The sequence below is a fragment of the Dasypus novemcinctus genome, chromosome 25 (assembly GCF_030445035.2).
Source record: "Dasypus novemcinctus isolate mDasNov1 chromosome 25, mDasNov1.1.hap2, whole genome shotgun sequence".
NCBI lineage: Eukaryota > Metazoa > Chordata > Mammalia > Cingulata > Dasypodidae > Dasypus > Dasypus novemcinctus.
The window spans coordinates 36,114,910-36,186,998 of NC_080697.1; the positions used below are offsets into that span (position 1 = coordinate 36,114,910).

The 72,089-nt window shown below is 38.9% G+C and overlaps 2 long non-coding RNA genes across 2 annotated transcripts; both read left to right on the top strand.

Moving 5' to 3' along the window:
* Positions 1-11,966: 11,966 nt before the first annotated feature.
* Positions 11,967-39,208, top strand: LOC131275994 (uncharacterized). The gene is made up of 3 exons (XR_009183465.2): positions 11,967-12,115; positions 13,465-13,620; positions 38,900-39,208. It is a non-coding gene; the product is annotated as an uncharacterized lncRNA (long non-coding RNA).
* Positions 39,209-51,465: 12,257 nt separating this feature from the next.
* Positions 51,466-56,447, top strand: LOC131275995 (uncharacterized). The gene is made up of 2 exons (XR_009183466.1): positions 51,466-52,244; positions 53,298-56,447. It is a non-coding gene; the product is annotated as an uncharacterized lncRNA (long non-coding RNA).
* The last annotated feature ends 15,642 nt before the right edge of the window (positions 56,448-72,089 follow it).

The following is a 72,089-nucleotide window of genomic DNA, read 5'->3' on the forward strand; positions in this document are numbered from 1 at the left end:
ATGTGGGTATATGGGAATTCTCTATATTTTTGATGTAAGTTTTCTATGATCTAAAATCTCTTTAAAAATAAAGTTTATTATTATAAAGAAAGCCCTGTCATCGGAAAGCTTATTATATAAATAAAAAGCTTAGCTGCTTTAGGGATAGGGGGGTGAATTCCCACCCACTCACCTCTGTCCATTCTTTCAGGCACTGAACCCTTACCTCTAGCCCTTGTTCCAGGCACCTAATTCCTAATTTGGAACTGGGTTTTGTGGTGGGGTTTCCTAAGAGTCCACCTGGGTGTGGCAGTGAGAAACATGCCAACAGTCAGAAAGTTTTTCTATATATTTCCATATACTTGCAACATGTATATTGTGCTATTTTATATATATATATATATATATATATATTCACACACACACATATATATATATATTTAAGCATGTGTATTTAATTCTAGTGTGAATTAAAGTCCTGAAGAAATGATTTGTAGGACCAGAGTATTTTAGTAGAACTCTTGATCCACAAATATCCTCATAGACTTCAAAGTATGTATTTTCAGCAAATACTTTCTTCAAATTGTCACTGACCCACGAATGAAAATTCCCAAATAATTAATGAATCGTTCTATTTGGATTCAGGTAATCAGGAACTGAAGTCTACTTCTCAGCTATTAAAACTTTCCTTGCTCTTCTCTGCTGGAAAACAAGGATCAGTATTGTGATTCCATCTGTATTTCCCTCCTATGTGAATATATTCATGTAAAAAGAAAAGTGCTGCTATTAAAATAGTTTGTGATTTTAAGCATGACTATATATGTGTATGCATATACACACATATATATGTGTACTCATACACATAGACATATATATATACATATAGCAATAGAAAGATAGATAGATAGATAATGGATAGATAGATAGATAGATAGATAGATAGATAGATAGATAGATAGATAGATATTTTTTTATTACCAGCCACCAACATTTGACATTCTGGAGTCTGACTGCTTTCATAACTGAAACCAAGGATTTGCTGCAAATTCTAGAAGTCATGGGATGTTTGAGGAGTCCTAACATCTGAAGTGAGTATAGCTCTTAGAAAAGCCCAGTTTCAGTGCTCCTAAGAGAACTTCTGGAATAGAGTGATATTTTAACTTCTGGAATAAAGTGATATTTTCCCTTGATCAAAGAAGTGGAATTTGATTCACAAAAGGCTGAACTGATTTGCACTTTGTACCCATTCCTGCCTTCTTGGGATCAACTTTTAAAAAGAGTAGAGAGCTTTAGAAATCACCCAAGGGAGGCATTTCTACCTGAATTGCACAAGTACTTTTACTGCAGCCTGCAAGCCTTTTAAAGTGAGGAACTGTAATTGTTTGAAACCTGGCTCACTTCTCTCCCCTCAGTAAGACACAGAAATCTGCCAGTTTGAACTTTAATGGTCTCAGCTGTTTTGGAATGGTATAATCCTATTGTGAGATTCATTTTGCAGCTGGACGAGTGAATTATATTCATTCAGAAAACGAGTTTTACCTGGTTGACTCCAGTTTTCCACTCACGTGGGCATATATTTTACCTTTGGCCTCAACCAAGGAAATCTTTAATCCTGGAGGAAATTGCTATTGTGATTATTCTGGTGCTCTGTACACATCATGCCTTTTCTCTCAGGAGTTCTCTAACCAGATGGAAAGGGGAATTTTATTGGGAGTGTTCTCATATGCAGCAATTTCTGTTTCTATTTCTGAGAATTTGGTCAGGAGTCTTGACAGGCATTGTGGACGGAAAACAATCAGTCACAGTTGTGGATATCTCTTTAAGCTCATGGTCAGAACAGTTTAACAGGGACAGCCACGTCTGAAGATGAAAATCAAGGCTGTGTTGAATACAGTTTTTAACCAGACAATGGCATCATAGTCTGAGGCTCAGGAAACATTATGACATTCCCTTTGTTTAATCAAAGTTCTTTCCAACTCTCAAACACAAGCTTATTTGCAGAGCTTCCTTATATTTCCTATCTAATAGATGATGCAATTGGTGTTGAAATCTTTACAGCTAATCTGAATAAAGTGTTTTCCTCCAGCACAACTGCAGCCAAAGGATATTATTCTTCTTATCAATGAAAGAAATATCTGAATTTCTCTGAATCAGGGAAGGATTTGCTTTCCCTTCATTCTGGGCAGTATGTCCAAATGAACTCATATAGATTTGAGAAAGAGGAATCTCAGGGATGAGGAACCAAACTTGCCACCGCCTCTTGGAAAAAAGTTAAATGGGGGAAACTCCCCTCACAAGGACTGAAAGCCTCTTTAGTCTACTTTTTTTTTTTAAATTAATAACTTTATTTCAAATTCACAAAAATAAAAGAACAGAAAAACGCAGCTCAACAAGTTATGGAAGCATTACTCCTAAAAAGTTCTTTTCCAGGCATTTTGATCTCATCTAATTCCAACTGCTCACTCAGTTGTTCCTCTAGTGTTCAGAAAGACGCACAAACAGATTCGTTAAATGACATAGTCAAGGTCTCCTTATTAATGAAAAAAAAATGAAGAAGAGGAAAAAAAGCTTAATCGTACCAATCTTACAAAATCAAACCCCATACTCTTTTTTTTAACCTTTAGAATTAAGGTAGTACCAACTTTGCTTTTGCTATAAAAACACTAAAATGTCCTTGTTATCTATAGCCCATCAATTACATAGTTATATTTTTCTCATCTATCACCACATTCTTGACCCCCGGAGTAGAAGAGCTGTAGTAGTAGAAGCAGTCTACTTTCAGACGATGTTTTATGCGACCCCTATTTGGCTTTGTTCATTTTCTTGTTGCCCTATGTCATGTGGAAGAAATAGGAAAGAGGATGGGAAGAGGATTTGATAAATTCTTACTGAGGGCTCTGTTTTGGTGAATGCAGAGGGTGTAAGCAGGGCAGTTCTTCCTGGGCTGGAAGAGGGGCTAGAAAGGTGGTCTGGTCAGGGGATGCTCCAGAGAGCAGGCTTGGAAGACTGGTCAGCATTCACAGGCAGGGAAATCTACCCTGCCCACCACACCTGGGTGCACAAAAGTATGGAAACGACACTCTCTGGGCCTCCATAACTCAGGCAGTCCTTCAACCCCACAGCCACTGCCTGGGAACTCCATAACCTTGGGTTTTTGATGTACCCTCTTGAGCTTCAGTGTCCTCATTGGTAATACCCACTTGACAGGGTGGTCAGGTAAAAATTATCATAAGGTTCTGATGTGGGCTATGGGTGGCAGGCTCTTTGTCTCTTCAGAGGTAACCTAAACTATCTGTGACTTGTGGGTGTGGGATGATGAAAGGTTGCAGTCCTGCCCTTGGTGAGCAGGAGACAGTTTAACAATGCAAGGTCTATAAACTTTAAGTATTCAGGGGAAATGCAAAGCAAATATGCTAAAAGCTTATTGAATGCCTGAGGTCCATGCTAAAAGCTTACTAAGATGTGGAAATATATGCTAATTCAAGCCTATTGAGAACTGAAACAAAAGGACCATTTGACCTTTCCTCTCTGTATAAAAGGGACTAAAAAATATTGTTCAGGGCTCGGGATTCAAACAGAAAGTTCCCGAGTCCGGCTGGCCGGCCAGCCATCAATAAACCATTTTTCCTTCTCAAAATCATTCCTGAGTCCTGGCCTCTCTATACTAAAGTAATTGAACTTCTCTCAAATTCTACAACAGTTCTAGTAAATAATGTATATACAGGACAATGCTTGGTGTATAACACATAATAATGCATAATAGAGGTGAAGTAAATCTTGGTTCTGGTCCTTTCCTCCACTTGAGTTTTATTTTTATTTTATTTTTAAAGAAACTTTAGAGTCCATAAATGAGACATATAAAATATAGGGGGATTTCCTCCCCCTCCCCCACTTTTCCTCATTAACAACATCTTTCATTAGTGTGGTACATTTTTTACAATTGATGAACACATATTGAAGCATTGCTACTAAGCATGGTCAATAGTTTACATTATAGTTTGCACTGCACATTTTTATATGTTTTAACAAAACTTATAACGGCCTGTATCTGTCATTGCAACGTCATTCAGAACAATTCCAATGTCCCAGTATGGTCTTGGACACAGTGGAGCAGGAATGTGTGTTTTGGCTGTTGGTTTGTACTTTTGCACTTCATTCCATTGTGCCTCTTCTCCATTCCTCGGGCCCCACCTGGGCTCGCTGTGGGTAAGCTGTGTACAAGGCCTTCTCCCCTGGCCCCCTGGAGCCTTCCAGCCACCATGGCCCCATTTTTCCTGATTCTTCCCTTCCCCAGCCAGCCAAGATCTCATCCTGTCTCTGCCTGACCTTGTGGGTAGTAGAATCTCAGAGGCATGGAAATAGGGGCAGCTTCCCCAAAGAGGTGGATTTTAGATAATTTCCTTTTTTTTTTGTTTTCCAGTTAGGCTATCAAAGAGTGGGCAGGAGAGGGTGTCTGGCTTTTTTATTTGGTCAAGCAAGAGGTTGGATTTTGGCACCCCCAGACTCCACAAAAACAGCTACACTGAGACTATAGGTCAAGAAAAGTCTGTAGAAACAGCCTCTGTGAACCCCTTTTGTCTTACCTTCTCTACTCCGGGGATTAAGCAGACACAAATGTGCCTCAAACATGCCCCCCATTTTGCTCAAATCTTATCAATGCGTTTGGAGCCAAGGTCACCTCAGGGGAAAGATGTGTTGGTTTCCATTTCTCAACTCTGCTTCTTGCCTGGTTCAGTTCAAAGACTACAATAAGACCTAGGAACATCGCTGTTTTACCTGTGGGGGCATAAGGGAGCTGGATGTGACTTCTCTCTCTACGGATTTCGATAATTTGAAAACAAAAAGAAGAACTGAAGGCAGGAAATATTGGCTGTAGACTTCCTGTTCATGGGTAGAAAGGATGATGTGAAACCAAGAGGGGTTCCGAATCCAAAGCAGTGGATTTACAACCAAAATTTTTTTTCTTTTTGTTAACATGACCCTGGCCCCATGCCCTAGACGTAAATAGCAGCCCACAGCTGCTGCAAATTGATTTATCCTCTGATGATAGCTGAAGCTGCTGCCTGTAACATCAGAGAGACACTGCTTTCCAGGCTGTTTTTTCAAAGACACATTTATTTTTTTTTCTTTAGCTCCTTTTGATTCATTTTGCCATCTGGTATTTTGGGGAGCAGAGTGTACTTAACAAGTATTGTTTTGTAATAGTTGTTAAATATGGATTATTTTGAGATGTGTGAGTTTTGGGGAGTCAGGGGAAGGATGAACTCTCATATGTTAACCATTAAACACCGCAAGACACCTGCCAGAGTGGACCTGGCCCATTTTTTCTTAAAAAATGCCTTAATGCCTCTATTTTAGTTACTATGTTTTACCCTTTAAGATGAGTTGAAACAGAAGAGAGAAGAAATCTTTCTGATTTTCTTCCCTGCTCTGTTAGAAAACTGGGCAGCAGTTTCTTGGAGCTGAGCCAAGACTCAGAAATCTGCTCTCAAAGCAAGGAGGTCGCCATATGCTTCTCCATGCTGGGTGCAGTGACTGAAGCAAGAGCCATGGCCATTGTGAAGGAAGGGCAAGGGCAGTGGTTTGGATTAAGTTAATGAAGCAATTTACTTGAAACCTAGCTCATTGTAGCATGCAGTAGATCTTGACACGGCATCTATTACTGCCACTACTTTTTATGGGGGCTGCAATCCGGCTAATGGGGTCTGGTTAAGAGACGACACTGGTTTTTTTGGAAGACTCCTCTCTCTCCTGCCTCTTGCTGCCCACCTTCCCTGGGGAGGATGTTTCGCTTGGATTTGCCAGCTCCATCTGCAATTCCCAACTCATTCTTACAGGTTTCCAGGACCTTCTTAAGGGCTCGCTCCTCAAATGTGCCAACTTCAAGGGTGCATGCTATGGCTAAATCGCTGGTGAGAGTAATTCGTCACATGACCCAGAGAGGCTTCATGTATAAGAACTGGAATAGAAAGGGATTGCCTGCAGGGAGTGAGTAGAATTCATGTCAACTCATGACCCACCCTGAGCTGCATGTGCACAGCGGCTGTGTTGACCTTTCCTGGGCTCGGTGATTGGAACACTACCTAAGATTTGAAGCCTTGTGGCCCAGGAATGTTGCCTCAGCATGAGTTCTGCACCACATGATGTTTCTCTGGCCTTCCAGTGTACTATTTGGAAAGTAGCACTAGAAATCCAGTCACCCGTATTTTGTATTGCCAACAGCACATTTCCAATTAAAAGTACAAGTTTGCGGGTATGAATCATGCACTCTGTATAAATTCTGCTAGGCGATGATTTATTTTCCTGACACCAAATAAATTACACACAGTGAACTTGGCCTACATTTATACCACCTCGTCTAAGAATCCTGGGTTAACATAAAGGGAGTTGATGAATAGCAACGAATTTAGTGGGTGGTGAGGACTCCCAGGTTTTGGACCCTTTAGGCAAATTATTTTAAAGAAGCGAAGACTCAAATTAATTTTAATGAACAAGAGGATTTTTGAAAAATAATCCTATGGGTCCTTTGAGATTAACAACTCACCTAACAAGTGCCATACAAAAGGTTAGCTTCCCCATGGAAATGCACTAGTCCCCCGCCAGCCCATATTTGAAATCCTGAAAGAGGCACTAATTATACACAAACCCCAAGGCTGGATGCCACATGCCTTGGTCTATTTCTTTTTTGCCTGTGCCAAGGAAGGGCATGGAAGGGAGCATTTCAAAACAGAGTTTGATTTTGAAATTGACTTGCTTGTAATAACCTGAACTGCCAACGACCCTTTTTAGATACTATCACTGAAAAAAAAAAAGAAAGCTAAAAAACAAACAATTACAACAACAACAAAACCCATTTCCCCTTCCCTGGACAGAAATTGTTTTAGAAGTAAATGCTTTTATAGCTTGTTAAGCTGCTTTTTGCCTATTATTTTATTTTTTGATTTGAAATAAATTTTGTAAAAAAACATTTTTACGTCTCATCACATATAATATCCTCCTGGGGCCTGATGTTAAGCCTTGATTTTCCTTTCCCTTACTCCTGGAACAAGTACCATTAGATTTGAGGTCATACAACCACAGACCTGCAAACAACCATGGAGGCCCTTCTTATCCCTAAATACACAAATGAAGAAACTAAGGCCCAGAGAGGGTTAGCATTGTATTTAAATATACACAGCACATTAGATGGAGCTAAACCCATCTGTGGGAGGAGCCAGGCTACCTGAAAATATTCTGGTTAGTACTCTCCCACCACCCCCATTCTGCCTTTACTACCAAAAGTAGCTAGACTGTGGGCCAGGATTAATTTAGCAACACTTAAGAGCTTGTCACAAATCTCAGGCTCCAGCCCAATCCAACTGAATCAGAATCTGCATTTTGGGCTAATTGACCACCCCAGTGAAACTAGATAAAAAAACAATGTAACAGTAAACTATAATCCATGCTGTGTGGCAGTGCTCCAAAATGTATTCATCAATTGCAATGAATGTACCACACTAATGAAAGAAGTTGATGTGGGAAAAATGGGGGTGTGGGAAGTGGGGTATATGGGACCCTCCTATACTTTTTAATGTAACATTTTGTGTGATCTATGTATCTTTTAAAAATAAATTAAAGAAAACAAAAACCAGTAAACACTACAAAAGCCAAACTCTTAATTTGGGACCCTTTCTGTGAAATGCTGGCTTTTATTATTATTTCTTTATCTCCACACAATTAAATCCTCCCGATATGCTTCTATCACGGCAGACCTTCATTTGGCCACAAAGTGCTTTGGATTTTATCCGCTCAGCCTCTCCCCCCTGTGGGACCCCCCTCCTATGCCACAGCTCTGCACTCTGATTCTGTCTTCCCTTGTCCTCCTTCCTCCCCACGGACACGGAGAGTGATTTTTGTTAAATGCCCATCTCCCAATTAAATCCTTCATCGGTCCCTTTCTGTGTAAAAGGGGAAATGCACACTCCTTCAGTTGCTGTGAGGATCAGCCATGGTTTTGGTAGTCGAAAGTGTTCAGGAGATGGTTTTGGGTTACCTGAGTGAATTGAGCTGTGTCATTTGTCTAAAAATTGATAGATGTGGAAGCAATAAAGGAGAAAGAAGAGCTCATTCTGGGAATCAGACAAGGGAAGGTTGATTTTACACTTCTGTGTCTTTACGGCAGCCGAGCCAGGGCAGTGGTGGTGACAGCTCCTTCTGCCCATCTCTTCCTCCCACCTGGTCCAGCTGAGGAAGGCACCCTGGGAAAGGTGGTACCCCTGGGAAGGTCATCTGATCACCATGTCCTATCCCAGGAAAAGGAAATCAAGCAATGGAATGGGCAGTGTTTTAGTTTTCTAGCTGCTAAAAGAAATACCATGCAATGGATTGGTTTAAACAATACACATTTATTGGATCACAGTTTTTAGGCCGGGAGAAGTCCAAACTGAGGCGCCATTAAGGTGATGCTTTCTCCCAAAAAACAGTGGTGTTCTGGGGTTGGCTGCTGGCGATCCTTGGTCCTTGGCCTTTCTGTCACAGGGCAGTGCATGTGGTGGCCTCAACTGACCTCCACTCTGCTTCTAAAGGAGCCCAGGCATCTGGATTAAAGCCCTACTTGATTTGGTGGGGCCACACCTTTCCTGAAGGAACATCTTGAAGAGATCTTACTTACAATGAGTCCCTACCCAACAGAATGTAGACCAAGAACACGTCCAAACTGGGGTATGCAGTTCAATCCACCACAGGGGCCAAAGGTGGCCTCCCCCGGGAGGAGCTGGAGCTGTGCAGGAGGCTTCTTGTTCCTGTGCTGGATGGTAACAGTCTCTGCCAATGTAGGTGCCAAAGTGGACCCTAAGGCAACCGCCCTTCCTCCCGCCGCGGCTTCTTTGGGGAGTATGGTCCCAGCCTTGCACATGTCCACTACCATGAGGTAGCTCTTTAGATTCTCTCTTCAACCCAAGCATTTTAGGTGCTGGCAGGGCCATCTAGAAAATGACTTGCTACAAAGTCCAGCCAGATGTTGGTAACTCCTTGAACAATTTTACATTTAGCTTCATTACTTCCTTTCAACTTGGATGAGAGCAAAATCTTGTTCAATAGAATAATAGACACCAGGGTCAGCCCAAGTTTTCTCAGCTGAAGTACATATAATTTGTCTGGCTCTCTTTAAGAAAAAAGGTACAAAAATTATAGACATAAAATGAGAGTGAATATTTAGACTGGGAAATGAAACTAAATTTTAAGAAGCTGAAGAGTCGAATTAATATCAAAATTTAGAAAAAAGTATCATAATATTTTCATTAATTAACTGCTTGACATCTCCATAATACTTTAATTTCTAAAATTTTTGGCTCATACCCTATGACATGTTTCTTCATCGGACAACGGTTTAAAATTATTTTTCATATAAAGAGCAGAAGCATAATTCAATCTTCTTTTAGCACACTTGATTAAAATTTATATTAATTGTTGATAGTTGAGATGCATAAAAATATAATTCCATTATTGAGATATACTTACAGTTTATAATACTGCTGCAGATTTGTACCTTACAAACAACAGCTATTAAGATAAATTGTATTTTGTTGGATTTCTACAAAGCATGGTGCACTTATAATTTTGCATGTGCTGCCTTGTCAATTATATTCTTACAGGAGAGAACCTCCATTTGCATTAGGCAATGATGAGGCATACATTCTCTGTTTGCAATTTTAGATGTCTGATGACGGAAGAATGTTCTACCAACTAGAGCTCCATACATTTCAAATCTTGTTTCCTCTCCATGTCCCACAAACTTCCAGAGCCTGATGCTGTAAGACACAGTCATATCATTACATGATCTCTGGCCCTGGAGTTTCATGGCACAAGGTCAAAAGAGTTGGCCTAGTGAACAGTAGGAATATTCTTGGAAACTGTCTGTACACCAAGAAGTCCACAATAACTTGGCTCTACATAAGAGGGTCTGGCAATCACAAAAACAAACCCCAATAGGCCCAAACTAAGTGTATCCCCGACTCAACTCCTTCTTATCCAAACCTCCAAACTCACAAGGCATGCCAATACAACCTGAGAAGAGAGGAAATTTGATTGGGAAAGGATGAGAGTAGAAAGATAAAGCAAGTAGTCTTAATTGATTGCAGTTAAGATGTCTTTCATTGGCAAATTCTTCAAAAATATATATATTTTCCCAACCATATGAACACATTGCAAGGTCCCCTGCCGGGTTCTGGAAACAGCCTATGAAGGAGAGAGACTGAAAGCCTAAGCTTTTTGGGAAATCTCCCTTTGATGGAGACTTTTAAAAAATATGGTACAGAAAAGTTGAATCGAGGTTTATGTTTGCCCTGTAGACGTGTTCCTTATGGCACAGTTAATATTGAAGAAAAATATGTAATTTGCCTGGGCAAAACAAACTTTGAAATCTCTTTAGAAGTCCTATTTATATACCAACAATTGATATGCTAATTTCAACTTCTTCTGAATTGTTCATTGGAGCAAGCCCTCTCAAGATTTCTGCAGTTTGCTGAAAAATGAATACAAGCACGTGCCATAAAATGAGGGTTTATTTAAATAGAAACTTAGGGTATTGGTACCAAAAGTATCCTTAGACAGTACAGCCCACAGGAAAAGACATTGAGGACCAGGTAGCTTTGAGGTTCTGTTTAGAAATCGTATTTATCATAAGGTAAGTCCGTGGCGCTGCTGAAGATGGTGGAAGCGAGGTTGGTTCTCAGATAGGAGAGAGAAGAGCTGCTAGATTCACATATGCGCCTCCACCCCTCATTTCTAACCCCCCGTCACAGCAGAGGTGGAGTGCTGAGGAGGGGAAAACAACTGCTACACAAAAACCAAGTCCTTGTGTAATTTGTACTTGCGGTTTGGCCTGGGGCAGGTGAAAAGAAAATGGGAGGGTGGGAGACGAGGCAGTTGCGCTTCTGGAAGCTCGGTGCGCCAGCCGCGGGTAGGGCGCGGCGAGGAGGCCGTGGACAGCGAGCGGCTCCGCGCAAGGCCGGCCAGGTTCCAGCATCCAGGGAGCACGGTGATGTGCTCTCGGAGTGTGAGTGTGTGTGTGCGTGGGGCAGGGGAGTTGGGGTGCTGGGGCTCAGGGAACGAGGTGGGAAGTGAGGGGTGGCGAGCCTGTTTTCTGAGTCTGGATATTCTTCTGGCCACACATTGGGACTTCTCCCTCTTTCCGCCTTCTCATTCACTCGTCTATCTCCTTCCTTGTTTTCTTTTCTGTTTTTTCTCCTCTCTTAACTCTAAGGAACAGGAGGGGCAGGGGTCCCGTCATCCTGGGACATGGCCCCTTTTTTGATTCTTCACAGAGCATTTCTAGCTCTGGCAGTAGTTTCCTGTGACTGTGGCATCTGCAAGCTTCCGTTTTGTTACCAGAAGCTTTCTTCTCTTTGTGAAATTCATGCACATCAACGTCTACTAGTATTAGGATGTAAGGACCCAGCAAAGAAAATCTAAGATTATATAAACAAAGCATAATTGTTGGAAAGTATAAAAATGATTCATGAATGGTTTTAAGTAACAGAACTTTATTTCCAAATCAATAGTAAGTACTCAGAGATTAAAGGTCATGGGAAAAAAAACGCAAAAAAAAAAAAAAAAAAAAACAAGAGAACATAAAGAGCTATAGTTATCTATGTGCTGCTAAATAATTCTAGTGACCAAAGAGGAATTCTAACAAAATCCAGACCAGTGATGTCCCTGAACTAGAGACAAGTTAAAGGAGTCTTTTTGTTGCTGTTGTCACTGGTGTTTGGGTTTCTTGGAGAAAACTACCTGAATGAAGTATTCAAAGCTGTTTCCTTTTGACAGGAACTATATACTGAGTAGCTTATATATATATTAAACATAGGTTATTGAAAATAAAATGAAGAGGGTGAAACTAATATATTTTTTGAGGGCTTAATATGTACTAAGGTGACTTAACTATGTGACCTTATATAGTCACAAAACCTTTGCTGGGCATAGTATTTTCTCTATTTTTCTAGATGGGGAATGTTGAAGGTTCATCATATAACTTTGGAAAAATCACTTAACTTCCTCAAATCTCTGCTCCTGAAGTAGTAGCAATTCCATTAGTATGAAATCATAATGAAAGAAAACAAATATATGAAGAGCTTCCAAATTCTACATTGTTGTAAAGGTGAGCTTTTTCTTTTATTTTTTAAAAAGATTTATTTATTTATTCCCCCCCGCCCAGCTGTCTGTTCTCTGTGTCTATTTTGCTGCATCTTCTTTGTCCACTTCTGTTGTTGTCAGTGGCAAGGGAATCTGTTTCTTTTTGTTGTGTCATCTTGCTGTGTCAGTTCTCCTTTGTGAGGTGCCATTCCTGGGCAGGCTGCACTTTCTTTCGCGCTGGGCGGCTCTCCTTATGGGGCGCACTCCTTGCGCATGGGGCTCCCCTACGCGGGGACATCCCTACGTGGGGACACCCCTGCGCGGGGACACCCCTGCGTGGCACAGCACTCCTTGCGCACATCAGCACTGCGCATGGGCCAGCTTCACACGGGTCAAGGAGGCCCCGGGTTTGAACCATGGACCTCCCATGTGGTAGACGGACGCCCTAACCACTGGGCCAAATCTGCCGCTAAGGTGTTTCTTTTAAAATGTGAGCCAAACACACCAGAAAATAAATCACTCAGTGTCCTTTTCATGCATGGAAATGCTTTCATGGTAGGTGCGCTGGGTCAGGGTGACCGAGCCATGTGCCTGGTGTGATATGCACAGTCCTTATCTTCAAGCACCCCGATTGCTCCGATTGTACCCCACAAATAACATGACCCTAGAAATCCAGTTTTCCCACAATATCCAGGTTCCTGGTCAAATTGTTAATCACACCCCTTTTTATTCTCCAAACCTGTCCTAGTTTGGACAGTAAGTTATACTTTCCTTCTGCCTGTAGTTCTGCCAATATTTGAGTCTCCTTTAAAACTGAGTCAGAACTCAAAGCTAAAAAAAACATTGTTTGAACACATTTATTTAGTAGGTGAGGAACGGAGTGGGAAAGTGTCTCTCAAGTTCAGCGTGAATAGAAGAAACAAGATTGAGCCAAGGTCTTTGTATTACCTGTTCACTGTTCACCTGCTTCACCTGTTTGGAAAACTCCTGAAGCTCCTGGTGCTGTCAGGTTTCTCAGTTCCCTGGAAGCAGGGGGACCAGGAAGTGTAGGTGATGGGGGGCGAGGCGGCAGGGTTAGGGTGGGCTGGAGGGATTGCCGAGGGGAGGCTCATCTAAAATGCTCAGAGTGCTGAGATAGGATGGTTTTGTTCTGGGAAAGTGTTGACTCCTGTTCAATTCCTTTTAGGAATTTAATCCAGTAAGACAGGATATCCTGGTAGGAAAGAGAAAAGAGGGAGAGAAGAAGGCATAAAGGAGAGTGAGAGAAGAGGGAAGGGAGGAGAAATGAAGAAAGCTATTGGATACACGTCACCCCTCAGATATTGCCAGAGTAAAACAGTAATTCTTATTTGGATATTTCTTGAACAATTGCAGGTATCAAGAAAGACACCTCAACTGACCGTGACTGAAATGTCAAAATATTGACCTAGCATCAGCAATGTGGGAACCAAGTTCTTCAAACCTGTGAAAACATCAATATGAACTAACAAGTTCTTATAGGCAGGTGAACTGAATACTAGCCTGGTACAGGTAAGATGATTAAGCACAAAGTCTCGTCATCAGTTGAGATTTAACAAAGAGCTTGGAATTTTCATCATTTTCACAATACTCTTGACAAATTTTCATTTCCACTTATTCACAGAACAAGTAGAGCAGGGGTATGTTTCAGAATTTATGTACTCAATTCACATAATTTTGTATATTTTCTCACATTTCATCCTTTTTTCTTTTTTAACTTTGCGGGAAGTTGCTTTTGTTTCATTTCATTTTGTTTTTATGGATGTGAGGAGAAACATGGGAACTTTCCCTTTTTCTGGGCTTTTTCATTTTCAGAGAAAAGCAAAATCAATCTTGATATACGGCCTAACAGATTAGAACTGGGATTTATGCCTGCCCCAAAGGTTGCTCACATGGGAACGGACCTTTTCAGCTGGTGATTAACCAAACCATTTGATCCTCTTCATTTGTGACAATCAAAGGAGACAAACAGATTCCCAGGTATAGATGTGACAGGGTGGCAAGGGAGAGTTAAAGAGGGAGAGAAAAGAGGCTGAGGGAGAATAAGTTTACCTATAGATCTCTGTCCTTGAGATACCGGTCCTAATTAAAAGAGCCAAACTGTTTCCCGCCGTCATACCTAATGGTGATTGCCCAATGGGAAAGGCCATTTGCAATTTTGTTTTCCCAGAAGACTTCATTGTTTGAAAGTGTGCTTCTGAATCATTTGACAGCATTTCTTCTATTGTTGAGTCGTTTGGGTGGATTGCCTTGTAGAGAGCAGTTGTTTTATATCAAGATGTGCTTTTTCACATTTGGAAAGTTACAAAAGACGCTTTATAAATATGGAAGCATAAAAACTGTTCAAATTGGGGAAGTATACATTCAGTCCTGAAGATTTGGGGTAAAAATAAAATCAAACTCCCATACAGTCTCCCATAACCTTATTTTGCACATATAATACAGAATGCACCTCTCCATGCTCCTGGATCAACAGCCTATTCAGAAGACTGTGCATGCAGTCACTGCTGGAGTGCAAAGAAAAATCAGAGGAAAATCATGTTATTGTAAAATGCAAACTGTACAAGAAACAAATTATTTCTGACCAGGTTCTATTAAAGAGCTCAAACTTGATTAATTCTTGGCCTAGATAAGCATTTACCTCAAGCAATTACATGCCACCATTACAGTGATTATTTTACAAAAACTAATAAACACTATCTGGCGTTAATATTTGCTCCTGGGGAAAGTTTGCCAAGAGCTTAGAATACGTTCACAGAAGATTTTGCCTGCTAGTTTGTGCACAGTATTTGAAACACCAAAATCCTTTTAGCATCATTAATCAAAAAAAAAAAAAAATCAATGTACAAACAGTTGTACCCAATAAAGCTGAAATCTGATATAGAAATAAGCACAAACTTGGGAGCTTTATGTAATCAGCCAAATACTGTTCATCCTAAATGAATTCCAGCCAACTACGTTGAGGTAGTCTCCAGAGTGACCTGTTCTTAAATCGATACCACGTAGCATTGTGCATGTGAGAGAGTCACAAGTAATGGCTGAACTCTTGCTACTTTAAAGAGTACTCATGCATTGTGAATCCAGACCAGAGTATGGCCTGTTAGTTTAATTTACCATGGCAGAGTTAACAATGGGATTTTGGCTAACGTTTTCAATGGGGAAGAAGAAGGAAGGCATTCATGATTCATGTACCTGGTTAATGTGTCAAGTTTAATAATTTAAGTATACCTTGCTTTACTTTAAACTCCTAGTGGCCATAAATGACTGAATATGTTTGAACTTGAGTAAATGTGTTAGATATTCACATATCCTCTATTCTCAGAACAGGGTTCAAGGACAAACTTAAATTATTTTATATAGGTATTACAATTGAAAACATTATCCTTCTTATGTTTACACATGATTAACTTTTTTTTAAAGTTTCTTTTTTTAAAAAAAGATTTACTTATTTATTTCTCTCCCCTCCCTCCATTGTCTGCTCTCTGTGTCCATTCGCTGTGTGTTCTTCTGTGTCTGCTTGTATTCTCATTAGGCAGCTCCAGGAACCAATCCTGGGACCTCCCGGAGTAGGAGAGAGGCGATCATTCTCTTGTGCCACCTCAGCTCTCTGCTCTGCTATTCTTAATGTCTCTCCCCTGTGCGGTCACCCCTCGGGCTGAAGTGTGGTTTGCTGGCCTGGCAGGGGAGCGGCCGCGGTAGGCCCAATTCCAAGCCGCTGCCCCCATAATAGGGTGGCTGGTTGGACTCACCGCCACCCCTGAAGGGAGCTCCGCATGGGCGCAGAGTGCCCTCGGGTCTCCCCTTCTCGGCAGCCATGCTTCCGCGGCCGCCCCTCCTCCCGGATAGCGCCACACGATGCCTTATGAGGCAACACCCTTCTTCTTCTTTCTCCCTGCGCAGGCGCAGGGCGGAAAATTCCAGTCTGCCCTTTCCTCCCCCCCCCCGCCCCGACAGCAGCAACAGCCAGGCACAAGGCGGGAAACTCAAGTCTGCCCTCTACCCCAGCAACAGCAGCCACCAATCACTAAACCCTGCCACTTCCCCCAGCAACAGCAACAGCCAATCCCTAATCACCACCCCTCCCCCGTCCAGTACCTCCCACTGACCTTTCTCTGGCAACCAATCAGAGCAGGGCATGGCTTCGACCAATCAGCCTTCCCCAGCCCCTATAAAACTGTTGCCTCTCCCTCAATAAAGTTGGACTTGTGTGTTTACCTTGTCTCCGCGGTAGTTCTTCTGCCGTGTGCCCTCCAGTCCTGAGAGCCCCCGACAAGGGCCTGGCCTCCCTTGTCCCCAGTTCGTCGCCTGCTTCTCTGGGCGACCCCCTCATCGCTGGCTTTGCCGGGCGACCCCGTCAGCCGAACCGCGCAACCCCTGTGAGACTGACCCCTCGTCTGCTGCCGGACCGACCCCTCGTCCCAAGTGGGACCGACCCCTCGTCCCAAGCGGGACCGACCCCTCATCCCAAGTGGGACTGACCCCTCGTCCGTAGCCAGACCCCACCTCTACCGACCGAGCAAGCCGTCACAGCTGGCGCCCAACGTGGGGCAGTGCAACCCCACCACAGCCTCACTCCATTACCTGGCGGCTTCCCCCCCCCCTCTTCTCACCGTGGGGCTTCTCTCGTGCAACATTGCTGCTACCTGAGCCTTGGCTACCTCATATGATCCACGGCGGTCTGGGAGAATCGCTGGATGGCTTTCTCCTTCCATGTTGGGGGCTTATACCGACCCGCTTTGATTAAGAGGAGCCTTGGATTTCTCGGGAGCGCATGTTTGCGTGTCTGAAGTAACCCTACCACAGCCCTACGCCCTCCTCTCTTCTCACCCCTATCTTTTCGCTCTGCATTGCTGCTCCTGAACCTTGGTGACCTCATACGATCCACGGTGGTCTGGGAGAATCGCTGGATGGTTTTCTCCTTCCATGTCGGGGGCTTATACCGACCCGCTATGATTAAGAGGCGCCAATAAAACTCTCAGGAGCGTGTGCCTGAGCACCTCCACCCCTGCCTTCACCTCTGCCTCCTCCCCTCCGCGCTTGCTCCCCTTTGCCTTGCTCCACTGCTCGTCGTTCTGCCTTCCCCTCGTCGGGGCCTTCTTTTGGCCCGCGACCACTGTCGGAGTCCCGTCGGCTCCGACCCCTCGTCTCACCGCGCACCTAGGCTCCCATTGCCACGCTCTCAAGGTAAGGGCCCCTTTTCTCATCTGCTCCAAAAGGCCATTAGCAATGGGTAACATCCTTTCTGCTAAGCAAGCCCCGCAAGTTCGGGCCCTCGCCGGTCTCCTAGACACTCACCGGTGTAAGATCTCTTTGAAACAGCTCCAAGTATATTGGGACCTTCTTCTCCCCTTTAATCCATGGCTTACCACGTGTCAACTCTGGGACCTGGATACCTATACTCGCCTTATAGATAGGGTCACTTCTGCTGTGGAGCAGGAAGGTAAAAGATTCCCTCCTGGCTTATTACCGGCGCTTTTTACCATCCGCTCCTGCCTTCAAGGCGCCCCTACCATCGACTCCCCCCGGCCGCGCTACCGCCGCCGCCGCGATTGTCAGGACGGCGACTTTAACCAGGATCCTGATCGGGATCCTGATGCCGGCTCCGACTCCCACTCTGAGTCGCTTGTCGAGCACCTTAATAACGTCCTCGAAGATTGTCCCCCTAAACAGTGTAATCTAGCAGTGCCGAGCGCCGGTGAAGATGGCGAACTTCCGCCTTCTTCCTCGCTCGAAAAGGGGAAGCACTCCCAAGATGGCGGGCTTCCGCCTTCTTCGCCATCCATCTCTGTGTTTTTTTTTTTGTTGTTGTTGCATCATCTTGCCACATCAGCTGTCTGTGTTGGTTGGCACTCCTCTGTGGGACAGCACTCCTGTGCAGGGCGATGCTCCACGTGGGGAGGTACTCCTGTGCAGGGTGGCACTCTGTGTGGATCAGCACTCTGTGTGAGTCAACTCACTGCATGGGCCAGCTTACCTTCACCAAGATGCCCAGGGTATCGAACCCTGGATCTCTTGTATGTTAGAGAGGAGCCCAATTGCTTGAGCCACATCCACTTCCCTTATTAACTTTTATATCTGAAAAATAAACAGCCGTAATCCTTGAATGTAGGATCTTCTCAGCTTAGGCCAACACTTGTTTCTTAACCAGAAAATACCCATGTTTATGTCCATAATTTGATCTATTTACCTATACATCTTATGCTCAGTCAAGTAGGAACACAGGAAAGTGAGAATTGAGGGAGCTTGTTGGGCTAGGATCTGGGTCTTTGAATCAATTCATCTTCTATAAATTTTACTGACTGCTGAATCTTTCAGGCCTCTTCATTTATTAAGTACTTGGTAAAATTTCTTGTTGACAGTGAGTAGGGAATTCAATCTAAATTTTCTTCCTCCATTCTACAATTTGTTGTGTGCCCAAAACATTTTCCTTAGTATGGAAAACTACAAAAAGATATCTTTTGTGCTAGGCTGTTTGTGAGAAAGTCTAGGAGACAGGGATGTTTTGTGAAGTGCTAAAGTACTTGTGTGCATGTTTCTTGTCTATGGCATTTACTCAAGATCTCCTGTGAAGAGTTGGATTTAATTTATTTGTTCCTAAAAGGATAGATGTTTGGGCTGTTATAGAGCACTGTTGACAGAGAAGCAGTGTAAGCTAGTGGCTAAGTGTCCAGTTTCTTAGGCAAGTCACTTCAGTTCAGGCTATTTCAGTTTTCTTAATAGTAAAATGGGGACACTGGGAGGATTAAATGAGCAAATGCATGAAAAGGTCTTAGAGCTACCCCAAGTAGCTACTATCAGGATAGAAGCTGCACTGTGGGTGTGAGTGAAGTAGGCAGCTGACAGTCTTAACCTCCCTACTCAGGGGACTAAAAAGGAAAGCAACAATGAAGAAAGAGTGTAAAACCATGAGGGCAAATCATAGACACCAACAGTGACTGATACTTTAAATGAGTTATTCATCTTTTTCAACAGTATAAATTTAATGAACATCTTTTTAAAATGGAATTGCTACTTCAAAGAAGCATAACAAAAAGGTCAGAGTGTAAAGTGGGGAAATTTCAATCCACTCGGAGCTTTGAAGCCAAGGACCATGATCTAATATCTGCAACCAAAAACATTGTCTACAACCAATCATTATTCTTTCAACTTAAAAAGCATTTCTCTTGTAGTCTCAGAATACTTGTTTAGGGAAATAGGTGACTAACCAGGACACATGCATGTATTTTTATTTAAGTTGGGGTAGGTATATGAACTTTACCATTTTTAGGTGGATCATTCCTATGGTAAAATCATAGATAAGACTTGCATGTTTTTATACAAAATTTAATTCAACAATGTAAAAAAGAAAAAAAAATAACTGAGGGAAGTTACTGGATGTAAAAATCATGTTAAAAAGGAGTAAATTGGTAAAACATTAAAAATTATTGAAGTTTCAAAACTTCTTTCGATTTTAAGTTTCTATTAAATCTTTTCCTTTTAACTTATTCAATAAACATTTATTACCTACCATGTACATGGATCCATTGGCTAATAAGTAAACCATTTTCCCACTCTTAACGAATTTGGAATCTAGTGGGAGAGATGTACATTAAACCATTCGTATTATTAGTTCATTGAGTTTTAAAGTATTAGAAATTATTATTGCTTAGTTGAATCTGATACCACTGCTACAAAGGAGAAGTACATGGTTCTGAGAGAGTGTATGGTAAGTGGATCAGATGCAGTCTAGTCTATTGCAGACTGAAAGGTCAGATCAAAATAAGCTTCTTCAAGGATGTCTTGTTTAAGATGAATTCAGAAAGATAAATAAGGAACATGAAATGGAAAGGGAAAAATATGACTAGGAGTAGGAAGAACCTTGGAGATTTCAGGGAACTGATAAAAGTCCAGTGTGAAGAAATACAAAAAGCAAGAAAGGAGTTGTCAATTTGATGAATTATAGAGATTTCTGGCCATCTCCCCAGCATTATTCCTGAATCAACTACAGAAACAACTAGGCAATATTAATGCTAGAAATGAATACACACAGAAGGAGAGCAGAAAAGGATGCCCACTATCATCATCACTGTTTAACGTGGTACTAGAAGTGGTGACCAATGCCATTTGGTAAGAAAACATATAAGAATTGTAAGGAAAAGGAAAATTGTCATTATTTGTAATTGGCCTAGAAGAAAAAAAAAAAGACCTAGAAGAAAAAAAAAAAAGAATCAAAGAACTATTAAAACTAATAAAGAGCAAAGCATCCAGATACAATATCAGTAATGTCAATTATTCACAAGTAATTACCAACTAGAAAACTTAATTGATAAAAGAAACTACCTATATTCAAGATAGCAAAGCTACTGATGATTCATGTGAATAAACATATGATAGAGATTTAACATATGTAAAATATTTTCTGAATAAATAGAAAGACATTATATGTCTTTGCTGGGATATATTTACCTACTGGATTCAGAAGTACCACAGGAGATTTGAAAGTTTCCCATTGTCCCTTTTTCAGAAAAGCAGCTGTAGTGTTTCCATAAAAGAATCTTGTGGAGATAAGGGCATGGCTTGCCCTGGGTTTTTGATACTTCTAAATTTTTTTTCTTTGAGTGCCATTAGTTCAGGGAGCTACTGCAGTGTTTTCTGGGCATAGAGGATAGAGACTGAGAATTATTTCTTATTTCTTTCCAAAGACCCTGCCTAAATAACATCTTTTTTTGTGAAATCTTCTCCAGCATGTATGGCTCCAATTTCTGTGTTCATAGTATTGTGTGTACCCATTTCATCACCATTAATATATAATCTTTAGATTATGTACATGTGCATTTTCTTCTGCTAGACTGTGAGTTAGTCAAGGGCAGGTAGAATGTTTTCACCCAATTTTATATCAAAAGCTGGGATAAAGCATATAGTTAACAAAGAAAGTTATTGAATTGAATTTATAGGGAAAAAAACTATTTTCCTTTCATTATACTTGCTTCATTGTAGGTTTTCATAATTTCACAGATATAAGACTAGGATTTTTGTGCAGTCCATAAACTGTGTCTGTATATTGTCATTATATCAATCCCAGAGCTGAAAGAGACTTAAAAATCCTGGAGTCAAACATGGCTATTGAAAGAGCCCAGGGCTATCCTCAGCACATCTCAGAAGCTTGGTCATTTTCAGCAGGGTGGGAGGCATGTCCCTAAGAAGATGGACTTGAGACACCAGCAAAATCTGGGAAGAATTCTTTGCTGGAGGCTACTTGCATATTCTTAGATATTTTTGGCAGTGAATCTCACCCATTCTTGATAGAGATTCTTGGCTATCATCTCACCCTGAACATCTTCATTCTCCTTGCTGCTGGAAGGCCTCAGGTGAGAAGCAACATAGCTTTTTATCATGAACAATACACAAGCTAGAATATAGACTCATTGCCTGCATTGTTTGTACAGCGATTTTGGCCAGGCAACACTTGGCATCAGAGCAAGGGTCTCTGCCTTGAGCAAAATTTTGATTTATGGTTTGCATGGCAAAAGCAGTCAAATTTTAAGGGAAGTGGACCCTGCTTATGTCTATGGGAATCATGGGAAAGTCAGAAAGTAAAGAAAATCAGAGAATTTAATGTGAGAAATGTGATATCCTTGGTAGGGGTTTTAAGTTACTGGGAGACACCATGGTGTAGGAAGCACACAAGGGATTCGCAGGTTTGAAGGCTGTAACTAGCTCCCTGATAACTTGGTGAACAGGGCCATGTCGCTTAACTAGTAAATGGTATTTAATAAGGACTTCACATAGTGGCTGGGAAGAGCAAATGAGATGTTGTTTATGAAAGTGAAAATGTTTTGTAACTTTTAGAGCTGTGAACAAATGTTAAGTTTTATTAATATTTGTCGCCAATAATAGGGGGAGAAGCTAAAGATGTTGAATGGGGCCAAGGAAGACAGAGACGAGAGTTGGCAACTGGGTTCTTGCTTCTCTTCCCTTGGACTTGGCAGCAGATAGCAAACCCACTCATTCCTTCCAGATTCCTGGCTGTCTGTCGAAAATGTGCTAAATAGCACATGTGAAATAGATGGAGAGGAGTCTGCCAAGGGCAGGACATACTGTGCCTGTGCTTTAGGACTTTGGTCTGTTCTCACTTAGATAAAAAGTGAGTGATGGATGGGCGATTCTGGACCCTGAATGAAGGTTTTCACTGAACAGAGATGAACCAGCTTCAGGGATGAGGGCCCATGAGGAAAAGCTATGCTTGAAGGAAAACCTCTAGATGTAAATCTTCTCTGGGAGAAGAGATATTATGGAGTTGTTGCCTTGCCATCCTAATGCAGCCATTGGAGCACACCCTAGAGCACAAATGCTGGAGAAATCCAAAGTGCACACTAATGCTCTGTAGACAGAAGTGGCACGCACTTGTTTCGGAAGCCCTGATATAGGCTAAGGGGAAGTGGATGTGGAAAAGGCAGAGAACTGGGTCAAGTTTTGGCTCTGTCTCCAACTGGTGGAGACCCTAAGCAGGGTGAGTTCCTCATGCCGGGTTCTGGTCTCTTCATCTAGGAAATATGTGGGTTGATCGAGAAGGTTCTCTGCCATAGAGTCCTATATTTCTGGAAAGGATAAATATTTGACTTTCTCTTCAGATGGTTTTACTATAATAGTTTTAAAGATATTTGTAATCCAGAAGACCTCAACTGGTGGATGAGCAGAGATACATTTTCCTGCCACAGAAATTTAACTCTGAGAATGTAATTTCTGCTACAGCTGTAAAATTTGTTTATTCTCTAGGAACATTAGTATTGATCACTTACCAAATAATTCACACTGTCTTCTAAATACTTAAATCTCAGATTTTTAAAAAATTTAAAATAATTTAAAAAAAATTTACCGTGTGCTCTGGCTGTTTTCCAGAGGGAAGTTATTCAATTTCTTAGACACTGTGATTTAACACTTAGGAAGTTTGTTTTAGCCACTTCTTTTTATAACTATATGTATCCTATGTTTCTTTTCTAAAAATCAAACAATTGCAACAACTGAAAAATCTCTTCTTGAGTGTCCTCCCCCCTGTAGTCTTATGCTTTTCCTTTCTTTTTCTTTTTGGTTACAGTTTATTGAGATATAATTCACATACCATATAATTTTCCCATTTAAAATGTGCAGGTGAATGGTTTTCAGTATATTCATTAAGTTGTGCAAATATCATCATCAAAATCAATATTAGAACAATTTCATCACTCCAAAAAGAAAGTCGTGTCCTTTATCTAACATTTTTTCTACCCTGATTCCCTCATTTTCCCCAGCCCTAGGCAAGCACTAACCTAATTCGTCTCCATAGAGTTGCCTACTCTGAATAGCTCATATAATTAAAATCATATTAATATGTATTTTGTGACTGGCTTCTTTCATATTGTATAATATTTTCAACTTTCATCAATGTTGTAGCATATATTATTACTTCATTTTTTTATGGCCAAATAATATTCCATTGTATGGATATACCACATTTGTTTATTCATTTACCAGTTGAAAGACATTTGGGTTGTTTCTGCCTTTTGGCTATTACAAATAATGTTGCTATGAATATTCGTATGTACGTTTTTGTGTGGACATATTTTCACTACTCTTGGGAATATATAACTGAGAGTAGAATTACTAGGCTAAATGGTAAAATGTTTAAGCATTTGAAGAACCACCACACTGTTTTCCAAAATGGCTGTCCCATTTTACATCCTTACCAGCAGTATGCAAGGATTTTGCCTTCCCTTATTTTTATCTGTCTCTTTGATTCTAGCCAACCTAGTGGATATGAAATGGTACCTCAATGTGATTTTGATTTGCATTTCCCTGATGACTAATGATGTCAAGCTTTTTTTTTTTTTCATGTGCTCATTAGCCATTTGTATGTTTTCTTTGGAGAAATATGATGATATTTATGCTTGTGCAGTTGGGATGCATATCATAGCCCATCTGTCTTCTGTTTTCTGGTGGCCTTCCAGGTTAGGGCAATTGGCAAATAAATTCAAGTTGAGATTTTAGGAACCACAACATAGTATGGTTAATGACACATCAGAATGGCTGTTTTAGTACTCCCCCTTCCGTTTTAAAAAAATAATTAATATATAACTACTTTTATGAGGAAGCATAATTTCTCACTCCATATACCCTATGCAACATGTTACAATTTGGCTTTCAACTTTGACGTTTTCACTTTCATATACAAGATTAAAATAAATTTGTTTTTCATAATATTGTCTTAATATGTAATAAATTACTAATGTTTCAGGACAAATCAGCTTTATGTAGAAAGACCCTAGTTTATCCTAGAAATACTAGCAATCAAGTTAGAGAATTAATTAAGTAAAACAAATGATTGGGATTATATTTCTTTTGCTTCAGGGGTCACTGCTGAATTGTAAGAAACAACCTTTCTTTTCTTTCTCCTTGAATCCTCGACTAAGTATTCATTGCCAACTTGCCATGTGGTTTTCATATAGAGAGAGTTCATGGCAGTACATCCAACTGAATTCTCATCTCTTCAGATTTATCGCTTCCAAGAGCATGTCATTAGTCATGCCTTAAAGGCCTTTGTGAGACACTTCCAGTATGGTTCTTACTCCTGGCTTAGTTCACACCTGGAAAGTGTAAGTAAATTAGCCACAGACCCTAGACCAATTCTTTTTCTCTGCCTTTGTGTCTCTTTCTCTATACATTTCCTACTAACCTATTGGGTATGAGGATAAGAAAATCAATAAGACATGGTCAGAAGCTCATTGAATGGGACTGGGATGCACATAAATTACTACTCCACCACATGAGGCTACTAATAATAAAATGCATGAAGGCCTGTGGGGGCACAGAAGATGGAACCCGAGTGGTGCAGGAGGAGTCAGGCTCAATATATCAGCGAGGAGGATGCAACTGAGCTCACCATGAGTAGGTTTCATCCAGGTCATCACATAAGAGGTCATTCTGGTGAGCAGGCCAGAGTGATAGAGACCTTGAAGGATGAAGGACCAGTCTGAGACTGGGATGAAGCACATCTATGTGGGCGCCATGACGGAGGTGCCATGCTCAGTTGCATTATAGCTTATCTTATTTCTTCCCATTGACCTTTGTTTTGCCCTTTGGACTAAAAAAGATGGAATCAAATTATTCTGTTTTTTGAGAGTTTTTCATACATTTGACAAGAGCTCAAATATCCTTCCCAAGTCTTTTTTTCCAGGCTAAACAGTTCCCATTCCTTCACTTTTTTTTCCTGCTCATATAGATTGGTTTCCAGGCCCTTCTTCACAATTTTCTCTATTGGAGATACATCAGTTTGTAAATTTTCTTCTTAAAATGTGCCTCTGAACACTGAATCTAGCACTCCAGCTGTGGTCAGCACAGTGTAACGTAGCAGGGCCTCTCTTTTCTCTATCATGAAGGCTCAGTGTTGGCATCCACTCCTATCTGTTCAGGGAAGCTCATTTCAAACCCCTGGGCTTTGTTACTTGGTACTCTGGTTCTTTCCACCTTGTGCATGTTACTATTTGACTCCAAGTACAGAACTGCATATTATTTTTAAAATATTTTTTTTCTTTATTTTTAAAGGAGTTTTAGATTACATACATGGTACATCAAAAATATAGGAGATTTACATATATCCCACCATCCCACAATTTTATCCCCATTAATGACATCCTTCATTAGTGTGGTCCATTTGTTAGAATTGATGAACACATATTGAAGCATTGCTACTAACCATGGTCTATAGTTTACAATATGGTTTACACTTTCACCACACAATTCTATAGGTTTCGGCACAATGTGTAATGGCTGGTACCTTATTGTAATATGATGTGGAACGATTCCAAGGTCTCAAAAATGCCCCATGTGACACCTATTCTTCCCTCTCCCTCCCCTCAGAATCTCTGGTAACCACTGTCTTCATATCAATATTACATTTTCTTCCATTGCTAGAATAATAATAAGTATTTTACTCCATAGTTGCATTCCCACTTTATGTTTGTTCATTCCTCTATCTTGAAGAGTTGGGGATGGTGATGCCCGCTCTGGTTCTGATTGAGAGAGGGCTTAAATCCCATGGGCAGATGGATTGTAGATAGTCTCTGCTTCTTGGGTTGGGTGTTGTTCATCATCATCCTTTTGTTAGTTGTCCTGGGTAAGTCTTATGAACTGGAGAGTAGGTGTTGGCTGCAACTCTGTGGGGATTCAGGGCTCACCCGGCTTATGAATAGCCAGAAGATTTAAGTCTCTGGGACACATATTTAATGAATATAGTGCTAATTATAGGTTCAAATAAATGGGGGAGAAGAACCATGTGTAGGAAATTATAAATAAGTCTAACTCTGATACAATGGGGGAGATGGGTTATAATATATTCCAAAGTAAGTCCCACTGACAGGATGCTGATTTCCTAGAGTTGTTTTCCCTGTCTGTAGTGTCTAGTTGTCTCTAGAGCCCCCAGGAGCACCCCTATTTGAAGTACTGTTTTCTGTGGCAGACAGTGAGAGTCTCCTGAGACACGCATATTTATATGTATTTCTTTTCATTTGTTCGTTTTGACCCACTGTTCCCAGAACCTTTTAAAATCCTGAACTGAATGATCTGATAATGTTTTAGCTACCTCTATCTTTCTCTCCCTGGTGTCACCTCAAGATTTCATGGACATGCCTACTTTGTCCCCATCCAACTTTTTGATAAAAATATTGATTGTAACTGGGTTCAGTACAGCAACCAGCGGCCTCTGTTGTATTGAGAACTAGTGATAATGCTTCAGGGTTTAAATACAGAGTATTGAACTATATCTAGGAAACTGACAGTAGTTTAGAAGCTGATCGATAAAAAGAAACCCCAGAGCACCAGTTCTTAGTTAAATCTGTGGATTATCTCTGTCAGAATAAACCAAGATGCTTATTTAAAAGCAAATTCCTGGGCCTTATCTGAGGCCTACTTTATTAAACACTAAAGGGGTGGGAAGCCAGAAGATGCACTTTAAGGGGTGAGTCTCCTGACCATTAGAGTTTGAATGAATAAAATAGTTGTCTTTTCTTTAGCCTAAAATAATGGACAGTGGTCTAGGACATGAAGGTTGTACCTAAACTTAATAGAATGAGTTTTGTCCTTATTTATGGGCAAATAGGTTTAAAGTGATGCATTAATGAAGTGGTGGCAGAAGGGTTTTTCAGTGCATCATATAAAAAACAAAAAGAAAAGAAAAACACTTAATCTGTGATTAAATGTGATACAGTGTTCAGCCTCCACCAGAGGTGCTAGCATTATTTGGGCATCGTTATTGACATATCAGTCGCTGCTGTATCGGGAAATTGACTGTTCTCCATTGGCTGCAGGAAGTGACTGATCTCATCCTTGAGCGGCAACACCTAGAACCCTGTCCCACCCTTGAGCCTTGGGACTCAGCGGGACTGACTTGCAGCTTTCCCCACACGCCCCGAAGCTCTCAGTTTATACCCGGGTAGAGTGTGGGTTTGGTGACATGCTAGGGAAAAGTCTCCTGAAACACATTTTCACTGAATCACAATACTTTAGGCTCTTGCTCTATATTTACCCAACAAATATGGCTGCCAGGGTTCTCGTGTGACTCCGATGCTACTGAAGATTTAAAGATCACTATTTTCTTTTAAATTTTACAATAAAAAAATATGAGGTCCCCATATACCACCCCCCCCACGCCACCCCTCCCACATCAGCAAACTTCCATCATTGTGGCACATCCACTGTCCCCGGCAAATACATTCTGGAGAACCGCGCAGCACATGGACAGTGGTCCACGTTGAAGTCCACACTCTCCCCCAGTCCACCCAGTGGGCCACAACAGGACATACAACATCCAGCACCCGTCCTTGCAGCCAGGCCCTGGGCCTCAGCAGACTTGCAGCTCCTACCCTCTGGTTTCTTGGACTTACCCTGGCCAGCTGACAGGGAGGTGAAGAGGGTCAACCACCACACCAGGGAGCCAAGTGTAAAGATCACTATTTTTAAAGCTAGTTAAGCATATCACATTTTCCCTTGCCTTGGAAGATTCTAATGACCTGTTTGTTAGATATCACTCTGTTCTCTGTGACTTTTTTTTTTTTAAGATTTATTTTTTATTTATTTCTCTTCCCTTCCCCGCCCCCCTCCCCTCCCCCCCCCCAGGTGTCTGCTTTCTTTGTCCATTCGCTGTATGTTCTTCTGTGACTACTTCTATTCTTATCAGCCGCACGGGAATCTGTGTTTCTTTTTGTTGCGTCATCTTGTTGTGTCAGCTCTCCGTGTGTGTGGCGCCATTCTTGGGCAGGCTGCACTTTCTTTTGCGCTGGGTGGCTCTCCTTACAGGGTGCACTCCTTGCGCGTTGGGCTCCCCTACGCGGGGGACACCCCTGTGTGTCACAGCACTCCTTGCGCACATCAGCATTCCTCTTCGGCCAGCTCCACACAGGTCAAGGAGGCCCCGGGTTTGAACCACAGATCTCCCATGTGGTAGGCGGATGCCCTATCCATTGGGCCAAGTCCGCTTCCCATCTCTGCAACTTTATTCAAGGTTTATTCAGACTTTCTTTTTATTTTTCCCTTTTCTGGCACCTACAAGAACATTTCATGGTCATTCTAGATCTTTCCAACAGCATGCTTCTACTCCATGATTATTTGCCACTCAACTTTCCTGTAACAGTATCTTTTTAAAAATAGGCCTCAAAGTCTTTGTCTTGTCTCTTATTTATAAAACTAATAGCTCTCAATTTCTACAATTCTTTTTTGTATATAATATCAACTAGGAAAATGTCTCAAAAGATACATACTTTTTATGATTATAAAGTGAAACATGTCATTGTTAAAAATTTATTAGCCATAGAAATTTAGAAAACCCAATTATAATTCTATACCCTAACATGACTACATTTTGGTCAAATTCAGTTAAATCTTCCTTAGTGCATACTTATTTTTACAATTGACATCTTATTGCAATTTTGTATCCTTTTTTTCCTTTAGCATTATAAGCTACTTGCTTCATGTCATTACAGGAACATCAAAATAAAAATTACTGTATGTATGTATCACAATTATTTAATAATTATTCTACTGTTGATCATTTATGCTGTTTGAGGTCCAGACAATCTCTATATCTCTCTTGGATAATTTTAAACTCAAAGAAATGCTACTCTTTTACTAAGGGAACATTTTTAACTTTCTTAATATATAGTGCCAAATTGCTTTCCAAAAGGTTTGAATTCATTTATTCTCCAATCCATTTGTGTGAAAATATTTGCGCAAAGTCTTTAAATGTCTCTGATGTCATGATTTATCTTAGGAAAAGCGTCGTTTACACATTTGAAGGGAAAAACAGCATTCCGTATCAGGAGAGGTGAGAGCATTTTCATAAGTGAAGCAGATTACAGGGCAAGTTCCATGAGCACATGGTTTTGAATTTTCAGCAAATCCCTCCTCCACTGAGTATGAAATGGTGAGCTTCTGAAAGAGTGAGGAACATAGGAACTAAATAAAAAGGTTCTTATAAAGATATTTTGCTTTTCTTATGATGTTTCAAAGATCAACTGAGTCATTTTCACGGATTCCCTTTAAGAGCAAGTGAGAAGATCAAATGTTATAAAACTGTTTCATGCATGTTACCTGGGGCCAGTTCACGGAGACAAATTCCTGAATATATTGAATAGAAATGATAAGCCAAGAAGTTTACTGCTTGGAGTAAGTTATTATTTCTAAAGCATGATTGCTGGTCTAATTACTACTATTCAGAAACATCAGATATTTTTCTCAAACTGTCAAATTGTAAATGAACTCCATACATAGGGAAAAATTGAAAACCAATGTAGAACTAGGAGATTTTAAATGGACTAATTGTTATTCAGTAGTAACTCCCACTATTACCTATAAAAAATCTTTGCATTCTCCTGGCCTTTACTTGCCAGACTAGAGAAAAAAGAATTGACTTCGACTTAAAACGGAGGTGGGCTAAAATTCTGGTTTTGCTAATTTTGTAGGCTCCTGAAAAATTTACTCAACTTTTCTGGGCTTCATTTTTCTTATCTGTCAAAAGTGGAACATTTCTATAATAAGTGATATTTCTTTTTAATCTATTAGATTAAATGAAACAACATGAGTAATTCACATGGAACTGTAACATACACTGTAATATTGTTATTTGTTGAATAATGTAATAGGCATTATTCCACAAATGTTTATTACTTTCCCCTTTATTGTCTTTTCAGCCCTTAAGTGCATGATATCAATTCCTGCCTCTCCTGTTGTTTCCAAAAGGTGGCTTCCATTTCCCAGAATATACTTCAATGCCAACTGATCTCTTTGTCCACTAATTTCTAACTTTATGCCTTGGATATTTTATCCTTTTCTTTGTCTTTTGAATTTCCAAGAATAGATCACGTCATTCTCACAGATTCCCAGGAAGGATACTTTTGTGCTGTGGTAATGTTTTTATTATGCATTTTTGTATCTTTCCAATGAGCTCATAACCTTCTCAAAGGCAAGAAAATTGTCTTTGTTGTCTCCTCAGATCTTCGCACCATTTCTGAAGTGTAGCAGATCCTTGGCAAGGGCCTATTGATTAGTTGAATCTTCAACATTCAGTCAAATCCTACAATATTTATTTTGAGCTTACTCTACTTGGTGATAGAAATACAATCATGAATGAGACTGCTTGAAATTTCTACTCTCTTGGAGCTCAAAGTCAGCATATCTCAGGGTGGGGAATTAGGCCTATTAGGGTATATTCATGAGGTGGAAACACTAGGGTTTGATTAGGTGGGAACATTAGAGAGTTGGAGAAGCTTAAGGACTACATATACCCAAAAGAAGTTTAACGACTACAATTAGGTTCTGATTTGGATGATCAGGATGGAAATTATTCTTTTTACTGAGGGAGTGAACACAAATAACTGAATTGCATGAGAAGATGACCAGTTTAGGACTTTCTGAATTTTAGCTATTTATGGGATGTCCAAGTAGAGATATCCAACTGGGAAGCCATATGTTCGAGTCTGGGGAATACGCTCTGAATTGGAGATAGAGATTTTGGAGGCATGAGAACAAGGAAATATTTAGGCCAAAGGAGTAGATGAAGCTGCCAGAGGCAATAGAGACAGTGGAAAGAAGCACATGATTACAGTATTTATTATGTTCAATAGATAATCAAACATGGACTTGGTCATAAAGGTTATTCTATATTGTCACTCATTTTTTACTTACTCATTCCTTTGCCCTATCATGTATTTATTCACTCATGTATTCATCTTTTCTTTCTCTATTTATTCATGCCTTCAGTGATCATTCATTGAGCCAGGCATTGGGTTAAGCCTTGAGGATTCACAGATTGAGATATTTTCTGTTCTGTTCTAGTGAATCTAGTTTAACAGAGAAGGCAGACAAAATGACCATTAATGACAACACAGGGTGATAAAAGTTTTGATGGAAGGAATTATTTGAAGCCAGGTTCTTAACCTGCTCTGAGAATGCTTTCAGAAGGAGTTGACACTTGAGTGTTCAGGTGAGATAGCCCCGAGAAGGGGGAAAAGGAGGTGGCAGGGTGTTCCAGCCTAAAGGAAAGATCCAACCAATGCCCTGAAACATGAAACAGCATGAGCCTTTGAGAAATTCCAAATTGATCAATATTACCAGGAATCAGCACCCAATTGTCAGCCAAAGGGTAATTGTTGGGAAATGGTAAGAGCTGAAACCAAAATGTCTCTAGGAACCCCATGAGGAAGGATGTTATAGGCCGTAAGTAGTTTAAGCAACTCCTGCAAGGAACGGGGAAAAGTTTAATCAGGGGTGAGGCATGATGAGATATGTAGTTGAAAATGAACCATCACTCAGTGATAAGGTGGATGGGGATGGGGATATCTGAGGGTAGTCAGGAAGTTATGCAGTAAGTCTGGTTAAAAATGGTGAGTGACTTAAGGCAATACCAGTTGTGTTAGAGAAGAGTGATGCAGTTTGAACTTGATTCTGAGGTGTTAGAATTGGCAAAATTTAGGGACAAACTGGTTATAAGAGGCTGAGGGAAAAGAAAGGAGGGATCAAAGATCATGATCAATCTGTATTTTTGACTCAGATCAGCAAATGGATGGTGAGGATGGTCACAGAGTCAGATAATAAGGAGGAAAAGTAGTGTTGTGCTGGTGGTAGATATTTAGCTCTGTTCAGGAGGCAAAGCAGGTCCTTTAAATAGATGAAATTTCAGCTTTGAGAATGATTTTATTTCCTAGCATTATAATAGTACTGCACATAGTGCAAAAGGAGGTTCTATCTGCATGGGTCAGGTAATCTATAAGGTCTTATTGAGCATCTATTATGTGCTTTGTTCTATTCTTATTACTGAAGAATAGAGAAAGATACTTAAAGTTGGCAATAATTTAGTAATAGGACTTTGTCCTCTTTAACAAATAGAACAATATAAGACAGAATCCATCAAGTGTTGAATTGTGTGGCACATTCCTTAAAAGCATTAGGAGTTTAGAAGAGGGGAGATCAGAATAGCAGCCAGGAGTAATCAGTGATGGCTTTTAGAGGATGCAGGACATGAGCTCAATTATAAAAGGTGTGTACTCAGTAGTGACTGAGTATCAGTGGTGAAACCTGCTGCCAGAGCTGACTCTGGGCTCTGAGATTCTGCACCTCTTCCCAACCATCATCCTGGTTTAGCTTTGGATTTTGGATCAGGAGATTATCATACATACATCGACTATTTTGTGCCCCATTTCCACTGTCAAAAATCTTCTTAGCCTCATATTTACACCTTAAACATTCAGAGGTTGTACTTTGGTGGTGCTTAAAGAGTTTCTGGTCCCTGAGACAGTAGGTGCAAGGGACACCTGCCTCCTTCTCCAGGCCGTTCTGGGCCTTCAAAGCTAAAGGAACTGTGGATCAAGTTATGGTCAGTGGGTTGTGCTTCATACCAGACCAAAACCAGGGCAAAATCAGGCAAGTATCCCCTTGCCAAGAACCAATAACCCACAGAATCTCAATCTGGAGTTGCATTTTTGATAAGAACATCCATTACTGAACAACTGCCCATACTGCCTCTTTGTCTGCATTGTTTAGACCAATGTCTCTGCTGTTACCTGGAAAAGCTACCTCTCCATTTTATGTCTGATTTCCATTTCAAACATTGACAGGGAAGCTACATAAGCTGTGAAGGAAGCACAGGATGCTCACTGACCCCATGGCTACAACAGCTATGGTCACCGTAGGATTTCCAAAGAAGGCATGGAAGCTGTCTACCAGGGAAGTCCAAGCTGCTCTGTCGTAGGTCATATTATTGTTAAAAAAATATTTCTAGCTTACTGTTATGGTTTCATATCAGTCTTTAGTCTTTCGATTTAAACAACTCATTAAGACCCCCTTCTTTGGTGAATTAGACTTAGCTTTTACTTTGTGTTTCAGTTCTCAGTTGTGCTCACTCATTACTCCCGCTTGCTTTGATAATGATGCACACATAAATCTTGATGTTAGGTTCCTTGCTGCAGCCCCAGTGCCCTCAAATCTCACTGGGTGGACCAGTTTACCAGCGTCCAATCAGATGAATCTGTATGAGACAGTCTGATTGGAGGAAATTACCCTAAAAATTCTAAGTGTCCCTTTGTAGTGGTGAGCTGGAACCTTAAACGGAAGATCAAAAAGGAGGTCCACATCAGAAGCTGAGTCTGGCATTCTCCAGCCACTTGGGGGATGAGTAGTTCAGACTGGCCGGAAGCTTGGGAATTGAGGTCTTGGTCAGAGGGGTCCAAGGTGCATTCTTTTCTGGCAAATCTTCCTAGATTGGGGGCTTTTCAGAGACAACCACCCATAGGTAGGAAGACAGTAGCAGCAGGAACATAATGTATATACTGCCCCAAGGCCTAAATTATTGTCCTGGGGCAAAAGAGCTAACTACAAGACTTAGGATTGCTTTTTGGCAAGAGCTAGCTTCTAAAGCGTGGAGGACATTTATGTATTCTTTTTTCCTCTGATTGTAGTGCTGAGAGTGTGTGGAGCCCTCTGAGAAGGCTTTCAATTATTTTCCACAACTGAGATGGGTCTCTTGACTATTTTCAAGCTTGATGTACATGAATGATGTTTACTTGGGGGCTTGTCCCTTCAAAAGGAAATGGAGGGATTTGCTGACCAGCCTTTTTGCATTGTCGATGGCTTGCTTACCTGCTACCAGGCTTGGGCATTTCTACTATCTAATGTGTGGGAAATGGTTGACAAGGAATAGGGAATTAGGAGTTTGTGGTCTCAGGATAGCTTCATTGATACTTAAGATTCCTTCCCCTATTTACTGCAACACTGTGACTCAACATGAGTTGTGCATCAAAACACTGCAAAAAAAGGAATTTCCCTATAGTAATTTTAGAGCTGTTTTGCTTATCTTTTTTTTTGTGTTTTTTTTTTGTTATGTGTATATATATATATATATATACATATGCTTGATGACAAAAGCAAATAAATGAGATAAAGTTTCCTAATCTAGATAGGAAGAGGCATTACTGATTTGTTACACACCGACAATAAAACAGTGTATATATATATATGTTTGAGGGTGGTGAGTGAGGGATATGGCAGTGTTTATAATGTGGTATTAGTAATTGTGATAGAACCTGGGTTAATGATTGGCTGGAGAACTTTGCCTTACAGGGGTGAGACTTGGAGATGAACAGCCAGTCTTCAGGAAGAACACATAATCGCCTTGATGATGCCTAGAGTTGGATACTTCACTTGCCTCAAGACCATGAGCAAATAAGTTCCCATTGTTTGAACTGACCCGTTTCATGGTATTTGCTTTGAGCAGCCTAGGAAACTAAACCAGACAATGTTGTGGTAAATGATTTGATGTGAGTGTATTCCATGTCCAGACACACTTACATCAAATCAGTGTAGATGAGGGAGCTGGCCCTAGTGTGGACAGTGAAAACAATACAGAGTCCTCACTTTCGGATTGGAGTTAGAGTTGTGTGGCCTTGAAATCAGAACAGTAGACAGTCCTCTAACCTGTCTAATGATTTTGTAAGCACCTAATTCCCTATATTTTTTAGTGAAATACCCAGAGTAATTTCCCTTTCCTGCCCTAGATCCTGACATACACAATCACAGAGTAGAGAGAGATTGGAACTCTTGAGTAATGCGTTCCAAAAATATGATTATGCATATGATCATAGCATCATTTGCATGTAGTTACCCTCTTTTACATCACCCTACTTGCATTTTTTACTTTTAACAAAATGGATTTTCAAAAATACATAAGACTTTTTTCCCTCTGAAATGTGCCATTTTAAATGTAGGTGTAAATAAAGCATCTTTCTACCATCTTGAGAAATAACATTCTCACCCAGGATAAAGTACCTGTCTTCTATAATTTGTGGACATGTATTATAGATGAATACAAGATCTAGGCTGTGTATTGGATCTTGAATATAACCATAGCTCATAGAACTGACTCTTCTGTCTTAGGATATTCATTAGTTGGTTGCTTGGGCTATGTGACTTCTGTTAGGTCAGGAAAATAGCGATGGAAAGGGAAATAATAAAATAAGTTAAGGTTATATTTATAGACCAGTTTGTATTTATGAATGTTTATCTCTGAAAATAATCAGAATGAATTAGTACGTTACAGAACTATATATTATATACTGTAACATACTATATATATAATATATATAATATATAGTTCTATAACATACTAATATAATACATATATAATATATAAGTTATATATATAATATATAAATTTGCTGCTAATTTACGATTTATTCCTCCTCTCACCGCTCTCACTCTGACCAGAACAGAGCATCAAGGGGTTGCCTGCTTAACTTATATCTCCTCCCTAGATTAAAAAAAAAAATTATTGTAGTAACATATATACAATTTTAAACTTCCCATTTTAATCACTTTCAAGTATACAATTCAGTACAGTTCAGTACATTAAAAATATTTTACTTCCATCACCAACATTATTACCCCAATTTTTCATCACCTCAAACAGAAATTAAATAATAACATCCTCTCCCCCTTATCCTCAGCCTCTGGTAACCTGTAATCTTCTGTCCCTATGAATCTGCATATTCTAGGTATTTGATATAAGCAAGTATCTGTTCTTTTGTGTCTGGCTTATTTCACTCAACACAATGTCTCCAAAGTCCATTTATGCTATAGCATGTATCAGGACTTCATTCCTGTACTTGGCTGGATAAAATCCATTGTATGTATAAATCACATTTTGTTATTCATTCATCTGTTAATGGATGTGTTGCTTTCACCTTTTAGCTATTGTGAATAATGCTGCTATGAACATTCATGTAGACGTATCTGTTCAAGTCCTTGCTCCCAATTCTTTTGGGTATATACCCCAAAGTAAGATTACCAGGTCCTAGAGGTAGTTCTGTGTTCAACTATCTGAGGAAATGCCACAGTGGCTGCACCATTTTGCAATCCCAAAGTGTATAAAGCTTCCTACTTTACCACATCTTTTCTCCTTCCTTTCCCTTCCCTTCCCTTCCCTTCCCTTCCCTTCCCTTCCCTTCCCTTCCCTTCCCTTCCCTTCCCTTCCCTTCCCTTCCCTTCCCTTCCCTTCCCTTCCCTTCTCTCCCTTTCCCTTTCCCTTCCCTTCCCTTTTCTCCCTCTCCCTTTCCCTTTCCCTTTCTTTTTTTTTTTATATAGCCATCCTATGATTTGCATTTCCTCATGACCAATGAGTTGAACATCTTTTCATGGGCCATTTGTATATCTTCTTTGGAAGAATGTCTAGTCAAGTTCTTTGCCCATTATGTTTTGGAGAAGTTGTTGGTTTACAGAAAAATCATGCAGAAAGTACAGATTTCCCATATATGGCCCTCACAGACTCAGTTTTCCCTATTATTAACACTTTGCATTAGTGTGGTACTTTTCTTACAATTAATAAAACAGTATTATTATATGGACTCTTGATTTATAATTTACTTTAGGGTTCATTGATTGTGTTGTGTGGTTCTAAGTATTTTTAAGTATTTTTCTTTTTGTTGTTGAGTTGTAACAGTTCTTTATATAGTAGGGTTATTAAACCTTTATCAAATGTTTTCTTTCTAAATATTTTATCTCATTATGTAGGTTGTCTTTTCATTTTCTTTTTTCCCCCTCCTTCTCCCCCTCCCCCTACTCCCTCTCCCCTGCCCTGCTGTTTTTTGCTGTTTCTGTCCATTCACTGTGTGATCTTCTGTATCTTTATCTCTTTTTGTCTTCATTTCTCATTTTTCTCCTCTCGGATTTGCCAGGATTTGATCGTGGGGACCTCTGATGTGGAGAGAGTTTCCCTGTCACTTGCACCACCTCAGTTCCTGGTTTCTGTTGCACCTTGCCTTGACTCTCCCCTTCATCTCTCTTTTCATTGTGTCATCATCTTGTGGCGTGACTCACTTGTGCAGACACTGGCTCACTTTGCAGGTACTCAGCTTGCCGCACTGGCCCTGGCTCGCCGCTCGGGCATGGCTTACCACACAGGCAAACTTTTTTTTTTTTTTTTACCAGGAGGCCCCAGGGATCGAGCCCAGGTGCTCCTATATGGTAGGCAGAAACCCAATCACTTGAGTCACATCCACTTCCCTTTTCATTTCCTTAATATTGTCCTTTGATGTTTCAATTGTTAAACTTTGATGAAGTTCATTTTATCTATTTTTTGTTTGGTTGTTTGTGCTTTTGGTCTCATGTCTAAGAAATCACTACCAAATCCAAGGTTATGAAAATCCCCCCCTCTGATATCTTCTAAGAGTTGTATGGCTTCAGCTCTTACATTTAGGTCCTCAGTCCACTACAAATACTGAGTGGAAACACACTCTCCAGAAGACAAGTCAAGTAGAATAAGAATTAAATCTCAAGAGGTCTATAACTTGAGTGGCCTGAGAAAACAGAGGGAGAGAAGGAAGGAGAGATGTGAGCTTCAGGGAGCGTGTTATGGAAGAGGGAAATGGAAGAGATAGCCAGGGTCAACACGGCAGTGTCAAATCCATTTAAATGAAGCATGGAAAATTCTATGGGAAGAAGCATGGTTAGGGAGTAAGAGAGTCCCTAGTATTTAAGGGTTAGAGAATGGGAGAGGAAAGAAAATAAGTATTTTGGTAAAAATTGCACAAGACATGTGAATTATTTTGGCTTATCTTTTTTTAAAACTACATTGCTTTCAGACTGGACATCATTAGTGATGGTTTTCTAAAGATTACAAATATAAATAACTTTCTTATAAGGATTTTTCCATGTGGGTTTTTTTTTAAGGGCTAGAAAGGAAGAGGGAAATAAAGAAGAGGAGGAAGACATTCAAATAACATATGTTTCCTGAACACCTGTTCTGTTCTAGACCTGGCACTAGATACTGGAAAAAAAGATGACTAACATAGTAGTCCTTGCTCTCAAGCAGCACACAAATGATGGGAAAATAAGTGTATTTGTATAAGGAACTGCGAAGCCTAGGTATTAGATGTGAAGTGTTAACAGAGTGTTTAGAAATTCTGAACATCATAGCATTTTATCTCATCATATGTGCAGTTGAGTAAGAAACCTATAAGGGGATGCCAAGGGAGCTTGACCAAAATGAATCCCCCGTGGATATATGAGGAATAACAAGATGGACAGTTTGGCTGCTGTGTAATGATAATGATAGCATAATCAACAACGTACATTCATTGATTCTTACTGCTCTCAGTGTTGAAAAAGCATTACTTTAATTAATCCTTGCACTGATCCAATGTGTCTGTGGCTTAGGCAAAATAACTATCCTGATTTTATAGAAGAAATTGAGCTTTACTCAGGTTAAGTGACTTAAACTTATGTCAATTATGCTACACAGCCATCGAGTCCTGGAGTTGGGTGGAAACATTCATTCTATAGCTTATGCCCTGGAAAGCAGTAGAAGATAAACCAGGAAGGGGAGTGGGATCCAGTGGAACTGAAATGACAGGTAAGGGGTTTAAATTTTATTTAAAAAGTAATGAAGAGTTTTGAGCATTGCTCTGATTTTGATAATTAGCTAGTTTGGTGGTGTTGGGTAGGGGATCTGGGATCACGATGCATTGAAGAGCAGAGACTGGAAGTAGGGGCCCAGTGTGGAATGGTCTACAGTGGTCTTGGCAAGAGGCAACATGGCAGTACCAGTAAAGAGGAGTATCCATTCTTATTTATTTTGGCAGTATGGTGTGTGTGTGTGTGTGTGTGTGTGTGTGTGTGTGTGTGTTAAGAAAATTTTAACTACACCCAGGGACACTTAGTTAACATTTGATAGGCACTAATGGGTGATACCTGTTTGGGTTGGTGGGTAGTGGTTTGGTTAAATAATCAAATGCCCATATTACAGAGGAAGCTACTACAAGTGTTTCTATTTTATAGTAAACTCCAATTATAATTCGATGGTTTGTTAACTAACATAATGGATATTAGTAAGAGGTGGGTAGTTTTTCACTGGTGAATTTAATGGTGTATAAGATATGTGGGCTAGTATAAAGAATTAAAAAAAAATACAACCTGAAAATCCTTAACAACCTAACCCAATAGAAAATGTTTAAAAGATGAATAGATTTTTCCATCAGAGATAAAATATGGTCAATAATATTTGATTATTATGTGGTTGTGGTAATGCAAATGAAGACACTGAGTTACTATTTTATTCTGTTTGATTGACAATAAGAATTTTACAGTGCCAAAGTCTGAAGAGATATGTATCTAAAGGACAGCTCTTTTACATTGCTGGTAAGAAGGTACACTGTTGTAGCCACATTGTAGAATAATTTGACATTCTCTCCTAAACACTCACATATGCTATTGACCTCACCATTCTGCCACTCAGTTTATACTCAAGATAAACTTGTGTACATGTGCCAAAAAAGGCTTATACAATAATGTTCTTAGCAGCATTGTTAGGAATAGCAAAAATTAAAAACTGAAATAATCTAAATGTCCACAAACTGGGAAGTGGATGAATAAATTGTGACATACTATAAAAGAGTCAAAGCAAATGGCAGCCATTTACAATATAGAGAAATAGTGAGAAAATAAGTCTTTAAAGATTATGCCTGACATCAAGTCTTGACTTTAAGTTTAAAATAGTTAAATAAAAATGCACACATATACTTTTTTTCTTTTCTTTTTATTGTTTTCACATATACTTTTAAAGGAACATATACAGATGTAATAGCAAAATATGAACTGGAAAAAGGGAATGTTGAGGACAGAATTCAGGCTAGCTCAGCTGAAGCTAGGCTTTTGAATGGAAGCACAGAAATGTAGCTTGGTTTCAAGTTCATAGCTTTTGTTATGGCTGGTGGATTCACTGGTGCTTAATACATAATTAAAATAGGTAATTAGTTAAACTGATGAAAAGGACATGTGGAGTAGATTGGGATATTACACAGTCAATTCTGCCCTGTGTGAACAAGATATAAAAATCCAGTGAACCTAATTGCCAGCATCCTTTGGAATGGACTCCTAGGTTTCAGATTCCAAATCTGTCTGTTTAGCTGCTTCTGGAAGGATTTCTGTCACCTGACTTGGACCAGGTTAGCTGAATGGTGCGGCTAGAATATTGTCACATCAACATCAAGTGAATATTTCATGCAAAATAGAGTATCTGAAAGGCAGAGAGCTGAGCATCATCAGGATAATACAACAAGTTGTTTGATGCCTTTTTTGTGCCTTTTTACTAATACATGCGTGTGTGTCAGAATTCAGCCTAAGACTTACACCATTTGAGGTTGTGAGGGAGGAAACCTGGAGCCTTCTCCTAACTCCAACCTTTGGAAGCCTCAGCTATCTACCAAATTGTTTTTCATAATTGTGAATGTGACCAACTTGGATTGGGGAATTTGCAACATTGGTTATAGTAAAGATAATTAACTGGAACCTCAACGAGTTTATCAAATCCTGCATGCAAAGAACTAGAAAACATGTCTTCAAACAAAAAAGTAAGTTATTTCACCATTCCCCTACAGTTAGACACTAAAGTAAATTCTACTTCTTTGGTGTGTGACAATAGTAAATAATATGATAAACATTTTGTTAGATAAAAGCTATTTTATTAACACTTTTTGAGTTTCTTTTTCTTTATATATATTCATAGAATTGCAATGACCAGTTCAGGAGTGCATTTCCTAATTTTAGACTCTCTCTCGCCCTATACATATTTATATTTGCTAAATTACTTTCTCAAGCATTGCACAATTGTACACTTTTAAGGGCAGTATATGAGTTGGACATATCTTTTAGAACACAGTTTTGTTTGTTATATATAAACCTTTATAGGCCAAAGCTGAATCTTAGCGAACAATGACTGTTTTCTATCCCAAGTCTTTGGGAGTCGCATGAGTTCCAAATGGCCAGGAGGGTCTGCACAATGATAAACCAAATATTTTCAGTAAATAATAGTTCTGAAGCATGGGGTATGGGGTTGGGGTAAGAATTACTAACATGTATACAAAGACAGGCCCTCCTGGGAAACACCTGATTGCTTAGTTAGACTTCAAATGGAATATGAAAAATTCTTTTTATACTGTGATTAGGATTTTAAATTTCATTTTGTCTGACAGCTATTGCCATAGTACTATCAGATATTATCTACTATTTACTAATTTAATCTGTAACACTATGTTCATTCACATATTGCTGTTTATATTTTAAATCAGGGATCTCACTTCAAGTACAGGGCAGATTTCAAATCCTACAAAGCCAGAGAATGCATGTGTATGTGTGTGTTTTTAGTTCTGTTGTAATATAAAGCACACACATGCACCCACATTTTAAGAACCCACCGTGAAAAATATGGCCTTTGCTTAAAAAAATAGGAGAACACAGTTTACACTGCTGTGTAGCAAAGACCATATTTTCTCGTATTTAGGAACAAAGACATGTCAGGCTTTATTGAGCACATCACTAACTATATAACTAGCGTTAAACACTCTATTTGCAACTGTTGCTGTGTATTTTGTGTGTGATTATCACCCCTAGATCTGCATCCTATAAAAAGATATTTCTGTTTGCTTAATTATAAAGCTCTTTATGAACAGGCTCATCTGTAAATAGCTTGGTGCAGCTGAAATAGAAATATAATTATAATGAAGGCAGATGTTTGTGAGATACTGGCTCATGAAACTTGTTCAGAATCTACAAAGGAGAAACGTCGTGAGCGTGTGTTTATGGGTGGGCCAAAGCTGAGAGCAAGGAGTTTTCGTGTACACACTTATTTTAAAGTCAACTTATTTCCTCTCAACCTTTGGCTTCCTCAATCTCTGTAATTAGGAAAGAGTGGCTTACCTCGTCTTACTTCTGAGCTGCAGAGAAAATTGATTCATAGAGGAGTCTGAGACAAAGCCAAAAAGAATAAAATCACTACGTTGTGTTTAAGGGAAAGAAGCTGGGTTTGTGGCCGTGTTTCCTGCAGTCACACAGCATGGGTTGAGTTCTAGTGTGTTGGGATTTGGGGTGAAGTATTTCAGAGTAGATAAGATGACATGCCACAATAATTAAAATTTCCTTTCTTTTAATGTAAAATTTCTAAATGATACACAAGACAGGTCTAATATATGGAGAGGAGAAGGTTTAAAAATGCTGATTTTGCAAGTTTTTTTTAACCGGTCTTCATTCTGAAAATTGGATATATATATAAACAATTCCTGTGCACTTACACATATTAGGAATGAAGGCTGGCCTAGTAGCTCATATGGTATTTTAAAATTTAAAAAGCCCATGCAATCAAATCCTTATTTCCAGACCATAAGCAGTTGCTTTATTTAAACTTCTTTGATTCACACTAAATTCTGTCCAAATTCTTGTATAAATGGACAGGGTCTTAAAATCACAATATTTTATTTGTCCAAATCTTCTGAGTAGTTATTGTGTCTTTTAAGTACTTTGAGAAAGTTAGTGCTTAATTTTTAGATCATTAAAGATAGAATGAAATTAAAACAAAAAAAAAAACCATTACAGATTAAATCTGCTTGAGGTATTCCAACTATGAGCACATTCTTTGAGGCTATGCTTGCAAGTCATTTACAGGTGTGGGCTGATATTTCAGAATTTGGGTTGGAAGATTGGTAGGCATTAATAACCATGCTTTCCAATTGCATGTGAATATGAATTACTTTGCTAGGTGTGCCTCATGTGATGAAATATATGTGCCCCTCTAAAAATGCCTATGAATTCTGTATCTAAAGGTTCTATTAGTTACATGTTAAAAGCCCTAGATAACTTTAGGCTTCTTATGTTGATCATCATCTTTCATAAATTATTGTTTAATGCATACAGTTTTCCTTATTTATCTATTATATACATTAATGGGGATTTTTATATGCATATATAAATATCTTGCATCTTTACATTTCTCTAACTCAAGTACACATCCACCAAAATTATTTTTTAACTTTTTAAAATTGAAGTTTATCATTCATACTGGAATGACCATAAACAATAAGGATATAATATAAGTTGTGAAATTAATAAACAAACATGCATATCATCATAAAAGGCTCCCATACATTATCCCACCAACAACATCTTGCATTGTTGTGAAACAATTGTTACAAACTGTGAAAGAGCTTTGTCAAAACATTACTACTAGCTATAGCCAATATCTTACATGTGGTGTATTTTTCCCCCACCTCACCCATTGCCACAAAAATTATTTCACCACATGTTCTGGCAATACGAAATCAGTGATTATGAATGTAGATATCCATTATAAAAAATAACATTCTTCACCATCTTCAGGAAATACTTAAAAAAAAATGAATACTTTGCTCACATACTCTTATAAATGCCTAAACTTTTGAAGTTGTCTCTATTTGGATGAAAAATATTCTAACACGGCCAGCTGGGAAGCAACAACTGTCACATAAAGTATAGGTGTTTATTATTAGCAGGAATCTTAACATGAATCAGCAGGGAGAAGTCACTGTCAGAATTTTGCTGGAACAAAAAAATGGTAAAAAATTTTTTAAAAAATTTAGTACCCACTATATGTCAGGCTTTGTCACAAATGCTTTTCTATCAAAATTTATAAGCAAAGTAGCTTGTTACTTCTTGTTTTCAGTTGAGTATTTGAGGCTTAAAAATATTAAGTATTGTTTAGGTTTATAATATTAAATGATGCTGTGAAGAGCATTTCTGTACATAATACTTAGGATCTCCACTTTGGATTATTGTCTTGAATTCTTGGTCTTTTAAAAGATGTTTGGTATATATTTCCAAATTTTTCTCCTGAGTGAAAATATATGTGTGAACTTTCCATTATTTGCTTGCCAAATAAAAATTGACATCTAGAAATCCTCAATACATTTATAACTAAAACGTGGTATATCATTTTATCTATCAGTGAGGTCAAACTTTTCAAATATGAATATGTTAAACATTTGCATTAATTCTTTTCATATTTTAAATAATTAGGTGTGTTTTGAGTTTTTCTTGATGAATAAGTGCTCTTTACATAATAAAAATTGACGTTTTGTCATATTTGTTGTAAATATTTCCAGTTTCTTTGCCTTTTTTGCCTTATAATGTGGCTATTTGTTGCATCATTCAGTCTTACTAATTTGATTTATTTTGTTATTTTTTCCATTGTCTACATGATTTGAAAATCCTTTCTTATAAATATTAATTAAAGATTCACATATATTATCCTTTTTATCCTTTCTCTTAAAAACATTTAATCTTCTTTAAATATAGCATTCATTTTGGTGTAAGATATAAAGTATGTCAGTTGGGATTTCAATTGGAATTTAGCTAATAATGAATTAGAAAAACAATTTTACTGACTTCTTCAGTTAAAGATTACTGAAGAGAATGAATCTGTAAGTGAGCTAGAAGAGATCAAAGCTCCATATACTATGTGGGCACAGAAATGGGCTATGTTCCAGAAGAAAAAAAAAAAAGATGACTGCTCCCTCACATCTATTCTCCCTCAAACTTGGTGCATTGGCTTTCCAAGAGGCAATTTCACCATACCTGAAGACATTAGAAAAACTCTTTCCTTCCAACTTAGGATGATTTGAAATAGCTGTGGTAGCTGGGTGCTTAAATAAAAGTGCAACGCTCTAGTCCAAGCATCCAATTACTTTATCCCAGTGGGGAGCAGCAGCATCTTTAAATTTCAACCTAATGCAGAATGCATACTTAATGCCTTCTGCATCAGGGTTCTTTTACTTCCTTCTTCTTATTATTTTCTTTTTCTTAATAATTGGTTTTCCCACAGCTTGTCATGGTTTAGGTCATCACCAAAGTGACTGCTCCCAATGATCTCCAAATTTTCAGTCCTTGGGATTGCAAATTTGGTGGATTTTCTACAGAGAAGTGCATATACTGGTCATATCCTTGACTCTGAGCTAGTGCTGTCACTTGGGGTCCCAAATCTCTGTGTAGCAGTGTTCTCAAACTTTTTGGTCTCAGGACCCTTTCACCCTTTTATAGATGATTGGGGACCCCAAAGAACTTTTGTTAACTTTGGCTATATCTATTGATGTTTACTGAATTAGAAACTTAAAATGACATTTTTAAAGCAAAAGAGCACATGAGCACACATTCTGCACATTCAGAAGGTGCAAAGATTCATCATCACATTCCTGTAGTCTCTGGAATACTCCACTCTATGCTCCAAAGTGAGTGAGAGTTAGAAAAGGCAAATAATGCCTTAGAATGTCAAAAATTTGAATTTTTGGACCTCTTGAATATATCTCAGAAACCCCAGGGGGCTTGGACAATTCATTGAGAACTGCTTCTCTAGACAAGTCCTATTACCTTGTGTCTCTAATTTTTGAAGGTCAGTCTAAGGGATGAATGGTGGAAAGGTGCTTTTCTATCTTCCCTGTTTTCCTGATTTATCCTCTCCCAGTTTTAAAATAAATGTTTTTTTTGTGTATCGAAGAATGCAAACAGATATCGTTTGTACATGTTGGAAGGTGGAATAGAATGATGTGGTGAAAGGACTGTATTTACTAGCAGCAGACCCTAAGTTACTCTTTCTAAAGATGAATAAGACAGTCTTTCTTAGTAGAAACTCACAGACTAGGGAGGAAGCTTGAAGGTGTGTGTGATAGTTAGGTTAATGTGTCACCTAGGCCAGGTAATGGTGCCCAGTTGTTTGGTCAAGCAAACACTGGGCTAATTATAATACAAAGGCATTTTAAGGACTTTAATTTCAGTGAGTTGATTGCGTAAATGTCTGGTTACATATACATTGAGTGATGTCTCATCCCATCAGTTGAAGACCTTAAAAGGGAAAGGGATTCCAGCATTCAGAGTGAGAATTCTGGTCTGTACTTCAGATACCCAGAGTTCCTGGGGGAACTCATCAAGGACCTTGTGCATCCTCATGATCATGTGAGACAATTTTTTAAAAATCTCATACTATTTACAGTTATCTCCTTTCAGTTCTCTTACCTTAGAGAATCCTGAAGAATACAGAGTGCTAACAGATTAATCCAAATGTCAATACACAAAAGAGCCCAGAATAAGATGGGAACAGAGAGATGGAGCCCCTAAACCAGTCTCAGAGTGTAGTCGAAGAGAGTTTCCTAGGGGAGATTATATTTAAATGGAATTTTGGAGATGCAGTGAGATTTTCCAGAAAAAAAAAATATGTATATTTGTCAGGAAAATTGACATGTGTAAATCAGAAAAGAGAGAATGAAACTTTGGGGGAAGCACAACTGGTATATTATGGCTTGGACTAAGAGTGCAAGAGAGGGAGTAGAAGAGTAAAGAAGGAAGAGGTAAAAAAAAAAGCCTGATTATGGAAGGCCTTTTAAGTCATGATAAGGAGTTTGTGCTTCATCCTGGATAAAGTGGGAAGACATAAGCAGTCAAGGATCATGGGAAGATTAGTGTTGTGTACTGCCCTCTTATTTTTTTAACATTTGTATCTCTCTATGCATTGACTTAACCTTCTTGAAGAATAACACTGCATCTTTGAACCTCCGTAAATACCTAGCAACAGCAATGATGTTTAATTGATGCTGGGAAAATACTTCTTGCTTGGTTAATAAGCTCTTTTCAGGTTCAATGAAGGTTGGGTACTCTACCAATTTGCTGTCATGATTGATGGAAATTCAATTTAATCTATACTAAAAGTGAATTTTTTACTAGAATCCCTTTTTTTAAGTATTTGATGAGGTATTCTTCTTTCTGCTTTCTGTGTTGTCTTTTGACTTACAGTTGTACTAAGTATTAAAAATGTTGCTTTCAAGTATCAGTATCTAACTAGGCCCAAGTTTAGATTTGCCTTACTTATTCTCTTCCTCATCTGCAAAGAAGCAAGTTAATGCAATTAAATCTGCTTCTATTTATTGGCAGAACATTACTTCCAACAATATAGTTGGTAGAAAGAAACTAAAGACAATATAACATTGTAGATAGACCAGAGAATCTGGAGTAAGATGTCTCGGTTTGACATTCAGACTCTTATTATTTCCCAGCTGGATGTTTTTAGTCAAATCATAATTAATTGAATCTCAGTTTTCTTGTTTGCAAAATATATCTAATATTCTTGGGGTACTTGGGAAAATAAAACAGATTGATATAAATGAATGTTGGGAAACAGACTTGGCCCAGTGGTTAGGGCGTCTGTCTACCACATGGGAGGTCCACGGTTCAAACCCCGGGCCTCCTTGACCCGTGTGGAGCTGGCCCATGCGCAATTCTGATGTGCGCAAGGAGTGCGGTGCCACGCAGGGGTGTCCCCCCTGTAGGGGAGCCCCACGCGCAAGGAGTGTGTCCCATAAGGAGAACTGCCCATGGCAAAAGAAAGTGCAGCCTGCCCAGGAATGGCGCCGCCCACACTTCCAGTGCCACTGATGAAAACAGAAGCGGACAAAGAAACAAGACGCAGCAAATAGACACAGAGAACAGACAACCGGGGGAGGGGGGAGGAATTAAAAATAAATAAATCTTAAAAAAAATAAAATAAAAATAAATGAATGTTATGGAAAGTTGAAAAAATACTACATTTTTTGTTATAATTATTGCCATTATTTTATCCGAATGAATCTATCCATATATTTGTTCTCCAGAAAAATTACTATTCATTTTAGACTAGCTAGATAATGGCCCAGACTTACTTGAGATAAGTGCATAACCAAGGTATGAAAATATATATATCCTGCCATAACCCACTGAATGTACTGTGGGAGAGTGTAAACTACAATGTAAACTATAATCCATGCAGTGCTGCAGTGCTCCAAAATATATTCACCACATGCAATGAATGTGCCACAATGATAAAAGAGGTTGTTGATGTGGGAGGAGTGGGGTGGGGTGAGTATGTGGTATATGGGAACCCCTTATACTTTTTAATGTAATATTTTTTGTGATCTATGTATCTTTTTAAAAAAGGCAATTAAATAAAAATTTTTAAAAATTAAAAAAATATATATATATTGAAATCTAACTTTGCTAATATCTCTTTTTGGGGAAAGACTGTCAGTAGAAATGTGTCCCTGAGGAAATAGAAGTATTTAGAAAATAAAAGAGAACTGTGAAGTTTTAATACTGGAATTTCTGTTTATAGGCAGATTGAATACTTGAATTTGCCTCAGACCTCTCCAAAAACCCCATAAAAACAATAGCACAAATATTCTTTAAGGCATTAATCCATAAGGATAAATCATAACACGGGCTTTGGAGACTAGAAGTCAGTAAGACAAGTAATAACTAACTTTAACAGAGCAAAGAAAGGCAAATGCTAAATCATCAGTGAAAAAAGCTAAGAAAAGGCCCAATTTTGCCAATAATATAGGAATTGGCTATACCAGATGTGTGTGAGAGTTGGTGTAAAGATGGAGGTGAAAGGAAGAGCATTTGTTTGAAAGTCTAATTAATAAGGTATCCTATCTTATTCTGCACAGTAGGGGGATACTTCCTCTTCAATCCAAACAGAAGATTGTAATTTTATTTCATAGAGAGATAAAAGAGGCAGTCTCTGAATTAGATAGAGGACACAAGTCAAATTTCAGGGATACCATACTGAAACAGGGATTATAGGAAACTTGACTTCCCCTTTATCTATAGAGTGTTCAAAGATTCTTCTCTGGTGAATCTGACCAGCCCAAGAGAAAAGACCCAAAGGCACTGACATAAGAGATTTCTCCTCTTCCTAAATAGTCCAGTTACTCACCCTGTGCAGTGCCCTGTTCTTAAATATAAGTAACAGGCAAAAAATATTAATTAAATTAGGAAAGCCTTTACTGTGAGAAAACAAAACCAAAAACAAAGATGAAAACAAATTTTAAAAAATTAACTTGGAGTCTGTGCATGAAAATGATAACTTAAAAAATACATTGTTAATATCATGAAGAGTATTAATAAAAAAAACTTTCTCTCTAAAATTAGAGCAAGATTTTTCAAAATAGAAAAATCTGATAAAAAAGAATCTTGGATATTAAATATGTATTAGCAGAAATGGAAGACTTAATAGCAGGGTTAAAAGATAAAGGTAAAGAAATATTTGAGGTAGTGGAGCAAGAAGAAAAAGGAAAGGAGAATTAGAAGAAAAATATAATTTAGACAATTATTGCAGGAGGTCCAACATCCAAAAAATTGGATTTCCATGAAATAATTGGATTTCCATTAAAAAATAGAAGAGGAAATAATAAAAGAAATCATTCAAGAAAATTTCCTATACCAGAATTGAAGGATCTGAGCTTTCAAAATTAAGAAATGAAGATATACCTATATCTTATCATGAAATTTTAAAACTCTGAAGATAAAGATAATATCCTAAATATCTCCAGAGGCAAAAAGAAGATGACTTACTTTTTGATGACTTAAAGATTAAATAAAATCTTTAAGATGACTTAAAGATTAAATAAAATAAAAACATCAGTATGGTTTAGCCATCTCTATAGCTACACTATAAGCAAAAATGCAAGGAAGAAATTCCTTTAAAAATCTGAGGAAAATGATGCCCAACTTAAGATTCTATACCCAACCAAATCAATACAACATAACTTCATATTATATCATAATGTATCTCAGGAATTAAATGTAAAGGTAGACTAAAGGCAATTTCAGGCATTAAAGGTTTAAAAAACTTATCTTCCAGGCCCTCTTTCATAGAAAGCTGTGAAAGGTGCTCGTCTACCAAATAAATGAGTAAATCAATAGAGAGAAAGACATTGACTTCAGGAAATGAAGAATCCAATTCTCCAGAAATAGAATCCTCGGTAGGCTTGATGGGAGATCTTAGAATGGCAGCTGGAAACAGGCACAGAGAGCAATGAGTCTAGGCTGGGGCAAGTTAGAAGGCTCTGTCATGGGAGAGAGGTCTCCAGGACAATAATATCATAGCTACCTGGTATGTGTGAGTATGTTAAAAGGAGACTTAAATAATTGGGACAGAATTTGTAGTGAATAAAATGGAAGGTAATTTTCAAAATAAGAAACAAAAAAGCTATTATTAACTGTAGAGTTAAAAAAGTTGTTCAAGAAAGGAAAAGTAAGCATACTGTACTAAAAGTCTCCAACTATGAATAGTTTTCAGACTCCTAATTAAATAAACATTGACTATCAATGTAACAAAAATTATGACATAATTATATTGGGCAGATGGGGATATGGGTGGTGACAGACAGACTAAATCCTCATCTTTCACCAAAGACATTAATAGATAATGTCGAAAACAGAAAAATCAGAAGTAGTGCTCTAAGCCTGTTGTATAGAGAAATGAATTCAAGTACCAAAAGAACCAACTGAAAGTTAAAAGTGTTTTACTTTGAGCATTACAAAAGTGTTGAGGAATTGTATTTCATAATCGTATTACAGACTGATTCTCCTCATTGATATATATTATGGTACACGTGATAAAAAATATAAAGACTAATTTAAAAATGAAAGCAAAAATGAATTCTGGATATTATTAATAAATGGCCACGCATCCCAGGGAGAAATTTCTATGGTCCAAGAAAAAGACTTGTGAAGGATTTGCTGTAAGAGAAGGAAAAGCTGAGAGTATGAAAACAAAGTGGTAACCAGATGAGGATTTTAAATCCTAGCAAGTGCTGACAATGTAATGCTAGTAGTCCCAGCACACCGCAGGGTAGGCAATTTTCCAAAGGTTTTCACCTTTTCTGGGGAGGTTTTGGCAACTGTAAGAATGCATTAACAATAATAAAATGGAAGTCAACAGACAATAGCATTTACTTTGCAAAAATACATATTTTGAACATCTTTTTAGAACCCTAGAATGGGGAAGAAAAATGAAGGCAAAGTGAATAGAAATTTATGTAAACAACTTTTAGCAAGCACCACGGGTACTTGTTTTCAGATCTAGTTTGCTGCATGAAGTAGTTGGAGCAGCACGTTCTCCTTCCCTTTATATATAGCATGCATAGTAATAGGCTCTCTGGATCCTATTGGTTCCCAAACAGAAAGCATTTTAGGTAAAAACAGACACTAAAGCTCTCCTTTATTTTCCAAGATAAGCTGTCAAATTTGGAAGCTATTTACTGGAGCAGAATGAATAATCAGAGATAACAGAGTTATGGTAATTCGAAAATATTCAAGGGAAAACTTTGGATGAACAAAACCTATACCTAAATTTGTAAATCCTCCTCTCCTCATTTCCCCACAATGGGTAGATACTCATGTATTTTTTTTCTTAATGTCCAACATGTTTTATACCAATTGCATACACAACTTCTCATAAGATGCTAATTAGTTAATATCATTCAAAGCTCTGGAAAGTGAATACACAAAATAAATAAGGTTCATTTAGAATTTAACAATTTAGTTACTGGAATTATTAATCTTGCTGGCTGTTCTCTTTGGTGTGGCTGACCAAGATGCAAAAGAACAAGTCCATAGACTTTGATATCAGATCTGACCTGATAGCAAAGATTCAAATCTTAGTATTCTGTCATTCTTTATGTAGCTTACTAAGTCATCTCAGGAAAAAAACAACCTGCCCAAGGTTCAGTGTTCTTATCTTTTGAAATGAATTTAATAATAGCAACCATAGAGGTCAGAGATGAGGGTTAAATGAGATAATGAATTTGAAAGACACTAGTGCACATATATGATATAAAAAATTATAATACGTTAGATGGAATGAATGTTTCTTTCCCCCTCATCATCTTGTATCATCTCCTTTGCCGGAGAATTCTCAGGGAGGTCAACACTTATGAAATCTCCTGGTGATCTGGGCACATTCTAAAATCAGAAAGGTAAGCCAAATCTCTCTTGAATTTTGTATTCTTTTGTATTATTCCCACATGTCCCATATAATATATTTTGATTAAAAGAACAAATAATCAACGTCAACTCAGTAACTGAAAAAGATACCATGTATTCAATAAGTCATCCCTATCCCTAATTCCTAAACGAATCAATGAAAATAAGATTATGATCTCTAGGCCCATAGTTAGCACTCAATAAACAGATGCAGATCTATAGTCGGTGCTCAGAGAAGGAATTCCCTTCTTTTTAGAAGGAAAACTTCTTAGAGAAGGAAAACCCTTTAGATTCAGTGCACTACATCGATGCAGGAAGACCACACCTCTCAACACCTCACGCCCCTCCCATCTTTGCATATTACTGAATTGGTTCAAATTTAGGTGTGGGCGGCCGTCCGAGACTGCATCCTAACTTGCTGGTGCCTCTACTACCAGAAAGTACAGAGATGAAAGATGGCTGTAAACTGACCAAAATCTTCTCTGACTTTGTTTCTTTAAAAATTACTTTTTAGATGGCTCTTTAATAGTAACACTCTTTTATTACTTTAAAAATAATACGTGAATCTGAGTAAGAGAGCTCGGTCTTGTTCGGTGTGTATGAAAGAGGCCATCCAAAAACCTGCCTTTGATGTTTTCCTTTTTCTTAAAAAAAATCTAGAACCAAGTAGGCAAGTAAACACCAATGAACTTGCTGCATGCAGGTCTACCCTGAGGTGCAGAGCTGTTAGGAATGCGTCTTGGCCTGAGAATCAGAAAAGACCCTGGCCCTAATCTTGACACCACCTTAAACCCTAGAGGTAAATCATTTCCCAGTTTACCATGTTGGAGTAGGTGATTTCAAAAGTTTTTAGAAAGGTATAATATATTGGGGATACATCTATAAAGAATTTGTAGAGTCAAAGTAGACATTTGGAGGGATAAAATACTTTTCGGATCAACTTCTTTGTTCATCCAATCAGTTGATGTTAACTTCTATAGGCTAGGCTTTGGGCTAGGTACTATAGGATTACAAACATTAATTAAACATTCTTCCTTCACTTCCAGTAAATTTCAATCTAGGAGGAATGACAAGACAAGCATCAGAGGAACTTTAAGACAAGATAGAAGATGGTCACAGTCCTGAAAGAGGAATAGATGCTGTATAACCAGATTGCAGAGCAAGGAGAGAGCACTCCCACTCTGAAAAAGGGAAATGAGCACATGACCAGTTAACTAGTTTGGGCTGGGCATGTTAAGTGCCAAAGGAGTACAAGAACAACAGTTAACAACAACAAGTGGTTTACTTTATCCATGACTCACTAAATTGGCAGTAGGGAGAAATACCCATCATACTAGATATTGACATAGCAAATTTCAGGGACCTGGTTCTTATTGGCACTTGTGAGTAGGATTGCAGGCATCTGTGCCAGAAGATCCAGTTTAGGGGAGTTGCTGGTTTTCTGTTATGAGAAGCACTGTCAAAGAACTACCAGAGGATGTATGTGGTAACATTGGCATCTTTTCTAATTTTCATCCTTCATTCAATTTTTTTAAATTGTTTTTTTCAAAAAAAGTTTCAGAGACATAGTTTAAAAGTTGTGCCCAAGAGAGGTTAAGGTGGCCTCTCTGTGCATGTTATTTAATCCTGTCCAATTATTATTGGGTTATGTTAAATGGCAAACATTTAACATACACACCCATACACATTCATCTTACCAGCATACACAAGAGAGACCCTTCTCCCTTGCAAGCTTGAAGAAGTAAGCTGCCATTTTGTGAAAGGACTTATGGAGAGGACCATGTGTCAAGGAACTGTGAGTGGCCTCTAGAATTGGGAGCAGCCCCCAGCCAAGAACCAAAGAGAAAAAAGAAACAACTGCAACTTGTGAGAACCACTGCAAGTAGATGAATTCTTCTGACCACCTGAGGGAGCTTGGAAACAAATCCTTAACCAGTTGAGCCTCTGATGATAGGACAGCTTACACCATACCTTGACCACTGTCATATGGGATGCTGGAAAGCTGACCTTGCTAAACAGTGCCTGGATTTCACTAGAGAAACTATAAGATAATATATGTGTGCTGTTTAATCTGTTAATTTTTGGGTTATTGGTTGTGCAGCATAGACAGGGAATATAATACATAGAATTCAGAAAAAAGAATACAATTGTGGTAGGTAAATACCAATAAAAGCATATGATTCCTTTCTATGTATAGGATAATGTATGAGTAGTATAAAAACTGGCTACATGTGAAGAAAACCCAGTATAGAGAACTTAAAAACAAAGTGATCACTCATGATTCTCTATCATGTGATTAGATTAACATCATTTAATTTTCTAGTGAATTTAAAATATGATTTGATCTTGAGCAATTTGGTTTGGGGCATCTAGAATATATGAAATTATATATGTCACAAAAAACCTTTCCAGTGAAGAGTTCAGAGCATCTTGATAAAATACCTCATGCAATTTCAGAGAATCTGGAAAACAGAGATAAACAAAACAAAACAAAACATGTATTTTGCTGGATGTGAGGCTGCTGAATAGCAAGTCACTTCTCATTATTCATGTGAGTGTATGCTCTGTTGCGCATCTGTGAGAAATCTACCTCACTGCTACAGATAAGGAGCTTTCTAGATTCCTTCCGGTTGTAGGTTTGCATTATGAAAGTGAATTTTTTTTCTTTGCATCATCCAATTAAATACAGGGTTTCGTATGTTGTTAATATTTATTTGGCCCTGTGCTGGAGAAGCCTAAACACACACACACATATATATATATATATATATATATATATATGCATAATTAACCTCATCCTCCTCTCAGTTCAGGTAAAGTTCACAGACCCTGGATTCCAGACAATTGACAGAGTTCCTGGCATCCTGAAGTCATCTCCAGATACCCTAATTCCTTCAGTAACCACAGATTCTTTGCTATGGTCTTTGGTTACACTTAATACTGGACTCCGAAACATAATTTTACTTGTGATATCTGCTTTAGGGTCTAGGTATTAGCTTCTTTTCCAAATTCTGTGGAGTCAGTGATATAATAGCCTTGTGCCCTATAAACACTTTGGACTCTAAAAAAATATGATGCAGAAAGTAGTAAAACTCCTCAGAGAAAGCAGCCTGGGTGGGGAAAACCTCAATTCCCCTGGATCTGACTGAGCAGAAAAATAAGGTGGAGATGTTAAAATTTTGACATTGAATTTTATCCCCCAAGCACAAGAGAAGGTGATATTAGGCATTATTTCCTTTTGGCTTAACATCTTTGAACTAAATTATGAGAACCTTTGGTGAATTACGTTGGTTAGCGTGGGATGGCAAAAAGGAGAATTAATTTTCAGTTAGAATCAGAGTGGCCTAGAGTTGACTTATTTAGAGCCTCTACATATCATCAACTGTGAAGGTCCTTTGGAAGCCTCCAGGTCCAGACACTAGGAAAGGGCCATGTGGCCAGTACAGAGGATGAAGCACTTTGGAAAGCAAAGTGTCACACCTCTAGCTCTGTTGGGATAAGAAAGAAACCAGGGGATGTGTAGCTGTGGTTGGTATTGACAGTCTTCTTAGAACCATGAGTGGCAGTAGTCAGAGTGAAGCAGACTACATCACAGGAGAACCAAGGCGGAAAGGTCATGAGTGTTTGAACATCTTTGAGCCACTGAATCCACCAAGCCCTGGCCCAATGCTTTCTTGGACTTTCATTTACAAAGCATAGTGATGATTCAATGATTTCAACAAGTAAAAAACCAACCAAACAAACAAATAGGTAAATAAATACTAATATTCACCTCTTGATGTACTTGACATTTATTGTATCTCTTAATCCTTAAATTGAGGCAGGTAATATTAGTAACCTCATATTAGAGACTGAAAAATTGTTACACTGTTATTAAAGGGGAAGGCAAGATCTCCGCAAAGCACTGTTTGATTGAAACCTATATGTTATTCCACTATGCCTCATGCATTTTCTCCCTGAATTGTTAATAAATCTGTTATTGTACAGTAGAAAGAAAATGTGAGAATTATCCAGTCAAATCTGATATCCCATGGCCAGGGATGACAACTGCATTTCTGATTTGGGGGAATTGGGAAATGAATTCTGGAAATATGAGGTATATGTTAAATTGACCCTGCAGATATTCTCTGGCAGTTTGAACATTTGAGTTTATGTTAAATGAGCTTAAATTAAATTTTGTAAATATGTGTGATAAATACTCTTAAAATCTAAGAGTGACTACCTCCCTGCATTTAAAAAAAAAAAACTTGAAAAGGAATAGGGAAAGTGATGCTTACTTATTTTCAAAGATAGCAAAAGTGGTGTAAGGAACCCTGAATTTTCTGGATTATTTTAAATGCCAGATATGTGTGTGTATGTCGGTGTGTGTGTTTAACAACAGCAACATCAAAATAGCGAATCACAAGGAAACACCTGTGCAGGTGCCACACTTCCTCTAAATCTCACTCTCCCTTGGGTGCCTACAGACACAGCCCTGAAGCAATCTGAGAAGACTCTGGTGGTTTTGACTTCCTTATGATTAAGGAAAGGCACGATTGTAAAACCAGATAAATCCCACCTGCCAAACAAATTAGGCTACCAGCCCCCTTTTCCCAGGAATCCGAATCAAACACTTTGGTATATATCCAAAGGGATTAGGAAGTGTCTTCACAAAATATGTTGAGTATAGATATTTTTGAAAAGGATGGAGAGCATCTGATGGTGATATAACTGCACATCTTCATTTTAAAAGGTAAATATTATTTGTCATATTGGGAGTGAACTGTAGGTACATTTTCAAATACACCTAATGACATGTCTATCCCATACACATCATTAACAGAATCAGTTAATATGTTGGAATGCATTTATATATGAAAATGTAGCTTATTCATTTATTGTGTACTCATCATTATCTCTAAAAATGGTAATCTCATAATTATTTTTTATTTTCATTCTTATTGCCTTTGGGTGCCTTGGCAAAGGGAAATGATTGCTGCTAAATTGCCCTCACATTTCCAAAAGCTTGACTGAATTGATGTTTTGGCAATGTGGATCATGGATAGAAGATTGCACATTCTTTCAGATAAACCATTAGTGTAGATTTTGCAAGGATGCTTGTCATTCTCATACCCCTGCCCACCCCTTTCTTGGAAATGGGTTATTAAAATTGCATTAGAAGTTGTGACCCCCAAATTGTACATAAAAGTAAAAAAGATGCAAAATTGACACCGATGTCATTTGTGTCTGTGAGAGTAGATATCAAAGAAATCAGAATGGAGTTGAGCAATAAACAGATTAAATGAATACAATCTATTGGTGAAACAATTGTATGTGTATGTTCATATCAGTGTACTAGTAGCATGTACATACACGAGCTCATTCTGAATTGAGTAATGTGTTACTTGGACCTAGATAACTTGGGCTCTCCTGTTTGGAGAGCATGGAATTAGAGCCTTTATTATCATAGCAATCTGAGAAGATGCCTCACCATGTTCTTGTGAGAGATACCATGAGCATATGCAAATTCATATCCAACATTCTGGCCAAAATATAAGTCTCCAAAGAAGGTAACCCCAATTAATTTGGGACAGTAGCTCCAGTTTAGTTGGCACAGAATTGTTTTCTTAGTGAGTAAGCACCTTAAACCTTAATCTTCAGAAGATAAAAAAGCTACATATAGGGATGATAAAGTAAATTACATCACCATCTTAGTATTATTGTGACAGGTGTAGGAATCATCTTTATATATTTGGTATTTTGAAATGTAATGTTTTTATAATTTCTCATGTAATAAGATTTGACATGACATTAAAAATCTTCAAGTGATACTAGATTTGTGGCTTTTTAAAAATAATGTTATTGTGAAACAACTTCAAATTTAGAGAAATGTTCCAAGTATAGTACAAATAATTTTATTTTCCTGAGCCCTTTAAGAATAAGTTGCCAACCTAGTGCTTCATCATTCCTGGATACTTAAGTGTGTGACCCCTACAAGCAAACACCCTCTCATACATAACCATCATACCGCCATCCGAAGTAGAAAATTAACATCCCCGCATTGCTACATCCATTCCTCATGCCACATTCAGGTTTCACAAATTGTCCACCAACTGTCCAAAGGAACCAGTTCAGGATTGTGTGCTGAATTTAGTTGACATGTTTGGTTTGGAACAATTCCTTAGTCTTTCCTTGACTCTCATGTACTTGACACTTGAAGACTCTAGGCAGGTTAGTTTGTAGATGGTCCTTCTATTTTGGCTTGCCTGTTATTCTCTTACGATTAGATTCAGGGCTATACACCTTCATTGGTTACGTTCAGTCTAATTAATATTTTGTGGGGGTGGGGGTGTATTTTGAGAGTATTTATATATTCTGACCTTCCTAGAATCATGGTTTCCTGTTTGATCGATGGGTTATAATCTGTTATTGTTTTTTGTTTTAGCAGAGTGCCCCAGATATTGCCAGTAGGAATCCCTGTATCTTTTGACATGTCCCCATCATTCTTTGAGCACATCCTTACTTTCTGGCACAAGATGTTCCAGGTTCATCTTATATCTTCTCTGCCCCAGGCTGGAATCAGCCATTTCTTCAAGGAGCCGGGTTCCTTGTTGGAAAATGGTACTTAGAAAACCTGTGTTTCCTGTGTTGCTCTTGAGGGGTTGCTTCTCCTAGGACCTCTCAGGAAAGAGGGTTAGGTAAAGTGTGTAGGTATATATGTGTGTATATCAATACACAGGCAGACTCACCCACAAGCATATTTATACCCTTTATTTATTTTAATATTGATCTAAAAAATTTGAAAACTAGTTTGCACAAACATCTTCAATTCTGACGCTGCACCAAAAGTTTCACTTTGCTTTTTGCCTTTCCATGGATAATTTGGGTTATTCCTTAGAAGGAGAAACCTGTATACATTATCCTTAAAAGATGGAGCCCTTCAAATCAAAGCCCTTAGAGGTAACCAATCTCCCCTCCATGCCCCCGCCCATGTGCTCCCCACTTCATTCTGCCTAGCTCCGTCACCCCTCCACGGCGATGCCCTCCTCACCCCATCCCGGCTCCTGCACCCCAACAGTGCACACTGGCCTGGTCCCACGCTGGCACCTGTCTCTCCCCACTTGGGCTCAGCCTCCCAGGCCACCTTTCTGCAGGGAACTGTCCTAATCTGCTTGGGTTCTGACTCTATGTGCCAGGCCTCCCCTGCTGTGGGGCTCTCATGCCTGTGCCAGGACCCCCAGGGCTCTGACAGCCTACACGGGCCATGCCCTGTGGTGCCCTCCCCACCAGTTAGCTCGCTGATGCCCCTCTCAGGTGCCCTCCTTGCCCCACTCGTGCCCTGGCACACCGTGCAGAGTCACCACTCCCCGGGGGTGCCCTTCTCATCCCACTTGGCCTCTAACACTCTCTAGGCCACTGCAACCCCCCACTGCGCCCACCCCCCACTGCATAGACACCTCCCTTTTTGCATCCACTCCTCCCCACCCCCACCCCCCAAAAAGCTTTAGTACTGAATTGCTCAGGAAGGGAAGGAAAGAGAAAGGGAAACAGGTATTTGTGATTTTCAATGGAAACCAGTAGGAGAATTTTATGGAAAAATGTTCTTAAATTTTGTTCAGAAATTAGAGCACTTCAAAAGAAAATAGTTCCTCTTAAAATGATAGATACACCTAAAGCGTTCAAGAACATGTAATTTTTTTTGTAAACAAGAACATTAATCAACGTCTCCCTTGAAAGTGACTTAAAATACACTAGATCTGTAATACTGAATACATTTTTCAAGTTGAGATGAAAAGCTTGAGAAAGGTCAGATTTTTTTTTTGTTTGCCAATCATTGATTATTAATATAAAACCCTGATGTGACAATAATGTTTCCTTTCCATGCATAAAAATCATCCTTAGGGACACTAAAGAGGGCCACCAAGAGGAAACTGCAGTGCTACACATACCCCCCCCCACACACACACGCGCGCGCACACACACCTGGTCATTAATGTACCACCTGCCTGCGTCGCTGGGCTCAGAGCCCAGGTGTGCGTTATTGCATGACGCTTGGCCCAGGCTGCGTGGTGGGACCTGAGGCTTTGCTAGTCCCAGGAGGCTCTGCTCCGTCTTCCTGGTCTTTTGGACTGTCCTTCACCAAAGTCTACATCAAAAATCACTGTTTTCTTGACACCTTCTCCAAGGGTTTAATGTATACTAGTTGCACTTAATTTCATTACAATGTTTACATTTTATTAACAATTCATTGATTACAACTTTCCCTCTGGAGGAATGCAACTAAGGGAAGGCACGGAGTCATTCATTTTTATTCTTTTAGTGCCTGGTGCCTACTGTGTGACACACAGAAGCAGTTTATTGAAAGAATGGATGGAGAAAGGGAGGAAAGAAAAAAAAAAGAAAGGGAGGGAGCGAGGGAAAAAGGAAGGAAGGAAGGAAGGAAGGAAGGAAAAAAAGTAGGAAGGAAGGCTGGTCTTAATGGATTAAGAGAAGAGGTAGAGCTCTGAAATTACACTGTGCTTATAGCATAGTTTATTCAACTAGTCTCCTGTAGGTGGATACTTGAATTGTTTGTATTTTTCCTGTTATAAATGTTTTAATGAATAGATGTCTAAAAGCTTTTACAATATTTTCTAGTGCATCTTTGGGTTGTGCGTCTCTCTCTCTCTTTTTAAAGATTTATTTATTTTTATTTATTTCTCCCCCCTCCCCCCCAGTTGTCTGCTCTCTGTGTCCATTCGCTGTGTGTTCTGTGTCCACCTGTATTCTTGTCGGTGGCACCCGAAATCTGTGTCTCTCTTTGTTGCGTCATCTTGCTGCGTCAGCTCTCTGTGTGGGCGGCACCACTCCTGGGCAGGCTGCATTTTCTTTCGCGCTGGGTGGCTCTCCTTACAGGGCTCATTCCTTGCGCGTGGGGCTCCCCTATGTGGGGAACACCCCTGCGTGGCACGGCAGTCCTTGTGCATATCAGCACTGTGTGTGGGTCAGCTCAGCACACAGGTCAGGAGGCCCTGGGTTTGAACCATGGACCTCCCATGTGGTAGGCAGATGCCCTATCCGTTGGGCCAAATCTGCTTCCCTCTCTCTCTCTTTTTAAAATAATATTTATTGCTGGGATTCAGGGAACCCTGAATCAGTTGGCTTTTCCCCCTTCACCCCTTGCCCCCCGAGATGGCTTCCTTATCTGTCTGCTCATTGTTTCTACTCATTGTCTGCTGGCTGTGTCTGCTCATCATTGATTCTGCTCATCTTTTTTAGGAGGCACCAGGAGCCGAACACAGTACTTCCCATGTGAGAGGTGGGTGCTCGACTGCTTGAGCCACATCCCCCACCCCATGGGTCTTGTCTCTTAGAAGTAGCATTTCTAGATCAAAAGAGACATGGATATATAATTTTGTTTGATATTACTAAACTACCTTCCACAGTTTCATATTATTTTGCATTCTCACAAGAAAATATAGAGAAAGCCTGTCTTCCCAGTCTCCCCAATAGAATATTTTTTCAAACTTTGGATTTTATCATGATAGATGAGAAATAGTATCTCAAAATGATTGTAATTTAATTTCATTTAAAGTGAGTAATGACTTTAGAAAAAAAAATTGCCTTGTACTTTATACCAAGGAGCCCTCTGCATTCAGGAGTTACAGGAATAAGTTTCAAGGCCGATTTGCTCCTGGAAATACAGCACTGGAGGGACATGACGCACAAGCAGCAAGTTAGCAGAGGATCAGCGGGAGTTCTAGTGGAAATATTGGGGCCACCCCTACGAGTGCTGAAACTTGAGAAAATATATGCCTGTATGTGTGCAAATAAGGTTGCAACTCTGTGTATCTGAGTGTGTGCACCTGTGTACACACCTCCTTAGGCAAGTTCATTAAGTGGAATTCCATGAGCTGTTATATTCCATGAGCTGTTATCAAGTCTCAAGGAAGCCCTGGAATATGCTGTTCTGCTGTTAGTTGTCTCTGACCTTCTCTCTTGCCCTCTCCCCTTTGCCATTATGTAGGTTTTGTGCAGGGGCTCTGCACAACTCCATTCCCAACTCCATCTGGGAATTTGTCATCCGGGGACCCTACTAGGGTTTGCAGCATTATAGTCTCAAGCTGGAAATTTCTCGTCCCAAAGCACTGAAGCAATCAGTCTTGTCTCTCATGCTTATGATGTGGAGTCTTGCAACAAAATCCTGTCCCTGATGCTCTCAAAAGTTCAGCCTAATAATCAGAGCTGCCACCCTTCTCACACAGAATTTAACACATCTTTGTCTTGGAATCCATCTTTACCAAAGGATACACAGGGGTTGCTAATGGATCATGGAGGTGTTGTTAGCTATTAATGCTCACCATCCCTTGGTCCTCAACTTTACTGTCACAAGGGTGGGGTCAGAACATGGCATCTTCATCAGGCACACCGGTCTAATACATGACTTCTGAGTTTTGGTGCCCGCCCTCTCTGATGTGGCTGAATAGGAAGTAGATGGAATCAAGTGGTGTATAGTAAAACTGAGCTTCTTGTAGTTATCAAGTCTACAAGTACCTTTTTATCTCCTACTCCAAATAGATTCAAGTTCAACCATTTCCAGACCTGGCTTGAAAGTTAACAGGTTATGACTTGTTCTTCCTTTAAGCCTTCCCTTAATAAGCATTTGAACTTAACTAAATTGCTAAATTGAACTAAACAGATTGCTGTGAAACTATAAATATATTCATATCTAATTGTTTGTGTGTCAAGGGTTTATAAAAGTTAAAAAGTGTGAAAGAAGAGGGGAGCCTTAGAGGTTTGTGAGCTCATCTACTTTTTAATGACTATGGTGGGTTGTTATTTGAGAGGTCAAATTTGGATTTTTTATTTTAAATTGCAAGGTACAATTACTATTATTGGCTTCAATTGTTTAAAAGTTTATAATTCTCCTAAACATTGGCATTCTAGGTTATCCAAATTAATTAGATATTTGCTTTGAGGTAGTAAAAAAATGAACATGACCATTTGCTGACAAATGCCAGACAAGCATTCCATGGGCTATAGCTGGAAAAAAATATGAACCACATATAGTTATATTCCTTTATGTTTAAAAATTAATTTTTCTTTGGAATCTCCTTTCTCTCTGGTCCTGGGCTGATCTTACTTATTCATGCTTAATCAAGCCTTAATTTCCTGTGTCTTTTGATATGATCAGAGTTTCCAATCCACATGAAGTTGGACATGGTAAATCTTACTCCTCATTGGGTTTCCATACCTAGTTGGTGAGACCTCAGGATAGTTCAGTGTTGAATTGCAGAGGTCTGCTGGCCAGTTTTTCTTTTTCTTGTTTTGTTTCGTTTTGCTTATGTTACACTAAATATAAAAAACTGGCGTATAGATTTCATTTATGAACTGAACATGGTATATCACTATGACTTATCTTGCTGTTAACTTGCTTCAACACAGGGAAAGGACAAATTTAAAGTTGCAATGAACTGGTGGCCCAATTCTCAGAGAGAGTTGGAGGAGCTCACTGAAGATGTGTCACTAAGAAGCAGGACAGATAACACTCAGGACACACAGCACCCTTCAGAACCCAGACTTCTAAGAGTCTCTTCATTCCATATCTAGTAGGCACCCAGCAAGTGTTTGTTGCATTGCTGTATAAATAGGAGAATGAATGTGTGCTGTCTCTGAAATGCACAAATCAAAAGTTAGTTTTCTGTAATATTAACGGACCTTGCATTTCTTTAAATTTCAAAAAATATTTTTGAAGTATATCATTCATACATGAACATGCATAAATAAGTGTATAATAAAGATTGTGAACTTACAAAATAAACATACATAACATCATACAGGGGTCTCGTACATCACCCCTCCACCAACATTTTGCATTGTTGTGAAACATTTGCTACAAACCATGCAAGAGCATCATCAAACTATTACTACCAACTACAGTCCATATCTTACATTTGGTGTAATTTTCCCCCAACCCACACTATTTTTTAAAAATATATTTTTATTACAGAGGTTGGGAACTTGCAAAACTATTGTACAGATGTGTAGAATCTCCATATAATACCCCTTCACCAACTCACCACACTGTAGCGGAACATTTGGTACAGATTATGAGATAATATTATCAGAATATTACCACCAACCACGGTCCATAGCATACATTTGGCACAATTTTTCTGTACACCTCCATTATCAACACAGTACATCTTTGGCATTGATGCAAAAATATTATAGTATTGCTGTTAACCACAGTCTGTATGTCATACCAATTGTAGTTTTCCAGTGCTTCTCTACATTCCCACCATCCTGCAGTAGTGATGTACATCTGCTCAAGTTCACGGAGGTAAACCCTTGCATCTGTACCCTCAACCACAATCCTCATCTATCTCTGCATTCACTGTGTTATTCAGTCCCAAGGTTATTCTTTAGCTTTCTTTCTATTGACATTTACTTCCCCACACTACCCTTTTCAGCCACAAGCCCATTTATAAACCAGTTTCTACTTACTATTATGTGTTCATAAATTCTATCCATTTCCACACTTTTACAGTCAAGAAAATTAAAACTTCTACATACATTAAGCATCAGTAGTTCTTCTCAACCCTCCTCTTATCTCCTAATAACCTATACTCTAGGTTTTAAATCCATGTGTTTATTCTTCATATTTAGTTCATGTTAATGAGACCATGCAATATATGTCTTTTTGTGTCTGGATTACTTTGCTTAGTATAATGTCTTAAAGATTCATCCATGTTATCACGTGTCCCAATTTCATTTCTTCTTCTTACTGCAGCATAGTATTCCATCATATGTATATACCACATTTTGTTTATCCATTCATTGGTTGCTGGACAATTGTGTTGTTTGCATCTTTTGGCAATTGTGAATAATACTGCTTTGAACATTGGTGTGCAGATGTTTGTCTGTGTCATAGTTTTTAGTTTTGGATATATTCCCAGTAGAAGAATTGCTAGGTCATTTGGCAGTTCTATATTTAGCTTCCTGAGGAACTGCCAAATTGTCTTCCACAGAGGTTGCACCATTTTACACGCACACTAACAGTGAAGGAGTGTTCTTATTTCTCCACATCCTCTCCAGCACTTATTGTTGTTTTAAAAATAATGGCCATTCTATGTGGTGTTAGATGATATCCCATTGTTTTAATTTGCATTTCCCTAATAGCTAGTGATATGGAACATTGTTTTACATTCCTTTTGGTCATTTGTATTTCCTCTTTGGAGAGATGTCTATTTAAATCTTTTGCTCATGTTTTAATTGGATTGTTTGCTCTTTTATTGTTGAGTTGTATGATCTCTCTGTATCCAATGGAAATCAAACCCTTATCAGATAAGTGGTTTCCAAATATTTTCTTCCATTGAGTGGGCTGCATCTTCACCTTCCTGATGAAGTCCTTTAAATCACAGAAGTGTTTAAGTTTGAGGAGGTCCCATTTATACATGTTTCCTTTTGTACTTTGCTTTTGTTGTAAGGTTTAAGAATCCATTACTTACTACCAGGTCTTAAAGATGTTTTCCTACATTTTCTTCTAGGAGCTTTATTGTACTTGCTTTTATATTTAGTTCTTTGATCCATTTTGAGTTAACTTTTTACAAGGTGTGAGATAGGGGTCTTCTTTCTTTCTTTTGGTTATGAATATCTAGTTCTCCAAACACCATTTGTTGAATAAACTGTTCTGTTCCTGTGGGTTTGACAGTCTTGTCAAAATCACTTGACCATGATGTTAGGGTCTGTTTCTGAACCATCAATTTGGTTCCATTGGTCTATGTGTCTATCTTTATGCCAATATGATGCTGTATTTACCACTGTAGCTAGGTAATATGTTTCAAAGTCTGGAAGTGAGAGTCCTTCAACTTTACTTTTCCTTTTTAAGATGTTTCTGGCTATTTGGGACCTCTTTCCCTTCCAGATAAATTTGATAATTGTATTTTACATTTGTTTAAAAAATACTGGTGGAATTTTTATTGGGATTGCATTGAATCTGTATGTCAATTTGGGTAGAAATGACATCTTAATGATATTTAGTTTTCCAATCCATAAGCATGAAATATTTTCCCAATTATTTAGGTATTTTAAAAATTTCTTTTAGCAATGCATTGTAGTTTTCTGAATACAAGTGCTTTCTATCCTTGATTAAGTTTATTTATAAATATTTGATTCTTTTAGTTGCTATTGCAAATGGAAACTTTTTCTGACTTCCTCCTCAGATTGCACATTATTAGCGTATAGAAACACCACTGATTTTCACATATTAATCTTGTATCCTGACACTCTACTAAAATTATTTATTAGCTCTAGAAGCTTTGTTGATTTTTTGGGACCTTCTAGATATACTATCATATCATCTGTGAATAGTGAATGTTTTAATTCTTCCTTTCTAATTTGGATGCCTTTTATTTCTTTTCCTTGCCTGATTTTTCTAGCTTGAACCTCTAGTTTATATTGAACAACTGTGGTGACAATGGACATCTTTGTCTTGTCCCTGATCTTAGTGGGAAAGCTTTCAGTCTTTCACTATTGAGTACAATGCTCACTATTGGTTTTTCATATATGGCCTTTATCATGTTGACAAAGTTTCCTTCAGTAACTATTTTTTGTAGTATTTTTATTAAGAAAGGGTGCTGTCAAATTTTGTAAAATGCCTCATCTGCTTCTATTAATAAGATCATGTGATGTTTCTTCTTTGATTTATTAATGTGGTGTATTATGCTGATTGATTTTCTTGTGTTGAACCAACCTTGCATGCTTGGTATAAAGCCCACTTGATCATGATCTTTTAATGTGTTGTTAGATTCAATTAGCAAGTATTTTATTGAGGCTTTTTGCATCTGTATTCATTAGAGACATGGGTCTGTAATTTTCTTTTTTTTGAAATATCTTTATCTGGCTTTGATATCAGGGTAATATTGGCTTCATAGGGTGAGTTTGGTAGTATTCTTTCTTGTTCAGTGTTTTGGAAGGGCTTGAATAAGATTGGTATTATATTTTCTTTGAATGCTTGATAAAACTCACCTGTGAAACTGTCTGGTCCTGGGCTTTTCATTTTGGGGAGCTGTTTGATGACTGTTTCAATCTCTTTACTTATGATTTGTTTGTTGAGGTCTTCTATTTCTGATAGGGTCTGTGTAGGTTGTTTGTATGTTCCTAGGAATTTTTCCATTTCATCTACATTGCCTAGTTTTTTGTCATAAAGTTGTCCATAGTATCCTCTTATGATCACTCTCATTTCTGTGGGGTCAGTAGTAATGCTCCCTTTTCATTTTTTATTTCATTTATTTGCATATTCTTTTTTCCTTAGTCAGTCTAGCTAAGGGTGTGTTGATTTTGTTAATCTTCCAAAAGAACCAACTTTTGATTTTGTTAATTTTCTCTATTGTTTTCTGTTTTCAATTTCTTTTATTTCTGCTCTGATCTTTGTTATTTCATTCTTTCTTCTTGCTTTGGGATTAGTTTGCTGTTCCTTTTCTAGTTCCTCCAACTGTATAGTTAGGTAATCGATTTTAGCTCTTTCTTCTTTTTTACTGCAAGCATTGAGGGCTATAAATTTTTTCCCAACACTGCCTTTGCAGCATCCCATAGGTACTGATATGTTGTATGGTCATTTGTCTCAAGATGTTTATTGATTTCTTTTGAAATTTCTTCTTTGACCCACTGACTATTTAAGAGTGTGTTGTTTAATCTTCATATATATGTGAATTTTCCCTTTATCTGCCACTCGTTGATTTCCAACTTTAATTATGATCAGAGAAAGTGCTTGTATAATTTCAATTTTATTGAATTTATTGAGATCTGCTTTGTGACCCAACATATGGTCTATCCTGGAGAAAGATCCATGAGCACTTCGAAAGAATGTATATCCTGCTGTTTAGGGGTGCAGTGTTCTGTATATGTCTAATAGGATAGTCCATTTATCATATTATTCAAGTTCTCTACTTCTTTATTGATCCTTTGTCCAGATGTTCTATCCAATGTTGAGAGTGGTGTATTGAAGTCCCCAACTGTTATTGTAGAGAAGTCTATTTCTCCCTTCAGTTTTGCCAGTGTTTGCCACATGTACCTTGGGGCATCCTGGTTAGGTGTGTATATATTTATGATTGTTATTTCTTCCTGGTGAATCATCCCTTTTATTAATATGTAATGTTCTTCAATGAGCAGAGATGGGTGGAATAATAGGATGTGGATTTCTAACAGCAGATTGAGGTGGTGGTGTGGAGGTGAAGCAGACATGCAGGCTAGTTAAAGGATTATTGTTCAAGTTCATGCTATAAATGATGGTAGTTGAGCCTCAGGTGGTGGTGGTATTGAAAACATACCAAAACACATTGTTTTGAGAAATGTGAGGTAACATAAATATGATTCTGACATACTGAATATGGAGAATGAAGGAAAAGAAGGTGTTAGAAATAATTTCTGACTTATGCCAAAGGGTGAATGGCAATGCTTCCATGAGGAGGGAACCAGATCAGTAGGGGAAAGATTATGAATTTGATGTTTGACATGTCGTACTTGAGGTAACTTTAAAATATCCAATTACATTTCTTTTTTCCTCTCTTTTTAAAATATATATTGATTTTTATGTACAAACACTCTTTATCCGGCAAGCAAAAGTCCCCCCTCTCCTCTCCTTCTCTTGGTAACTTCGAACCTATTTTCTATCCTGGCAAATTTGTTATTTCTAGATATCTCATTTAAGTGATAACATATGGTAGTTGTCTTTATGTGCCTTGCTTATTTTACTCAGCTTAATTCAAGATTCATCCATGGTGCAGGACACCTCAGAACTTCATTCGTTCTTATGACTGAATAATATTCCATTGGTTATATCTACCACATTTTGCTTACATTTTGCCACATTTTGTTGACGGACACTTCAGTTACTTCTGAAATCATTGGCTATTGTGAATAGTGCTTCTATGAACATTGGTGTACAAATATCTGTCTAAGAGTCTTTCTTTGGGTATATACCTAGGAGTAGAAATGTTGAATCACATGGTAATTATTGAAATTTTTTGAGGAACTGTCATAATGCTTTCTATTGTGGCTGTACCATTTCACATGCTCAACAGCAACGTACTAGAGTTCCAACTTCTCCACAGCATCTCCACTAGTTATTTCCTGGTTTTTGTTTGTTTGTTTGTGTTTAATAACAGCCATCCTTGTGGGTGTGAAGTGGTATCTTATCGTGGCTTTGATCTTCAATCCCTGATAGCTAATGATGTTGAACTTATTTTCATATCCTTATGGACCATTTGTTTATCTTCTTTGGAAAAATGTCTGCTTAAGTTCCTTGCTCATTTTTAATTGGGTTGTCTTTTGTTGTTACATTGTAAAAGTTATATATATTTCTGGATATTAAACCCTTACAGATACATGGTTTGCAATTATTTTCTCCCATTTTGTAGGTTGTCTTTGCACTTTCAAGATAATGTCACAAAAGTTTTAAGTTTGATATAGGCAAATTTATGTATTGTTTCTTTTGTTGATCAAGCTTTTGCTGTCATATTTAAGAATTCATTGCTGAAATCCAGTTCATGAAAATTTGTTTCTTTGTTATTTTCTAAAACTGCTATGGTTTTGGGTCTTACACATTTAGGTTCTTGCTCCATTTTGAGTGAATTTTTGTATATGCTGTGAAGTAGGAGTCCAACTTCATTCTTTTGTATGTAGATAACCATTTTTTTTCCAGCACCATTTGTTGAAGGTCCTGTTGTTGCCCTGTTGCAGGTACTTGCATGCCTCTTTGTTGAAAGTCAGTTGACCATCATGTGTGGTCTATTTCCTGACTTTCAATTCTATTTCCCCAACTAGATTTCTTAAGTAGGCAAGTGACCATATGAGTTTAGAGTTCAGGGAAAGGATCTGAGCTGGAGGTATGATGTTTTGAGTCATTTGATTCTATCTGGTAATAGAGCCACGGGTTTGACAGGATCAGGCCTAGGGAAAAATAAAGAGATTAAAAGGAGGCTTATAAAGTACACACTGACCTCCAATGTGCCATGTCTTATTATGGAGAATGCTCTTAAAAATTGATGGGGAAAGGCTTTGTTTAGTTGTGAAAGCTAAAGGAATGAACTATTTAACAGGAGGAACTAGTGAATAGTTTTAAATGCTACTGAAAGCTCAAATTAGAGCAGGACTGAAAAGTTTCTGCCAGATTTAGCAACATAGAGTTAACTAGTGGCCTTAGTAAATGATATTTTGGTATCAAGATGGGACTTGATACCATACACCACAAGTGTATGGAAACTGGCATGGACTGTAGAGATCATCTCAACCATACATCTCATTTTCAAGTGGAAAAACTGAGATCCAGGTAAGGAGAGTGATACGATTGAAGTGTGAGGAAAGGCAGCTAGGGAATCATTCCTTCCTGAGGCAGGAGCCTGCCAACATGGGAATCAAACTGTCTGAAGGGTCCCAGAAATACCAGATTGTTTCTTCATATGTGCTGTCTTTGGATAGCTGTCTAAAGGAACCCCAAATAGTGCTGGTTTCTGTGCATTTTCTAGGTGAACTGGGCTTCCCATCAGATGAGTTGTTCAGAGGCTCTAAACTCAGAAGGAGTAGAAAAGAGAAGAAAGTTGAAGCAGAAATTTCATTCTTAAGAGCAGCAAGTTGTCCCTGCCTTGACTGCTTATCCAAAGCGAATGAACTTTGAGAAGCTGTGAGCTTGTTTTCAGAGGCAGCAAGGGCAGAGAGCCTGTGGGCAGCTATCTCCACTCCCTAGTCAGTATGGGGGACTTGGGGGTAGACAAAGCCCCTGACGTGAGGAGAAAGTGGAGTCAGAGTGACTGCGAAGAGGAAAGTGAGTGAGAGAATGGAGCCGAGGCAGGGAAGAAAGGTGGTGGCCATGGAAAGCTCCTCTGAGCATGAGAAGGGGTTTCCTGTGGAAGAGGGTAAAGAAAAACAGTGGCAGAGGTTGGTGCTTTGCATGCTCCCACCTTCCACCTCACTGCTCTGGCAGTGCCACCCCTCTTCTACCTGCAGTATCAGCGTATCAGCCAAGAGGTTGGTGGCTGACAGAATGAGGGCCAATGGAACTTGCTGCCACGCAAAGGGACCTCGTTCTCATTCAGACCAAAGAGGCAATAAACAAATGCACTAAATACAATTTTATTTGTTAGCTTTGTGAGACATTTTTGTCAATAACATCCCAAATCACCCTCGTATCCCGAATTCTGATTCAATAAACCTAGTTTTCATAAACCTAGGAGCTGTTTTTTTTACCGGTGAAAAGAGACATCTCAGAGACAAAATCAAAAAGTCTCCTTTAAGTGCCTCAGTGTCTTCCCCTGGGCGCTCTCTCTTCCTGCCCAGACCACCTGCTGCCTTTCACAGTGAGTTTCCCACAGGCCCTGGCGTTTTGGCTCTCTGTGCTCATTGTCTTCCCCTGCCCTGCTGCTTCCTCTGTGCTCCCCAGCTGCTGTTCAGGTTCTCTCTCTCTTCCCACTGGTGTCATGCACTCCTGCTCTGGGGAGAGGATTGAGATTTTCCCTGGCACATTTAAGTAACCAAGGAGCAGCATTGCGTTCCTGCCACCCCCTCCCCTGTCTCTCTCTACTTCTAAAGTCCATGTCACAGTCCTCCAGGCATAAAGAGGACCAGGCACAAGGATCCCGAAAGGAAAATGCTGCCTCCCACGGCTCTCCTTGTGGACAGCTCTGCAGAGCCCCGCCAGCTCTCTCGTCCCTATAGCAATGCTCTGCTCTACGAGCTGGCTCCTCCTCTCAGATGCACACGGGCTGCCAGGATTCCCAGGGGTGGGGGCACACAGGCTGGCACTTAGGAGACTGTGTGTCTGGACTAATATGCCCTTGAATGGACTGAAGCCCCAGCCCAGATGGCTCAGCTGCCTGTCCCGA